The sequence below is a fragment of the Magnolia sinica genome, chromosome 1, assembly GCF_029962835.1.
Source record: "Magnolia sinica isolate HGM2019 chromosome 1, MsV1, whole genome shotgun sequence".
NCBI classification, from domain to species: domain Eukaryota; kingdom Viridiplantae; phylum Streptophyta; class Magnoliopsida; order Magnoliales; family Magnoliaceae; genus Magnolia; species Magnolia sinica.
In genome coordinates, this window is record NC_080573.1 from 63,915,155 (window position 1) to 63,987,243 (window position 72,089).

Sequence of the window (72,089 nt, forward strand, 5' to 3'; positions counted from 1 at the left end):
CTACTGATTTTGGGTCTTGCAGTTCGTATAGAAAGTGGTTCATGTCAAATTCATTGATTGTTTAGTTTAGTACTTAACTATGTGTCATCTAATTAGGACAGACTAGGTTGCTCTATCCAAATCACATATTTAATTTGTCAGATTCCATAAGACTAATGGCCCAAAACCTATTTTTATTTATATATTTACTATTAGAGTAAGTTTTAGTTTAAGTATTGTTCTCCATCATTTAAATGTTAGGATTAACGTCTAATATGAAAGTACTTAGAAAATTTTGAAGAATAAGGTGGTAAAAGGTGAGATTTGTAAAGGAAATGGGTTGAAAACGGATTTTAAACTTTGGGATTGAGTTCTGAGAAGCTAATAAGGTGTAATGATCGACCCATTGCCTAAGGACCTCTAACTCCAGGTTGGCAAAAATCTGAAATATTACAATCTACCCTCCTTAAAAATAATTTCGTCCCTAAAATTGGTTAAGGGTAATAAGTAAAGATTTTATTATTCCTTTCGCCTATGTTTTATTGATTCAAGTTTATATTCGTGGCAGGATGTATACTATCTATGCTAGTCTAGCTCACTTTATTCTACCCTCCTTAAAACTTTTTCCCCTTGAAATTGGCTAAGGCTCCTATTGGGTCCGTATTTAACGATCGCATTTGGGGATACAGTGACTGTGGCTATTTGTAATTTAGCTCATACCCATTGTCAGGCCTATTCTTTAATATGAATTGATTTAATACTCGAACCCTAATTGCTTTCCTTCAATGACTTCATTATTGACATTCTAAGGAAGATTCAGACCTTGTTTAGTGACCTAACCTTACGTGTAATCTGGATCAATTTCCTTCGATCCTGGGCCAGTGGGCTATTAGCCCACCAAGCTTCCGTTGCACCTATGAGTGGGTAGACAAGTATACCTACTTAACCTGACTGAGTTCATAACTTTTCTACCCCCCTTAAAAATTATTTTTTACTCTCAAGGCTCAAGAATCCATGTCTCGATCTATATGTCAGAACAAGGTGTAACTTAGGACCTATCCTTGACATGAAATGGGAAACAACCTCTCAATACATTGGTCTTGCTTCCATCGATGATGTGTACTATGGCATTGGTACCTATGGTCATAGAAAGGAGCTAAACATAATGGGTGTTGTGGTTGATTTTAGGGATAGGTGTGAGTGTGTGGGAAGATGCCTAATTCTACCAAAGATGGACTTTTGCGACGGTCTTGACTTACCTTCTTTAATTATGCCCAGTTTAATACTGTAAGATGATTTATACATTATTAGTACATAAGGAATTTGGGCAGAATAGGTTAATGGGCAGACTATCTTTCTATGTTCATCTGCACAATATATATGCTAGAATGGTCTGTGATTCGGGACCTAATTCCTAACTGTCTGTTGCTATAAAAAAATCTGCACAATATATTTGAGAAATTTCTTGGGCCTAAAAAAATCTCTATTGGCTATAAATTCTTAATACTTCTCAAAGACTAAGTAATAAACTTTTGGTTGTAAGTGGTCGGGCTATCACGGAAGGAAAGTTGTGTAGTAGGTCTGAGCTGGATACATAGACCTTTTGCCTAGTCTATGACAGAAAATTTATCATACCAGTTCTTAATCCTAGTTAATCCCGATCTTCTGCTTGATCAGAGCATTGAGTTCATTAGTAATTACCTGGATTTAGAATTCGATTCAAACCGCGAATACTTCTCTTATTTGTAGTTCCTCTACTCCGTGTTCCCGATCGTAATAAGTCCTTGGGAAGGGAATTCTAAGGAGTGTGTTGACTTGACTTAACATTCAATCTGAGGGATATATAAGTTTTCTCTAAGCGTGACTAGTTTCTAAGTCAAAATAACTTTCCTAAGAGTTATTAAAGAAGCCTATAAGTACCAAGGGGATCCAACGAAAGAATGAGGTCTCACTCTAACCTAATAAAGCTGACTAACTAAGTCTATCATTCAATTATCTTAGCATGATCAGTCTTTTACATTCCTTAGTATAACCAGTAGCCTAGTCTTAATTATAGAGTAGTGGTAACCCAATAGTTGTAACCCAAAGTCTACGCTCATACGCTAGATGATTTCATACCATTTCTAATACAGGAAATTGTTTTATCGCTTAGGGTCAAAAGTTGTCTGATTGGAATTGATTGCCTAAACTTGAATTTAACTATGCTTGAGCACTTCACATATGCCCATACCAGCTAGAGAGGTCATGGGTTCACGTTATTAATTTATTGGGTTTCCTATACTATCAGATTTTATATAATCCTCATTCCCAATGTCCTATGGTAGTTCTATACCCTTTTTCTAGCACTTTTAGTTAGTAAATTATTTTAATTATTTTTTTAATAGTTCTTCATCAAGTCTACTTCATCTCCATCAAATTTCATTAGATTTCGGGTAGTAGATAAATTCTAAAAATTATAGAAGTAGTAGCTATCCAAACTAATGATTTTCAAATAGTTATCACAATGACCTATATTTATCTATATTATAATTTTTATTATATTTTAAACTTATTTTTATATGAAACTAGACTTATTGAGCTTCAATATAGCTTTTGAATAACCTAAATCGGAGTAATAATGAGGGAGATATGACTTTTTGAAGTCGGATGAAAATAACAGAAAACGAGTCGCCCGGCCCACTGCAGCCCGCCCGGCCCGCTAGACCGCGAGGCCTCGTTGTTGGGGTGATGCCATCATGGTTCATTAGACCCTGGGGACATGGCTCATCCTGGGGGTGATGACATCCCCCCCCCTATAATGACCCTGAAAATTTTGTGCCAAGACCCGAGTACTACCTCTATTTTCGTTAGAAGCTTTTTGGGGTAATTAGCGCTGAACTTGATTGCTTGTGAAATTTGCATCAATCACTTAAAATTGGATCTGCATGACTCTAAATCTGTAGAATCATTAGCGCTAGGTTACTCTGAAATCTGGGATTCATCGCTAAATCCAGTTGCTCTTGGAAATTTTTGGAAGTTCTGAATCGGACCTGGACCACGCATCGAAAGTTCGGTAGCGATGATCTTAGGCTGTTGCGGTCACCATGTTGGGTTGACCATCACCCCAAACATCAAGTACATGTGATGTTCTGGGTCAATTTTTTTGAGTCTGGAGTGAAGAGTGTGAGAACGGTTGGAAATTTAATAAGATTTTATGAAATCTGAGTCGTGTCGCTTGCACGACGATTTTAAGCAATCTGACCGTTGGATTCTGACCCAATTTCACCCTTTGATCAGGAAAGGTGGTCCAGGCATGTCCTTGTGCTTGTGGACCTGATCGAGATTCGGTGACCGTTGAATTGAGTGTGGTCCGCCACGGCTGATCTGAAGATCCAGTCGGTACGAAAACTCAGCTTGACCTAGATCCATGGTCAGTGAGCTTAAGTCTGACCTTTCGTGGTAATAGGCCCACCGGAAGTGCTTCGTTGGATCGAGAGAGGCCTATTTTGGTTATACCCTAACTATACCTTGGCCCTGGGGTTATTTTCATCAATGTTAGGCCTATATATAGACCTTAAAACCCTAGCTCTCTTTTCCATACGAATTTCCTAACCCCAGCTAAGAAAGAGAGAGGAAAAGAGAGAGAAAGTGAGAGAGAAGTTGGTGAATCATCTTAGATTCTTTCCTATTCTTCTTCATCCTTGGGTAAGTTAACCTTCACTTTAGAATCGTTATTCCGGTGATTCTGAGTTCATCTTTGGGTAAGTTAACCAAACCCTAATCTGTGTTAGAGCTTAGAATAGTCTTTGTGTTGTTGTAGCTCATTTCTATTCTTGCTTTAGGTTATCTTGTCGCCGTTAACGAAGACATATCGTCTGAAATCAGTTCAGTGTTCTTTTCTGGTTTAAGGTGCGGACTTTAATCGTATAGGTTATGGTTTTCAAGGCTTTCAATGCCAGTGAATAGTTTATTCTTGCTATGGATGAGATTTCACATGCCAAATATTATGTTTATTTTGCATTCCTGATATGCTTGTGTTACATTGAGATTTGTGTATTCTATGTGTATGTATAATGTACCGTATGCATATAAAATATGAACATGTGGTTGCCATGATTATTTGTCGTATACTTATGCTAATTGTATGTAAGGCAACTCCTTGGTAAAAGGAATTGTCCAAATGTGTGTATTTCAACATACGTCATGTATGTTGAACCATGTATTCTAAGTGTTTGTAGAAATGTCTGAACGATCTAAAGTGTGATATATCAACCTAGTATGGGCGCTGAGAAGCGATTCTCAACTCTCCCACTAGTTTGTATGATTTCCTTCATGCAAGTTACATTCCTTGTTGTTTAATTTCAAGTCTTACTTATGCTTAAATCCATGTTAAGTTGATATTCTTCAAATGCTTGCATACCATATGATTTGAGTTGTTGTTCCATTACTATTCTAAATTGTAGATATGAATATCTATTGTAGTGGAATGTGTTTGGGACTATGAATAGTCCAGGAAATCGGTAATCGACCTTAAGTTCGTGGCTGAGGTTGCTTTCGCCATGTAGGACGCGATTAGACGAACCCGAGTCGTATTAGAGTTGTCGGTAGTGGTCTGGCCACACGGAGTGTTTGCGCACTCTATGTCATCCAACCCAACGTGCGCTTGTGCTAGTCGAGTTCGTCAAGTAACCCGATTGTCTGATGTATGTTCACCATGTATGGACGCTACTGTTTGAATCTAGGGTACCAAACTTACAGATGAAATCCTGTTAACCATGGTACCTTGATCCGCTAAGACTCATGAGCCGGACATGGTGGTATGGGACACCGTGGTCGAGCTGTCGGCCTACGTTGGGGTGATGAGCCTCCCGGCAGTGACCAGTGAGCAACCAAACTCGTGAGCCGATTATGGTGGTATGAGACACTAATTCGTGCTGTCGGCCTACATTGATTAGTGACGAGCCCTTTGTAGTGACCTCGAGCATGCCTAGATACCGCATTGAGGTGACGAGCCTTATTGTGGTAACGAAGGTATGATAGGTGTGCATTGATTGGTGACGAGCCCTTTACAACGACCTAAAACCATATGATCGTATGAGATGTCTAGGACTGACGACCCTATAATGCATCACTGTTTGGATGGTGATATGAGGAAAGTACCTTAGCTTCCCAATCCTGCTGTATGAAAAAGACTAATAACAACTTGGTAATCATGTTCATGCACCGCATTTGTATGTGCTTTGTAGACGTGGCGCACTTTGAGGCGATGTTATGCGTAACCTAAGATGAAGACGCTGAGGGTGTACGCGCGAGGGCATGCATCATTCTGCATACATCCTTGCATTAACAAGAGTACTTAGGATATGTTTGATTGTTCTGCTTTATCATTACTGCTTGATTGAACTGATAACATGTTAACCTTTGCTTTATTGTTCCACTGAGTTAATCACTCACTCCCACGTTCTGGGGCGGTGTTTAAACACCCACCAGACTCTGTCTTAGCTGCAGATGTTGATGACACTTCTAAGGCAGAGCGGGAGATCGAGGATGATGAGGCTGCTTTCTCTTTTATGCAGTTTTCAAACGGGTTCTAGTGAGCCTTGTTCTGATGCACGGGATTCTGGAATGTCTTTTGGGAATTAAATGATGTAATTTGATACTTGTAATTTTGATAGTAACACTTGTCAGTACAACCTGGTATGTATATCTATTTCAGGGATTTGCACATGTACACATATATTTCTTTAAGTCTTCCGCTTGCTTTCTTCACTTATCCCTGAATTATATTTGTTATTTGGCTTAATCTATTCTATGTTTTATGCACTATTACAGACAACATACATCCATCATTAAATATGTTGCATAAGTGATGTTTTGGAACTCGGGAGCTGAGTTATGCTCAACCCCCGAATTTCAGGGCGTTACACCCCCCCTCCGGGGGGTGCCGAAAATGTGCGAGACCCGCCTCGAGTTCTCCCTATTTGCGTCGTTTGGGCCCCCAAGTCCGTTTGATGTGGTTTCGGGTTTTATCTAGCGTATATTCGTGCTTTCCACGTCTTTTGAGTGTGGAATACACCAAATTATCATCTAAACTCAATGATTGATGGTCTAAAAAGGAATTGGGATCATTTCACATGATCACAGATGCATACGGGTCATACTTAAACTGTCAGTTTTACCCATCGGTGAAACTTGGGATTTTAATGTGGTTTCTAGATTTCATCGCCCCCTCCTAAGTTAGAGTGCATCAGAATGCGTTGTGTTACCATAACCCAGGTCTATTTTAATTCAAATCATGCTCTGATACCATCTTGTAACGCCCTGAAATTCGGGGGTCGAGCAAAGCTCTACTCCCGAGTTCCAACGCATCACTTATGTAACATGGATAATGATGTTTAGATATCATCTATTAGCAATGTAGTAAATATGAGTGGGATTATACTAAAATAGCATATGATACTCTAGAGTTAATGTAAATTTGCAAGCAGAAGAATGAAATATATGCATTTACTTATGAAAATGTTTCACAAATTTTAGAGTATGAATATGAAACCGGGGTAAATATATACATGTGTTGTTTCTAATCATATAAATATAGGAAGCAAATGTGTTCAACTAAACAAGTATCCCAGTAGTCCCTGCGCATTAGGATGAGATCTATATAGATCCACCTGATAGTTGTACGTAGGAGAACTCTTCCTCCTCGCTTATAAAGTCCAACTCTATTGTATAGACCTCACCATCACCAGCATCTAAACCAGAGTCGGGGTGGTGTTTAAAAAACCATCCCAGGTGGGAATGAGTAGCTAGTTCAGTGGAACTATAAAGTAAAGGTTAACATGTTATCAATTCAGTCAAGCAGTAATGACAAAGTAGTACACTAATCATGTCCCAAGTACTCTTGTTAATGCAGGGATGATATGCTATAATGATGCATGCCCTCGCATGCACTCCGTTAGTGACATCATCTCACGGTTGCGCTGCACCACTCTCGCTGTGCTCAACACAATCGCCAAAGGCACATGCAATGCAGTGCATGTTTGTGTTAAGCAAGTTCTTAATTAGACTTATTCATACAGCAGGTTTAGGAAGCTAAGGTAATTCCCTTTATATTATTTACCCAAACAATGATCCATCTAGGGTCATTAATCCTAGTTAATCACATACGATAGGCAAGTTCGAGAGTTTACACTCTAGGTGGCTACGAGTGGCTCGTCACCATCAGCGTAGTCCTATTCTGTACTCGAATTCACACCACCAACGCCCTACTAATAGGCAGTCTATTTTTGAAGGCTCATCACCAACCCAACTGGGGACCGCAGCCAGGTTATGCCAAGGTAGGCCGATAGCTCGAATATAGTATCCTATACCACCATATTCAGCTCACAATTTTGGGTTACTCATTGGTCACTATGGGGAGGCTCGTCACCCCAGCGTAAGTCGACAGCTCAACCACGGTGTCCCATACCACCATGCCTGGCTCATGAGTCCTATTGGATCGTGGTACCATGGTTGAAACAGGCTTTTACATTGGTAAGTGGTACCTTAGATTCAAGCAGTAGTGTTCATACATGGTAAACACACAGTAGGCCCATCGGTTTATTAGACAAGTTCGATTAATATGAGTGTACGGTGAATTAATCTATATGGTACCACTATCGACAACCATTGTACGACTTGGATTCATTAAACGTGTCTTGTGTGGTGAAACGACCTCGGCCATTAATTCGGAAATCGTTACCGATTGCCTGGACTATGCAGTAGTCCCAATCATATTCAAGCACAATCTGCATTCATATGTGATAGTCAGACAACATGTGACAACCAATTTTAATATAAATCTCATTTGAGCATTTTAATCAAACATATAGTACACATATTTTCATACATAGGCATTTCATCTATAAAGCACGTAGTGGTAAGATAGGTTATATGAAGGAAACACTAACTATAGATAAGGTAATTGAGAATCCTATCTCAACATCCTCATTAAATACATTTCAACAAACATTTTCTCGTTCAGGCATTTTATCAAACACTTAGACTACACATAATCAACATACATGAAATAAATTAGTTATAACATATATTATAGCAAATCCTTTCACAAAGGAGTTTCCACACATACAACAATCATGTATTCTCAATCAATAATCATGGCAAGCACAAATCATAATTCCATATTCATTCAGACATTTCAACAAACACATAGAATGCACTATATTCAACATAGTTCATATATATGTGTAATACACGAAAAACATCGCATCTAAACACATGTGACAGCAATCAAGTCAGTCATAAATCATTAACTGACATTGAAAGCCTTGAAAACCATAACCTAAACGTTTATAGTCTGCACCTTTAACTAGTACGCCAATTACAAACTCGATTCGAACCCTACGTCTTTGTCTATGGCACAACGACTACCTAAATCACAAAAGAGGTTAATTATTTCGCTGATTATTCTAATTGGATTTCTAAAATGAGATTAGGGTTAAGATTCCTTACTCAAATCGAAGTTGGAGACAATCGTGAAGCAATGTGAAAGGGTGAATCGAGGCCTGGAGTTGTGGGAGGGAATCCCAGCAACGATCTCCCACTCTTTCTCTTCTCTCCTCTCCTCACACTTTTCTCCTCTTTTCTCTCTTATCTCTCCTAGGGTTTGGAGAAAATTCGTATGTGAGAGTGAAGGGGTAGGTTAAGGGTCTTATATAGGCCCAGAACTAGTTCAAATGGCCTCAGGGCCATGGTATACTTAGGTTATAGCCAAAGGGAGTTTATTTCTGATAAACAGGGCCCATTTGGAGGTCCATTACTCACCTACAACGTAGGATAAGTTCCCTAGCAATGGATCTAGGTCAGGTTAAGATTTTCGTCCAATCAGATTTGTGGATCGACCATGGAGGACTAGTTTCAGTTCAACGGCTATCGTCGCTCGTTCATGGCCACAAGTACATTGACCTGTGTAGGAAAATTTCCTTGATCTAAGGGTGTAGTTGGGTCAGAATCTAATGGTCTGAAACCTTAAATTTGGCACGCAAGTGAACGACCTAAATCACTAAATCTGAGTTCAGTTTTTAAAGATATTCGCATTTCCCACACACTTCGCTCTAGGCTCAAGTTGTGCATTTCTAGATACTATTTGGAATCGATTCCCACGATGGTTGTCAAGCCCAGTAAGGTGGTCATAACCTTATAGTTTCACGGTCATTGAACTTTTGACATGCGGTCCAGGTCCAATACAGAGTTCCAATGTACTCCTGTGAGCAACTGGGTTTTGAGATGGATCCTAGGTTTTTAGGTAATGTAAAGTTAGCGATTCTACTGGTCTTGGGTCTTGTAGTTCGTATAGAAAGTAGTTCAAGCCAAATCCATCAATTATTTAGTTTAGTACTTAACTACGTGTCGCCCAATTACAACAGACTAGGTTGCTCTATCTAAATCACCTATTTATTTTGTCAGATTCCATAAGACTAATGGCCCAAAACCCATTTTTATTTATATATTTACTATTAGAGTAAATTTAAGTTTAAGTACTGTTCTCCATCATTTAAATGTTAGGATTAACGTCTAATATAAAAGTACTTAGAAAAAATTGAAGAATAAGGTGGTGAAAGGTGAGATTTGTGAAGGAAATGGGTTGAAAACGGATTTTAAATTTTGGGATTAAGTTCTGAGAAGTCAATAAGATGTTATGATCGACCCATTGCCTAAGGACGTCTAACTCTAGGTTGGCAAAAAATTGGGAGGTTATAGTCCCACCGTCCAAGCAATGGATGGTGTGGATGAGACCCTTACATCATGGTAGGGTCCACCGAACTTGGTGATGTCAAAACACTAGCTTTGTAGCTGGTGTGGTAGACCAGCCAATAGGCTTCTCCAGCAGTGGATTCCCATGTGGGGCCCACCATCTCACATATATATATAATATATCACATTTATTATTATATATTATAGTATTATAATTTATGTATTCTTTTTTTTAAGGGACTGTTGTGCTTTCTCTTTTCACAGTCCAGCACGTCCCATGTAAGGATGTAATACATTCATCAACGTGGGATCCATGTACACGTGGCCCACTAGCCACATACACCGAGGTGGCCCCATGTACACCTAGCCCACTGATGGACGGTGTGGATCTAATCCATTCATCACGGTGAGGTCCATACATCCTAAATTGGATGGTATGGATATAATACATACACCACAGGTGGGCCACTCACATCATCATCACCACCTAAAAGAAGAGAGAGAGAGTGAGGGAGGGAGAGAGAGACAGAGAGACGGTGTAGCGAAGGGACTCCGCAACTATGGTCCCCTCTTTGATCACACACATACATCAAAATGGGTCCCAACATAAGTGGGCCTTTAAATGAAAATCAACGATGGATCACACACCAATTGACCTTCTTCTTTAGCTCCTTGAACTCCTAGGCTCCTTAGCTTTGATCTTAATGGAGGATGATGAAGATTGGACGGCTAAGATGGGAGATTGGGGTAGGAAAGTGGGCCACACTTGAGTTGCTCTTGAAAGGCTTGAACGTTGCTCTCTTCCTTGGGAGTTGCTTGGAATGAGAGAGAAATGAGAGAGAGAGAGAGAGAGGAATGATGTAAGGAGAGATGGATGGGTGTGTAAGAAGAGGGATGAGCTTAGTTGAATTTTGGGTGAGAGAGGGATTGTCACGCCGCAAACTCGGAAACCGGGTTCACAAAATTCCTGATCATCTAATCTGGTGGTGACAGCCTTCGTAGTACCCCATTCTCGTCTTCCAGTGTCATACGCCAGATTCCGATCCTGAGATCCTACAAGGAGGATTTTTAACGTACATTTGTCTTATAAGAAACATAACCACAAGTATACCCAAATCACAAAGGCAACATCATCATCATATATCAACTAATATAAACATTTGAATATAATGCTGAAAGGGAAATACATATATATCAAAAATTAAAGCTCCAGAAGATGGCTGCACGCTCCATGCTCAACGCTGCTACAACCTAACCCCACCTGCATGCATTTATCGTGCATAAGCTTATAGAAAGCTTAGAGGGTGGTGTAAGTATGTGAGTAGTATATGCGTGCTCAGAATATAATATCAGATTAAACGAAAATACTGTTAAGTCCACGAACCATACAATATCAGAGTAGGCAGAAATACTGACAAGTCCATAAAAATATCATCAACATTGTCTAGGATATGCGATGAAAAGACATAGCAAGCCAATGTCATATACTGATAAGGTAATGTAAATCGGCTATGTAATGCGGAAACATAATGAACCAGATATCAAATTTCAAGGATACAATATAATATGCAATTCGGAAGAGCTACGAATACCACCAGCCTCATCTAGGTCATATAAATGCAGAAACATAGCAACCCAAAATGTCATATGCCGAGGATGTAATGTAATATGCAATATTTGGAGTGAATGAAATGATTAAGCTACAGTGTGAAGTCGGGATGATAATACGTGGTATCACAGGCTATGGTGTCTATCACAAAGTACTTCTATCCAAATCAGTATCATACCTAAATTTAGATAAATAAACTCAATGCGGTAAACTCTTGATATCAGGTTAATCGCACGCCTGAAAAGGCCAAGCTATATGTCCTAGAGGGGGGGTGAATAGGACAATGCCAAATAAAAACTTATAACAGCGGAATTAAATGAATATGATAGCCAAAGTAAATCACAATGAAGGAAAGAAAAATAACCTCAAAATTCAGATCTTGAGAGGTTGATACAAACGTTGTTCTAAGGACAACCTTACACCAAAAACTAGAGTTTATGGTAGGACAACCTTATTTCTAAAAAGATCTTTGTATCAAATCTCAAACCGAAGAGGAATACAAAAATAAATACAAACTGAATTGAAATAAATTATAATTAAAAATGTATTGTTCTAGGGACAGCCATACACCATAAAAATGGCAGGGCAACCTTGCTGGAACAACTTTCAAAGGAAATTGAAAATCAAGCTGATAAAGGAATAGCAGAAAATAAATTCTAAACTATTACAAAATTCTCACAAAGCTTGAATTAAATGATTACAACATTCACCACTATACATACATCCCACAAAAGAATAATTAAAGATTAGAAGTATAAATCATTCAACCACAACACAAGGGTTTATAGTGGTTCGCCTGTGTGTTCACCAACTGTTAAACAACAGCCACACAAAACGCTACTCCACTCCTAATATCCTCACACAGGGGATATTAGCGTTCACTAACAAATAGGTTTTCCCAGGTTCACCCAAAACCTTTACAATTGTGTCTTTGTCTGTGGGCTTACACAATTAAAAAAACCCCACTTCTGAGTTTTCCTGGCTCTCCTTAGAAAACCAATACAACAAGATTTTTCTGGCAAATCTTAAAAGAAACCAAAATAGAAAGGGATTTACAATTAAATGTAAAATACCTGATTATCTCCTTCGTTGTAGCAGCCCGGTAGAACCAAATCAAAGTAGATGATTGAATGTCCAAGTTCAATGTCCAGTACTCGATTACAATGGTTCTAATTCTAATAGATTTTAAATTAAACCAAATAGGGTTTGCCTTAATTGATTTTGATTCCAAAGAAAGGGAATAACAATTCCTCTTATCAAATCAGATTGGAATAGCTGAAACAAAATCAATTAAATAAAGCTAAGGAAAGAGAATATTAAATAAGCACACTTAGCATAGATGGAGCATAGAATAATCTCTCAGAAGTTCGACGAAGATTGGCTTGAATGGATTAATTAATTCGATGATTTCTTCTGAGATTCGTGCACTATTTATAAGTGAGAAGATCGGGTCTTCGACTGGTCTAGAGTGCTCTTCGATTAGTCGAAGCAATAACATATATTTGAAAAATCCGGTGGGATATGCTTTGACCGTTCTACGACTGGTCGTAGGTTTCTTTCGACTGGTCGAAGAAACTATAAACCATCGCTGGATTTCGAGTCGAAGATTTTCGACTGGTAGTAGATGCAGTCGACACTGTTCTTACGACTGGTCGAACAGATTCCTGGACTAGTCGAAGCCTAACAGATTTCATCCGGAACTTGTAACAAACTCACGACTGATCGAGGAATTTCTTAGACTGGTCGAAGCAACTCTAAGACTAGTCGAAGAAGGCCTAGGACTAGTCGAAGAACAAGCCAATCTCATGTAAAATAAACATTCGGTTTATGTATCCGAAATGACCTACTTCTAAGGTCACCCTATGGTCAGACAAACCTCAACCATGAAGTAAAGGACATTGAAACATTCGGAACTAGTGACCTTGAAGAATGAGCCTTGAAGTCTTGATGTAGATTAATCTTGAAATCTTAATGTAGCTCAATCTTGAAAGGGTCTTAAGTTCTTTACCAACTGCCTTGTACTCTTCAGCTTGAGTCTTGTCTTGTGAGCTTAGCTTGTTCATGAATGTTGATCCTTAAGAGAGCTTCACTTATGCAAGTTATATATAACATAATAGTGATTTTGGCACCACAAATTTGACAACAGACAGGGATATAAACTATAGCACTTACAACGCCCCAACTGAAATCCTAGCCATTGTAAAAGTACACGTAACAAATATTTGCGCACCACCACCCCAAGTGGATAGTGAGTGAATGAATGAATGAGTATGTAGTCCCACTCCATAAATCAGTACTTTACATCTGTGGGATCATCACCGGGGTCTAGTACACTCTACGCCACATACCGCCCCATAAAGTGCACAACTGGATAAGTGGAAGAGACCTCATTATCCGCCTACCAATATCGAGCTCGGCTTGTCGATAAAGGACCCATTCCTCAAGCTGGTCAGACTTAGCCTAACATTGCCTACTCCCTCAGGCGGGTAAGGCCACACCCCCTCTCAATTGACCACGATGCAGTGGGAGACGCGGCCTACTGGTATATGGCCCTCATGCACTCATATGTATCCACTATGTCTGGACGTGGGGGCATCCTCTAGTACCAAGAGGGTTTAGGAATTTTCACCCAGGGCCATCTATAACAGCCTGATGTTAATAGCATATTTTCGGTGTCCCATCTGGCCATCCACGATATACCTGTGGAGGTTACGGCCCTGATGTCGCTAGGGCGTATAGTAATCACAACACACAATGCAAGATGCATGAGTCATACAATCTAGTCATATATCAATCTTGTGCATACCGTGCACTCATGTGGGATGACTCCACCTATCAGGGATTCCCATAAATAACCTGTGTTATGTCATATGCAATGGTCAATCACATCTCATAACAAACATACAGATGATGCGTATGGGCATGTATCATGATGCTATGCTGTCAAATACTCATAATCGGTATCGATAATCAGCATCGATAATCAGCCTCGACAATTTGGACATTTAACCAACATTGCCCCAAGGAGTTGTCCACATAGAGCCTAACGTATAGTGGACCCATGGCCTCATAAAGGGCCTAATATAGAACACCATGGGCCCCACTCAAAGGCTTAATACACATCACGATGGGTCTCTCACATGGGCTTAATATAAATCACAATGGACTCTATCGCCTGGCCCTCAAATGCATCGCAATGGGCCTCATCACATAGGCCTATTATACATCACAATGGGCCTTCAACACGGGCTTGAATACACATCACAATGGGCCTCAAATACGGGCCGCATATACATCACATTGGGTCTTGTCAATCGGCTTCGACAATTAGAATCGATCTCGGTGGTTAGCCTCGACAGTCAGAATCGGCCTCAACAATCAGAATCGGCCTCAACCATTAGAATTGACCTCGATAATCAGACTCGGCCTTGGCAATCGGAATCGGCTTCGATAATCAGAATTGGCCTCGACAATCAGAATCGACCTCGATAATCAGAATCGACCTCGACAATCGAAATCAACCTCGATAATCAGAATCGGCCTTGATAATCATAATCGACTTTGACAATCAGAATCGGCCTCGATAATCATAATCGGCCTCGACAATCAAAATTGGCCTCGATAATTAGAATTGGCCTCGATAATCAAAATTAGCCTCGATAATCGAAATTGTCCTCGATAATCGGAATCGGCCTTGACAATCAGAATCGGCCTCAATGATAGGCCTCAACAATCAGAATCAGCCTTGACAGTCAGAATCGGCCTCGATAATCAAAATCAACCTTGATAATTAAAATCGGCCTCGATAATCATAATTGGCGTCGACAATCAGAATCGACCTCAATAATCGGAATCCGCCTCGACAATCAGAATCGGCTTCAACAATCAGAATCGGCCTCAACAATCGAAATAGGCCTTGACAATTGGAATCGGCCGAACAAGGCCTAAGGGAAGGTCACAATGTGGACAGTAAACCATCATTGCCCATCAATGTGGAACAAACATTGCTCCTAAGGAGTGGCCCACATAAGGCCGAACATATAGTGGGCTCATGACCTCACACAAGGGCCTAACACACATCATGATGGGTCACATCCATGAGCCTCTCATACATCAATTGGGCCGCATCATATGGGCCACAAACACATTACATCGAGCCTTGCTCATGGACCTTGAATACATCATTATGGGCCACAACCCAAGGGCTTCAAATACACAATAGGTGGGCCTTACACATGGGCCTATATACATCATAGGTGGGCCCTGCACATGGGCCTCAAATATACATCATGATGGGCCTCATGGATGGGCCGCACCAATGGGCCTCAAGTGGGCTTGGACCACACCAAAAATTATTTTAATAGTTGTAAGTGTATCTTGTGTATCACTTACACTATCATTCCATGGGGCACATGGCCCACTAATGATGATCAGCACTGTCCAAACATTATCCATGTAAATCAGCACCATCCAAACATTTCCCATGTAAATCAGCATCATCCAAACATTATCCATGTAAATCAGTACCGTTCAAACGTTGTCCAGCACGGTCCAAACATTGTGGACGGTGTGGATATGGAACATACATCGAGGTAGAGTCCACGACACCGTCCAAACATTGTCAGCATCGTCCAGACGGTCGAGATGGTGAGTGAAATGTGATCCATGTAAAACACACACCTTTGCTTCTTCTTGGACTTCTTCTTTCATCAACATATTCTAGAGCTTTAATGGATGAGATTCAATAGTCGAGATTAGTTTTGGAGGGTGGGGATGGGAGATAGGAAGTGAGCCACACAAAGCCCTCTCATGGAGCTTACTTGGATGTGGGTTACTTGGAGAATGAGAGAGAGAATGAGAGAGAGAGAGAGAGGAGATAGGAGAGAGGGATGGTGAGTGATGGATGTGTGTACTTGGTTGTAAGAGAGAGAGTTGACTTTGGGGAGGGTGGTTGTACTTGGGGATGGTTGTTGAACTTGACATTTGATTGATGGATTGATGTGATGTGTCATAGAGATTCCCTCAGTATTTGCAACGCACGACTTTTTCCTTGAACTGAACATGGGCCCACATCTCTAGGGCTGGGTATCACCTTGGCACGTAATACGCGGCGTTGGAACTGCGACGAAGGCACGGTCGTAAGGGTACAAGTTTCGAGTCGAGCAGACTTTGATATATAGGATATGACTCAGGATCACTTGTAAATGCCGATAACAGATCGCGGGTTGCCAAAATTCGATGGGGAGGACCGCGGAAGCATACAAAATGGTATGGGCTAAGATATAGGTTTCATAGGGATGGGCGGACAAAGAGAGAGTTGACTTTGGATAAGGTTGTTTAAAAGAGGGATGTGTTGAGTTGCTTGTACTTGATTGATTTGATAGGTGGTAGAGATTCTCTCAGAATTTACAGGTGCGTCATTTTTACTCGAAATAAACAGGGGCTCACATCTTCTGGCCAGGGTATTGCATCAGCGCACGAGATGCGATGTTGGAACCGCAATGACGGCGCAGTCGCTAGGATACAAGTTTCAAGTCAAGCAGATATAGATCTTTAAGATGTGACTTAGGGTCGTGCGCAAACATCGATTACAACTCATGGGTCACAAAATTTGACCGGGAGGACCGGGGAAGCCTACAGAACGGTACGGTTTAGGATACGGGTCTTACAACTATCCCCTCCTAATAAAAATTTCATCCTTAAAATTTACACAATCATCACAACTTGACATAACTCATAGAGAATAGGAAACATAACATCATCATATAAAATCAGAGACAACATACAAGATGCAATATATAATTCATCATCAAAGAGATGGGGATATCACTCTCAAATCTCATCCTCGCGCTCCCAAGATGCCTCATCAACAGAATGGTAACCCCACTACACCTTCACTAAGGGAATGACATTGGTCCGGAGGACCTGCTCATTCCGATCATGGATACGAACTGGCTATCAATGTAAGAAGGGTCTTCACAAACCTCCAGCTGCTACCAATCAATAATAGGAACAATGTCTGACCCACACATCCTTAGCGTATAGAGACATGAGAATATTGTGGATGCTAGAAAACTAAGATGGCAAGGCAAACCGATAGGCTACTGCGCCAATGCACCCAGTGATCTCGAAATGTCTTATGAATCTCGAGGCAAGCTTGCCCTTTGCTCCAAATCGAACCATGCCCTTCATAGGTAAGACCTTGAGATACACTTTGTCCCCAATAGCGAACCCCAAGGGACAATGTCGGTGATAAAAAAAACTCTTCTACCGACTCTGAGCTGTGCGCATCCTCTGTCTGATGATATCGATAGCCTCTGACGTCTGCTGCACAAGCTTGGGACTCAGGAGATGCCTCTCTCCAACCTCAGTCCAACAACTCAGAGATCTGGATGGTCTGTCATATAATGCCTTAAAAGGAGCCATGTCAATGGTCGCTTGATAGCAGTTATTGTATGTGAACTGAGCCAATCGCAGATGCTCACCCTAGCTACTCTGAAGTTAATCACACAGGCCCGAAGCATATCCTTAAGGATCTGGTTGATCCTCTCGGCCTGGCCATCGGTCTGCGGATGGTACGCAGTGCTGAGCTGTAAAATAGACCACATCGCTCTCTAAAAGCTCCCTCAAAATTGAGATTTGAACCTCGAGTCTCGGTCAGAAACAATGGAAACTGGAATGCTATACAGCCTCACAATCTCCTTGATGAATAACATCACAAGCCGGTCTAAAGACCAAATCACACGAAACGTAAGAAAATGTGCTGACTTCGTCAAACGATCCACGACAACCCAGACGGCGTCATGACCGTGCTGAGTCCTCGGCAAGCCCATAATGAAATCTATCGAAATGTGCTCCCACTTCCACGTCGAGATGCTCAATGACTGCAATGGACCAGGGAGTCTCTGATGATCGGCCTTGATACACTGGCATGTGTCACACTCGGCTATAAAATTGGCGATCTGGAGCTTCATCCATGCCCAAAAATACTGTCGCCTCATTTCATGGTACATCTTCGTCGAACCAGGGTGGATAGAAAATCGTGATCGATGTTCCTCCACCATAAGATCTCTACGCAACTCAGGAATATCCGGGACACATAATCGACCTCTGAAGCGAAGTCCACCATTAAAACTAATCTGCCAATCTGACTGACTCTCAGATGTCACCTCAGCCCTATAACTCTACAATGACTCATCAGCCTACTGAGCCTCGATCAACTTTGCGACAAGGGTTGAATCGACAGGCTCGATAACTGCATGATAGAAGACTACAGACCGAACTTAAAATCATATGCTGCCACATTCTCAAGCATCCTCCACTCTTGAATCATCATATACGCCATTAGGCCTCATGGCTGACGACTAAGGGCATCCGCCACCACGTTTGCCTTCCCTGGGTGAACCTTCAGGGGCTTCATCCAACTTCTCTGCCTCATGTTCAGCTCGGACTGAGAGAATAGGTACTTCAGGCCCTTGTGGTCAGAGAAGAGCTCGAACCTAACCCCATAGAGATAGTGTCTCCACACCTTCAGTGCGAAGACAACTGCAGCCAACTCCAAATCATGTGTGAGGTAGTTCAGCTCATAGACCTTGAGATGGCAAGACACATAAGCTGCTAGTCTCCTGTGCTACATCAAGACAGCACCTAAGCCAATATGCGAAGCATCGGTAAATACAATGAATCCATCACTCCTAGAGGGAAGAGTGAGGACAGAAGCAGACGTAAGGCAGTCCTTCAGCTCTATAAATGCTCGCTCATAGGCATCTCTTCAAATAAACTTTGCACCATTCTGAGTTAACCTAGTCAATGGGATTGCGATATAGTCAAATGCCGATAGTAGCCCGTCAAACAAAAAATACTCTCTCTAGCTTCGCATACAACTAGTGGGCTCGGAAGGTCTGCAATACAATCTCTAAATGTTGCACATGCTCCTCACGGGTCCTCGAATATATCAAAATGTTGTTGATGAATACCACAACAAACTGATCGAGATACGGACGGAAGACCTCGTTCATCAACTACATGAATACTGTAGGTGCATTGGTCAGTCTGAAGGACATGACCTGAAACTCAAAATGACCATAACGCGTCCTGAAAGCTCTCTTCGGTATGTCCTCCTCTCAGACCCGAATTTGATGATAACCGGAACGTAGGTCAATCTTCAAAAATAACTATGCACCCTGTAACTGGTCAAATAAGTCATCTATCCTCGGGACCAGGTACTTGTTCTTGATCGTGACTCGATTGAGCTCGCGGTAATCCATGTAGAGCCTCAACTAGCTATCCATCTTCCTGAAGAAGAGTATATCTCTGCAGCTCCCTTAACTCCATCAGTGCCATATGGTACGGGGTCTTTGAGATAGGCACGTTACCGGCTACAAGATTAATCTGGAACTTAATATGCTGGTGCAGCGGTAATCCCATAATCTCTTATAATATATCGAGAAAATCACGAACCATTGGCAACTGGTCGATACACAAGGCAACAAGCTTCTCAACTGCATATGACATCAGGCAAGACAACGGCTCTCCTCTAGGCTCGGCAATGAACTGGAACTGTAGCAAGCCTGGTATACAGAACATGACTATCATCGCAGAGTAGTCCAAGATGGCGTGGTACTCAGCAAGCCAATCCATGCCTAGGATAACATCGAAATCTGACATCGACAGCATAAACAAGTCGGTAGGTAAGAAAATCTCTCCCACCAACACGGGGTAAGATTAACAGTAACGGCCCAACACTATAGTCTTCTCCAAGGGTGTCGATATGGTTAATCCCTCACTAGAAGATTCTGTCAGCAATATAGTTGAATGAAAAAAATCCCCAGACATGAATGAATGTGATGCACCAGAATCAAATAATACTCGAGCATTGCATGCAGAGACTAGGAGTATACCCTCAATGACTCCTCCCAAGGACTGTGGGTCCTGCTGAGTTGCATAGAACCTAGCATGAGCTAGATGGGGAGGTGCATGTCCCCTCTGAGGTCCTTACTACTGCTTCTACCGCTGCGGTGGCCTATACTGTTATTTCGGTGGCTAAGGTGGCTGTGCTCGCTGTTGCTAGGGTCGTTACTACTGTGGTCGCTGCTGCGGTGGAGGTTGTTGTGGCCCTCTCGACTGCTGCTGCTGCTAAAGGTGAGGGTACTCATGTATGTAGTGTCCCGTCACACCACATCTAAAATAAGTCCCTATAAAAGGCCTCTGGGGTGGTGCTGGAGGCGCAACTGGTGCTGATGGTGCTGTGGTGAATGTGTTGCTCCTATGCCTCTATGGCCATCAATGCTATTGGGAAGTACTGAAGGGAGCCTGCCTCTTCCAGTCTCTCCTCTGATCTCAATCGCTTTGCGTGCCAGCCCACTCAGTCTCATAAATCTAAGCCCTTCGTATTATCACCTGAAAAGTTAGTAGCTCATGCCCAATAACATGGCCTCAAAGACCGTAACGCAAATCGTTCTCGAAACGGTGGGCCATCTGCCCCTCATTATCAACCAAATACAGCGCGAACCTCGATAGCGCACGAAATGAGCCACATACTGTGCCACAGACATGTCTCCCTGAACTAAAGTCTCGAACTCTAATGCTTGCTATTGACTAATGTGGTCAGAAAATTACTGCTAGTCGAATCAGTCTATGAAATCCTCCCATGTCCAGATGAAATCAGGCCCTACCACATGGGTAACGGAAGTTCACTAGTGCTCGACCTAACCCTGGAGGAGAAATACATCTAATTGGACCCGCTACTGGGTCGTACATGCCATAGTATAAAAAATCTTCTCCACATTGGAGCGCCTCCTCTCAGCTATTGTCGGATCTGGCTTACCCTGGAAATACAGGGGATCGAGCTGTTTGAACTCTCAAAGAAGGGTGCTTGCACGCTCCTACTCTGCCTGAGCTAGCGAAACAGCGGGGTGCCTACCCTGTCACTGAAGGACGGCCGTCACAACCTGCAACATCTGTTGTAACTTGGAAGCACTCACGGGTATAGTCGGATCCGCACCGTCTCCGGGGTGGAACGACATCCTCAGGCTAGGGAGCAGGGATCTTTAGTGGTGGAGTAGGAGTCGTAGGTGGTAGAACGGGAGCCTTAGGTGGTGGAGCAGTCGTTCAGGTTGCTCTCCTTGGCGGCATGTCCTATTGGAAAGAACAAGTGCGCCTATCAACCTTGAGAACTCTTGAAGGCACATACATTAAGAGTCAATAACAGAAAATCTCTAAGTTATTTGAACTCGGGACCTAATTGTTCTGAGCTCATAGTAAATATGTGATGTTGTTCTCAGTTATTCCCAAATTATGCTCTGATACCAACTTCTGTCATGTCCCAAACTTAGAAACTGGGCTCACAAAATTTTCGATCACCGAATCCGGCACCGACGGCTTCCATAGCACGCCATTCTTAGCTCCTGACAGCCATACATAAGGTTCCGATCCTGGGATCCTACAAGGAGGATTTTCAACATGAATTTGATTCGCAGTAAGCATAATATAAGCATAACCCACAAACAACAACTAACAATATCATCACAAATCCACTATGATAAAAAAACCTTTGAATACAATGCGTATAAAGGGAAATACAATAACAGAATTAGAAGCTCCAAAAGCTCGACTACACCCTCCTGCTATGACTAAGCTACAACTGTGTCCTGGCATCACCTGCACGCATCAATCGTGTATAAGCTTATAGAAAGCTTAGTGGGTGGTGAGAGTGTGTACACATAATAAAAATGTATGTTTACAATATCAGAGTAATGTGGAAATGCCAATAAGTCCATGAATGTCATCAGTCGTACCAAGGCTATGCGATGCAAGTGATGAATGTTATCGGCCATACCAAGGCCACATGATACAAAGCCTACATAGCCAACATCATGAATAAAATGTAGCTCAGGCATAACAATCTTCATCTGAATCCACTTATCAATGCACCTCATCACTAGAACATCAAATATTAGTACAACTCTTAGTCTAGATAATCATCAGGGTTTAGTACACTCCAAATGACACTGCCCCTTTCCCATGCACGTAGTCCAAGTGAGCATAAGAAACCTCACTATCTGCCTAACCAATAGTCTACTAATACCTATCTGGCACATCGATAGTGGATCCATTCACAAGCTGGTCATACTCAACCTAGCAATGCCCCTACCCTCGGGTGGGTAAGGCCACACCCCCTTCCAACTAACCATGACACAATGGGAGATATGGAATCTTGGTATTTAGCCTCATGCGCTCATGTATCCACTCGATCTCGATGTTAGAGTCATCCTCTGGTACCATTGGGTTTAGGGATTTTCATATAGGGACATCTACGGCGCCCGGATGCTAGTAATAGTATTTCCGGTGTTCGATCCTTTCATCCACGGTATGCCTATGGAGGCCACAACCCTGATGTCATTAGGACATATAGTAATCATGTCATACAAATGCGAGGTGTATGAATCACACTATTAGTCATGTAGCAATCCTGCGCATACTCCGCGCTCATGTGAGATAACTCCGCCTATCAGGGAGCTACATAAAGAATTTGCTAGAAGGCATATGCTATGATCAGTCACTCTTCATATAAAGCATACATATGATGCAAATGAACATGAATCATGGAGTTATACTAAGCATGTTATGTGGTAATGAACTCTACTCATAATGAAGATGGGCTTAGACGGCCTTCACACTACAAGTATAAACCTAACAATGGGCCCTAGGGAGAGTTACAATGCAAACATTTAACCATCATTGCTCTTACAATATGGATGTCAAACCATCATTGCTCCCAAGGCATGGCTGCCATAGACATCATTACATACATCATGGTGAAATCTCACATTGCAATGAGCCTCATATACAACACATTCGGCCCCACAGAATGGCCTCACATACGTCTCATTAGGCCTCACTCATACTCCTCATATACTTTACATTGGGCCTCAACCCATGGGCCTCAAATACATCACAATGGGCCTCATATACATCAATTGGGCCACATCACATGGGCCGTACCAATGGGCCTCAAATACACTAAGTGGGCCGCATCCATGGGCCGCGGCAATGGGCCAATATACATCAAGTGGGCAGCATTATATGGGCCGCACTAGTGGGCCAATATACATCAAGTGGGCTGCATCATATGGGCCGCACCAATGGGCCAATATACATCAAATGGGCCACATTATATGGGCTACACTAATGGGCCAATATACATCAAATGGGCCACATTACATGGGCGGCATCATCTACACCATTCTTCTATTTTAGTTTTTTATTTAGAGAGCATTTTGGTGCATTTACTGAAAATAAATGGATCACATCGGAGGATCATCTAGACCATACCACAAATAATAGTGGAGATAATGATTTCCACTCTTTAAACCTGACAGGGCCACCATAACATTGATTTTCCATCCAATCTATTCATAAGGTCACAGAGACCTGAATTAAGAGGAAAAGCAAATTTCATACTGATCCAAAACCTCTGTGCTCCCAAAAGGGTTTCAATGGTAGGCATTCACTCCTTTGCTGTTTTCTCCAGTGTGGTCCAACTGATAGATCTGTCTTGTTTTTAATCTTAAGCCTTAAGACGGGCTCACCAATTGGATGGACGGTTTGGATGTAACACATACAACAGTGGCCCACAGAAATGTTGATGTTTTCACATCAGCTATATTATTGGTGTGGGGTCCACATGTAGTTGGGCAGTGTGGATGAACAATTTGGATATAGCACATGTCACGGTGGGATCCACAGAACTTACTCTTCGCATTAGCTACCTGCTGGTGTGATGCACGTCAGCCAATCCACTTTCCCCACTGTCCATGTCAAGCCCCAACTCGGAAACCGAGCTCACAAAATCCCCGATCACCGAATTCAGTGCCGATAGCGTCCGTCGTACCCCATTCTCGGCTCCTAGTGCATATATGCCAGATCTCGATCCTAGGATCCTACAAGGAGGATTTTCAGTATGAATTTTTTATAATGGAGCATAACCACAGGTATAACCAAGTAACAAAACAACATCATCACCACATATCTACTAATATAATCATTCGAGTACAATGCTGAAATGGAAATACAATATGAAGATATCAAAGAAAACTCCAAAAGCTCCACCGCACGCTCCTACCTCAGATCGGTTACATCCTAACATCACCTGCACGCATCTATCGTGCATAAGCTTATAAAAAGCTTAGAGGATGGTGAAAGTGTGTGCACAAGATAAGTGTCAAGCACACAAATACAAAGCCATAAATCATACAATATCAGAATAAGCAGAAATATTGACAAGATCATGAATCGTACGATATCAGAGTAAGCAGAAATATACTAGTAAGTCCATGAGTCATACAATATCAGAATACGTAATGTAGATCGGCTATGCAAACGCGGAATCATAGAGAGTCAAATCTCATATTCTACTGATGCAATACAATATGCAGATTCTGCCAAGTTTGTCTAAGCCATATAAGTGCAGAAATGTAGCAATCCAAAATGCCATATGTCATGGATGAAATGCAATATGCGATGCGAATGAAATGACCAAGCTGGAGTGAAGTCGGGATGATAGTACATAATATCGCAGGCTATGGGGTCCATTACAAGGAAATTCTACCCAAAGCAGTCCCATACTTAAATTTAGATAGTCAAACACAATGTGCTAAACTCCTAATCTCAGGTTAGTCACGTGCCCCAACCGAAATCCTAGCCATTGCAAAGGTACACGAAATAAATAGTTATACACCACTAGCCCGAGTGGATAGTGGATGATTGAATGAATGAGTCAAGTGCTGAGTACACAACTCCTGCACAGTAGCCTGCCAACCACTTGTAGCTTGCCCAATGTCGGCCCACATCAGCGTCCGCCCACGTGTGCCCGCCCACATGTGCAATAATGATGGGGTGTCACAATATCATGTCAGTCCTCATATCAAGTCCACATATCAGTATAGTTCCTCTATAGGATCATCACCAGGGTCTAGTACACTCCACACTGACTGCCGCCTCCCTAGCCTCATAACCCAACAAGTGGAAGAGACGACACTATCCGCCTGACCAATAGTCTGCCAATACCTACCCAGCTCATCGATAGCGGACTCATTTGCAAGCTGGTCAATCTTAGCCTAGTTTACAGCTCCCTCACTTGGGTGGATAAGGTCACACCCCTCCCAACCGACCAGGACACAGTGGGAGACGCGGCCTACTGGTATCCGGCACTCGAGCGTTCATGTATCCACTCAGTCTAGACGTTGGGGCGTCTCCTGGCCTCGGAGGGTTAGGGACTTTTACCCACGGACATCCAAAGTACCCAGATGCTCGAACCAAATATTTCTGATGTCCCATCTGGCCATCCACGACATGCTTGTGGAGGTCACAACCCTGATGTCGCTAGGGCGCATAGTAATCACACTTACTTAGCAAGATGCATGAGTCATGTAGTCTAATCATGCATCAATCCTTTGCATACCGTGCGCTCATGTGGGATAACTCCACTTATCAGGGAGTCTCACAAACCATCTGTACTAAGGCATATGCAAGGGTCAATCACATCTCATAATAAACATACAGATGATGCGTATGGGCATGTATCATGATGTTATGTTGTCACATACTCATAATCGGTATCAATAACTAGCATCAACCATCGGCCTCGACAATTTAGACTTTTAACCAACATTGCCCCCAAGGAATGACCCACATAGAGCCAAACATATAATCGGCACACGGCCTCACACAAAGGCCTAATATACAGGGCCTTACTCAAGGGCCACATATACACAACAGGTGGGCCTTGTTTATGGGCCTAATACATATCACAATGGGCCTTGTCCATATGCCACGAATACGTCACAATGGGCCTTACCCATGGGCCTCAAATACATGACATATGGGCCCTACACATGGGTCTTGAATACATCAAATGAGCCATGCATCATGGGCCTAATACATATCACAATGGGCCTCAACTACGGGTCGCATGTACATCATATAGGTCTCGATAATCGGCCTTGGCAATCGAAAATGGCCTCGACAATCGAAGTTGGCCTTAACAATAGGAATCGACACTCGAAATTGGCCTTAATACTCATCCTCGACAATCGAAATTGGTCGATATAATCGGCCTCGACAATCGGAATCGGCCTATACAATTGGCCTCGTGAAATTAGAATTGGCCTTGTTATTCGGCCTCGACAATCGGAATTGGCCTATACAATCGGCCTCGACAAATCGGAATCAGCCTTGATACTCGACCTCGATAATTAAAATTGGCCTATACAATCGGCCTCGACAAAGCAGAATCGGCCTATAGAATCAGCCTCGACAAATCATAATCGGCTTATACAATTGGCATCGACAAATCGGAATCAGCCATGATACTCGGCCTCGACAATCGGAATTGGCTTATATAATTGACCCTGACAAATCAGGATCGGCCTATACAATTGGCCTCGATAAATTATAATTGGCCTATACAATCAGCCTCAACAAATCAGAATCGGCCTTGATACTTAGCCTCGATAATCAGAATCGGCCTATACAATTGGCCTTGACAAATCAGAATTGCCTTATACATTCGACCTCAACAAATCAGAATCAGACTTAATATTTAGCATCGACAAATCAGAATCAGCCTTGATACTCGGCCTATCAAAGGGCCCTAGGGAAAGTTACAATGTAGACATTTAAGCAACATTATTCTTACAATGTGGACGTCAAACCATCGTTGCTCCCAAGGCACAGCCTGCTATAAGCATCATAACACAAACCATGGTGGAATCACACATTATAATGGGCCTTATGTACATCCCATTGGGCCTCAACCCATGGGCTTAGATACATCAAATAGGCCGCATCACGTGGGCCTTATATATACCAAGGTGGGCCTCAACAACGAGCCTCATACATTAATATGGGTGTCATCACATGGGCCTTATATATATCAAGGTGAACCTCAACAACGGGCCTCATATATCACATCAAGGTGGGCCTCAACAACGGGCCTCATATATCACATCGAGCCTAATCAAATGGGCCGAATTAGGGGGCCGAATCAAATGGGCCAAGACGAATGGGCGGAGTTAAATAGGTCAAGACGAATGAGCCGAGTTGAATGGACCAAAACGAATGGGCCGAACCCAACTCATTTATTTTTAAAAATTAATATAGAGTATTATATAAAAAATGAACCATACCAAAAGATCAACTGGACCACACAATAACTAGTAGTGGTGATCATGATTTCCACGGTTAAATTCTAGTGGGCCCCATCATAAGGTTTATTTCCCATCCAGCCTATTCATAAGGTCACAAAGGCATGGATCTAGAGGAAAAACAAATGTCGTATTGGTCCAAACCTTGTAGCCTAAAGGTTTTAATGGTGGACATTCAAACCCACTATTTTCTATAATGTGGTCCACTTGATCCTAGATTTGCCTTATTTTTAGCCGTAAGCCTTAAGACAAGCTTGCCAAATGGTGGACGGTTTGGATGTAACACATGCATCATGGTGTGTCCCATAAGGATGGACAGCATAAATAAAGCACGTACCTCATGGTGGGGGTCCACACTATTGGAAGGAGTGAATACAATACATACATTAGTGGGTCCCATGTGCGGCCCACCATAACGTTTATTTTTCACCCAATCTGTTGAGAAGGTCACACAAACCTGTATGAAAAAAAACAAATTTCATAATGATCCAAAACTTCTGTCAACCCAAAAAGGGTTTCAATGCTAGACGTTCAATCACACTGTTCCCTGTGACGTGGACCACCTGAGTCCACATACGGTAGATTTTTTGGGTGGCCCACTGTCCCAAAGGGGGCCTACTAAATGCACGGTGTTAATGCACATCACACCACACATGGGGCCCACAGTTGGGACCACATCCTTGCCCTCCAACGCCAACGCAGTGTCCTGCTGCTACAACAGCAGCAACAGTAGTGTCAATGCTGCTGTATGTTTTTTCATATCAAAAAATAGTTTTCTCACAGTTTTTTGCAAGCGGGGCTCACATCCGAAGAATCTGACCCAGCCGTTGGATTATAGGGCCCAAGACCGACCAAATGAGCCCAATATGCTATATGTTTTGGTGAATAGAAAAATCAAGGTGGGTCTTAACTGATTTGAATGGTAAAAATCACAGTTTTGTATGGTATGGCCTGCTTGATTATCAGATTGTCTTCATTTTTCGGCTCAATGCCTAAAATGGGTTGGGAAAGATGATGGATGGCGTGTATCAAAGCCATACATCAAGGTGGGCCCTACATGAACAGCCCTCTCCAAAGCTTGTTGATTCAAGCTAACATATTTATTTTCAATTCACGTCCAGCATCCCTCAACGCTGGACGGTTTGGGGCACAACACATATATAAGGTGGGCCTTGCTTAGGTGGGCCACCAAATGCACGGATGATGTGGGTAAGACATACATCAAGTGGGGTACATCCGGGTGGGCCACACAACCACATCATCACATAAGAAAAAAGAAAAAGACAGGGAGAGAGAGAGAAAGAGGCACGCATGTGATGGAGGGACCCCGCCACTATGGGCCCTCCCTTCCATATATCACAACATAAATCAAGTGGGTACCATTACATGTAGGCCCACCGATCAAAAATCAATGGTGGAGATTGCCTCTCCACCAAAATGAAAGGTCTAGATGACCTCTTTAAATCTAGAAAGTAAACATCATGATGGGGTCCATGGAGATTGGCCTCATTATGGAACGATCATGAGAATCATAGTGGGCCATCGGCCACATCTAGGGTCCAAAGTGAGATCCATACCATCAATCAGTAGGCCCCACTTGGCCCATCATCAAAAGAATGAAATTTAAACCTATAGAAGCACCCACCTTTGATCTCTTCTTCCTTCTTCCACCAATGCATGCTAAAGCTCCATAGGGACAATTTTAATGGTTGAGATGAAACTTAGATGATGGAGATGGGAGATAGAAAGTGAGCCACATAAAGCTCTCCCATGGAGCTTGGACGTTGGATGCTCTCATGGGGTTTGCTCGAAAAATGAGGAAATGAGAGAGAGGGAGGATAGGATGTAAAAAAGAGAGAGGGATGGGTAAGTGAGTGATGAGTGATGGGTGAGTGATATGTACTTAACATGTAAGGGATGCGTAGCTTTAACTTTAGGGTTGCTTTTGGGGTTGGGACATGTACTTGACATGTGAGATGATTGATTGGATTGATTTGACATGTTGTAGAGATTCTCTTGAGATTGCAAGCGTACGATGTTTCCTCGAACTGAATGTGGGCCCACATCTCCTGACCTAGGTATCTCCTTGGTACATGAGACGCGGCATTGGAACCACGGTAACGGCATGGTGGTAGGGTACAAGTCTCAGGTCAAGCCGACTCTGGAATATGAGACACGACTGAGGGTTGCTCGCAAATGAAGTCTATGTATCGCGAGTTGCCGGAATTCGACTGGGACATGGGGACAATGCCCACGAATGGTACGAGCCATGATACAGGTCTCACAGCTCTCCCCTCCTAATAAAAATTTTGTCCTCAAAATTTAAACCAGAACATGACTAATATAGATCTCACTATGGGAGGGAAATCCTATCAGAAACAACATCCCAACATAATCAGACACCAAAGAGATGGGGACAACGCCCACGAATCTTAGCCTCTTGCTCCTAAGACACCTCATCAACACTATGATGACCTCACTGAACATCGGATCCTGGATCAAAAACGATCAAAACAAGGATACTCTGCAGCCTCACAATCTCAACGGTAGAGAGCTATATCAGAAAATCTCTATGTTATTTGAACTCGGGGACTAATCATTCCATGTTATCAACAATCATAGAGTGTAAGATAGGTATTAGAAGATATGTGATGTCATCTTCAGGTATTCTTAAGTTATGCTCTGATGCCAACTTCTGTCATGCCCCAAACTCAAAAATCGGGCTCACAAAATTTTTGATCGCTGAATTCGGTGCCGATAGCCTTCGTAGTACCCCATTCTCAGCTCCCAGCGTGCATGCATCAGATTCTGATCCTAAGATCCTACACAGAGGATTTTTGTATGAATTTTTTTATGGAGCATAACCACAAGCATAACCAAGTCATAAAACAACATCATCACCACATATCCAGTAATATAATTTTTTGAGTACAATGTTGAAATGGAAATATAATATAAAGATATTAAAGAAAACTTCAAAATCTCCATCGTATGCTCAAGCCTCAGATCGACTGCATCCTAACATCACCTGCACGCATCTATCGTGTATAAGCTTATAAAAAGCTTAGAGGGTGGTGAAAGTGTGTGCGTAAGATAAGTGTCAAGCACACAAATGCAACACTATAAATCATATAATATCGGAATAAGCAGAAATACTGACGAGATCATGAATCATATGATATTAGAGTAAGCGAAAATATACTGGTAAGTCCATGAGTCATACAATATCAGAATATGTAATGTGGATCGGCTATGCAAACATGGATTCATAGAGAGTCAAATATCATATACTGCGGATGCAATGCAATATGCAGATCCTGCCAAGTCCGTTTAAGCCATATAAGTACAGAAACGTAGCAATCCAAAATGACATATCTCATATATGAAATGAAATATGCGATGCGAATGAAATGACCAAGCTGGAGTGAAGTCGGGATGATAGTACGTAATATCGCAGGCTATGGGGTCCATCACAAGGAAATTTTATCCAAATCAGTCCCATACATAAATTTGGATAGTCAAACACAATGTGATAAACTCCTAATCTCAGGTTAGTCGCGCGCCCCAACCGAAATCCTGGCCATTGCTAAGTTACACGTAACAAATAGTTGCACACTCCCATCTCGAGTGGATAGTGAATGAATGAATGAATGAGTCAAGTGCTGAGTACATAACTCCTACATAGTAGCATGCCAGCACAGTAGCCTGCCAACCACTGCTAGCTCGCCCAGTGTGGTAGCTCGCCCAGGCCTCAACCTCGCCCATATCAACGTTTGCCCACGTGTGCCCGCCCACATGTGCAACAGTGATAGGGTGTGATAATATCATGCCGGTCCTCATATTAATTCTACATATCAGTACAGTTCCTCTCAGGGATCATCACCAGGGTCCAGTACACTTCACACTAACTGTCGCCTCCCTAGTCGCATAACCCAGCAAGTAGAAGAGACCACACTATCCGCCTAACCAGTAGTCTGTCAATACTTACCTGGCTCATCGATAGCGGACTCATTTGCGAGCTGGTCAAACTCAGCCTGCTTTACCGCCCCCTCACTCGGGTGGATAAGGCCACACCCCCTCCCAACCGACCACGACATAGTGGGAGATGCGGCCTACTGATATCCGGCACTTAGGCGCTCATGTTTCCACTCGGTCTAGACGTTGGGGCGTCTCCAGGCCTCAGAAGTTTAGGGGCTTTCACTCACGGACATCCAAAGTGCCTGGATGCTTGAACCAAACATTTTTAATGTCCCATTTGGCCATCCATGACATGCTTGTGGAGGTCACAACCCTGATGTCACTAGGGCATATAGTAAACACACTTACATAATGTAAGATGCATGAGTCATGTAGTCCAATCATGCATCAATCCTGCTCATACCGTGCGCTCATGTGGGATCACTACACCTATCAGGGAGTCTCATAAACCATCTGTACTAAGGCATATGCAAGGGTCAATCACATCTCACAATAAACATGCAGATGATGCGTATGGGCATGTATCATGATGATATGTTGTCACACACTCATAATCGATATCAATAATCGGCATCAACCATCGGCCTCGACAATGTGGACATTTAACCAACATTGCCCCTATGGAATGGCCCACATAGAGCCAAACAAATAATGGGCCCATGACCTCACACAAAGGCCTAATATATAACACAATGGGCCTTACTCAAGGGCCACATATACACAACAGGTGAGCCTTGTTCATCGGCCTAGTACATATCACAATGGGCCTTCCCCATGGACCTCAAATACATGACATATGGGCCTTACACATGGGTCTTGAATACATCAAGTGAGCCATGCATCATGGGCCTAATACATATCACAATGGGCCTCAACTACGGGTCGCATGTACATCATATAGGTCTCGACAATCAACCTTGGCAATTGAAATCGGCCTCGACAATCGAAGTCGGCCTCAACAATCAGAATCGACATTCAGAATCGGCCTTGATACTCAGCCTCGACAATCAAAATCGACCTATACAATCGGAATCGGCCTATACATTCGGCCTCGTCAAATCGGAATTAACCTTGATATTCAGCCTCGATAATCGGAATCGGCCTATACAATCGGCCTCGACAAATTAGAATTGGCTTATATAATCGGCCTTGATACTTAGCCTCGACAATCGGAATCGGCCTATACATTTGGCCTCGACAAATAAGAATCGGCCTATACAATCGGCCTTGACAAATCAGAATCGGCCTATACAATCAGGCTCGACAAATCAGAATCGGCCTTGATACTCGGCCTCGACAATCGGAATTAGCCTATGCAATCGACCTTGACAAATCGGGATTGCCCTATACAATCGGCCTCAACAAATCAAAATCAACCTATATAATCGGCCTCGACAAATTGGAATCGGCCTTGATACTCGGCCTCGACAATCGAAATCGGCCTATACAATCGAACTTGACAAATCATAATCGGCCTATACATTCGACCTCGAAAAATCAGAATCAGCGTTGATATTTGGCCTCGACAAATCGGAATCAGCCTTGATACTTGGCTTATCAAAGGGCCCTAGGGAAAGTTACAATGCGGCCATTTAACCGTCATTATTCTTATAATGTGGACGTGAAACCATCATTGCTCCCAAGGCACGGCCAACCATAAACATCATTACACAAACCATGGTGGAATCACACATTGCAATGGGCCTTATGTACATCCGATTGGGACTTAACCCATGGGCTTAGATACATCAAATAGGCCACATCAAGTGGGCCTCATATATACTAAGGTCGGCCTCAACAACAAGCCTCATACATCAATATGGGCCTCATCACATGGGCCTTTTATATATCAAGGTGGGCCTCAACAATGGGCCTCATACATCACATCAAGGTGGGCCTCAACAACGGGCCTCATATATCACATCGGGCCTAATCAAATGGGCCGAATCACGGGGCTGAATCAAATGGGCCAAGACGAATGGGCCGAGTTGAATGGGCCAAGACAAATGGGCCAAGTTGAATGGACCAAGACGAATGAGCCGAGTTGAATAGACCAATACGAATGGGCCGAACCCAACTCATTTACTTTTAGAAATTAATATAAAGTATTATATAAAAAAATGAACCATATCAAAAGATAAAATGGACCATATAACAACTAGAAGTGGTGATCATGATTTCCACGATTAAATTCTAGTGGGCTCCATCATAGGGTTTATTTCCCATCCAGCCTATTCATAAGGTCATAAAGGCTTAGATCTAGAGGAAAAACAAATGTCATATTGGTCCAAACCCTATAGCTCAAAGGTTTTAATGGTGGACATTCAAACCCACTATTTTCTATAATGTGGTCCACTTGATCCTAAATTTGCCTTATTTTTAGCCTCAAGCCTGAAGACAAGCTTGCCAAATGGTGGACGGTTTGGATGCAACACATGCATCATGGTGGGTCCCATAAGGATGGACAACATAAATAAAGCACGTACCTCATGGTGGGGGTCCACACTATTGGAAGGAGTGGATACAATACATACATCAGTGGGTCCCACATGGGGCCCACCATAACATTATTTTCCACCCAATCTGTTAACAAGGTCACACAAACCCGTATGAAAAAAAAAACAAATTTTGTAATGATCTAAAACTTTTATCAACCCAAAAAGGGTTTCAATGCCAGACGTTCAATCACACTGTTCCCTATGACGTGGGCCACCTGAGTCCACATATAGTTGATTTTTTGGGTGGCCCACTGCCCTAAAGGGGGCCTACTAAATGCACGGTGTTGATGTGCATCACACCTCACGTGAGGCCCACGGCTGGCACCATGTCTTGACCCTCCAGCGCCTACGGAGCGTCCCGCTCCTGCAGCAGCAGCGTCAACGCTGTTGTATGTTTTTTTTTAAAAAATAGTTTTCTCACGGTTTTTTGCAAGTGGGGCCTGCATCCAGAGAATCTGACCTAGCTGTAGATTCTATGGCTTAAGACCAACCAAATAAGCCCAATATGCCGTATGTTTTGGCGAATGGAAAAATCAAGGTGGGTCTTAATTGATTTGAATGGTAGAAATCACAGTTTTCTATGGTATGGCCCGCTTGATTATCGGATTGGCTTCATTTTTCGGCTCAACGCCTAAAATGAGTTGGGAAACATGATGGATGGCATGGATCTAAGTCATACATCAAGGTGGGGCCTACATGAACAGCCCTCTCCAAAGCTTGTTGAATCAAGCTAATATTTTTATTTTCAATTCACATCTAGCATCCCTGGACATTGGACGGTTTGGGGCACAACACATATATAAGGTGGGCCTTGCTCAGGTGGGCCACCAAATGCATGGATGGTGTGGGTAAGATATACATCGAGTGGGGTACATTCGGGTGGGCCACACGGCCACATCATCACATAAGAAAAATGAGAAAGAGAGGGAGAGAGAGAGGGAGAAAGAGGCACGCATGTGATGGAGGGACCCCACCACTATGAGCCCTCCCTTCCATACATCACAACATAAATCAAGTGGGTCCCATTACATGTGGCCCACCGATCAAAAATCAACTGTGGAGATTACCTCTCCACCAAAATGAAAGGTCTAGATGGCCTCTTTAAATCTAGAAAGTAAACATCATGATGGGGTCCATGAGAATGGCCCCATCATGGAATGTTCATGAGAATCATAGTGGGCCATCGGCCACATCTAGGGTCTAAAGTGAGATCCATACCATCAATCGGCAGGCCCCACTTGTACCATCATCAAAAGAATGAAATCTAAACCTATAAAAGCACCCACCTTTGATCTCTTCTTCCTTTTTCTGCTAATGCATGCTAGAGCTCCATAGGGACAATTTTAATGGTTGAGATGAAACTTGGATGATGGATATGGGAGATAGAAAGTGGGCCACACAAAGCTCTCCCATGGAGCTTGGATGTTGGATGCACTCAAGAGGTTTGCTTGAAAAATGAGGAAATGAGAGAGAGAGAGAGAGAGGATGGGATGTAAAGAGAGAGAGGGATGGGTGATGGGTGAGTGATGTGTACTTGACATGTAAGGGATGGGTAGCTTTGACTTTAGGGTTGCTTTTGGAGATGGGACATGTACTTGACATGTGAGGTGATTGATTGGATTAATTTGACATGTTGTAGAAATTCTATTATGATTGCAAACCGCGGCGTTTTCTCGAACTGAACGCGGGCCCAAATCTCCTAGCTTGGGTATCTCCTCGGCACACAAGACGCGGCATCAGAAGCGTGGCGGTGGCACGGTTGCTAGGGTATAAGTCTCGGGTCAAGCCGACTCTAGAATATGGGACATGACTCAGGGTTGTGCGCAAATGTAACGCCCTGAAATTCGGGGGTCAAGCATAACTCAGCTTCCGAGTTCCAAAACATCACTTATGTAACATATTTAATGATGGATGTATGTTGTCTGTATTAGTGCATAAAACATGGAATAGATTAAGCCAAAACACAGATATAATTCAGGGATAAGTGAATAAAGCAAGCGAAAGACTTATAGAAATATATGTGTATAAGTGTAAATCCCTAAAGTACATTCACCAACTAGGTCGTATTGAAAGTGTTACTTATCAAAATTACAAGTATCAAGTTACATCATTTAAATCCCAAAATTAATCCCAGAATCCCGCGCATCAGAACAAGCTCGCTAGAACCCATCTGAAAACTGCATATAAGAGAAAGCAGCCTCATCATTATCCATCTCCCGCTTTGCCTCAGAAGTCGCATCAACATCTGCAACATCAGAACCTAAGACAGAGTCTGGTGGGTGTTTAACACCGCCTCAGAATGTGGGAGTGAGTGATCAACTCAGTGGAACAATAAGGCACTGGTTAACATGTTATCAGTTCAATCAAGCAGTAATCATAAAGCAGAATAATTAAACAAGTCCTAAGTACTCTTGTTAATGTAAGGATGTATGCAAAATGATGCGTGCTCTCACGCGTACACCCTCAGCGTCTTCATCTTATGTTACGCATGACACCACCTCAAAGTGCGCCACATCTACAAAGCACATGCAAATGCGGTGCATGAATATGATTACCAAGTTGTTATTAGTCCTTTTCATACAGTAGGATTGGGAAGCTAAGATACCTTCCCCATATCATCATCTAAACAGTGATCCATTTTAGGGTCGTCAGTCCTAGACATCTCATATGATCATATGGTTTCAGGTCGTAGCAAAGGGCTCGTCACCAATCAATGCATGCCTTTCATACCTTTATTACCACAGTTCGGCTCGTCACCTCATTGCGGTATCTAGGTATGCTCGAGGTCACTACAAAGGGCTCGTCACCAATCAATGTAGGCCGACAGCACGAATATAGTGTCCCATACCACCATAATCGGCTCACGAGTTTAGTTGCTCACTGGTCATTACGGGGAGGCTCGTTACCCCAGCGTAGGCCGACAGCTCGACCACGGTGTCCCATACCACCATGTCCGGCTCATGAGTCTCAGCGGATCAAGGTACCATGGTTAATAGGATTTCACTGGTAAGTTCGGTACCCTAGATTCAAGCAGTAGCGTCCATACATGGTGAACATACATCAGACAATCGGGTTACTTGACGAACTCGACTAGCACGAGCGCACGTTGGGTTGAACGACATGGAGTGCGCAAACACTCCATGTGGCCAAACCACTGCCGACAACTTTAATATGGCTCGGATTCGTCTAATCACGTCCTTTGTGGCGAAAGCAATCTCAGCCACAACCTTAAGGCAGATTACCGATTTCCTGGACTATTCATAATCCCAAACACATTACCCTACAACAGATAATCATATTAAATGTAGAACAGTAATGGAACAACAACTCAAATCATGTGGCACTCAAGCATTTGAAGGATATCAACTTAACATAAATGTAAGCATAAGTAATTCTTGAACTTAAACAACAAGGAGTGTAACTTGCAAGAAGGAAATCATACTCACTAGTGGGAGAGTGGAGAATCACTTCTCAACGCCCATACTAGGTTGAAATATCACACTTTAAATCATTCAGACATTTCTACAAACACTTAGAATACATGATACAACACACATGACGTATGTTGAAATACATACATTTGGACAATTCCTTTTACCAAGGAGTTGTCATACATACATCTAGCATACATACATGACAAATAATCATGGCAAACACAAGTGCATATTTTATACGTATACGGTACTTTATACATACACAGAATACACAAATCTCAATATAACACATGCATATCAGGAACGCAACATAAACACAACATTTGGCATGTGAAATCTCATCCATAACAAGAATAAATCATTAACTAGCATTGAAAGCCTTGAAAACCATAACCTATACACTTAAAGTCTGCACCTTAAGCTAGAAAAGAAACACCGAACTGACTTAGACGAGTTGTCTTCGTCAACGGCGATAGAATACCCTAAAACAAGGATGGAAATGAGATACAACAACACCAAGACTAATCTAAGCTCTATCACAGATTAGGGTTAGGTTAACTTACTCCAAGATGAACTCAGAATCGTCAGAATAACGATTCAAAGTGAAGGTTCAAGGATGAAGAAGAACAGGAAAGAATCCAAGATGATTCACCAAACTTCTCTCTCACTTTCTCTCTCTTTTCCACTCCCTTTCTTAGGTAGGGTTAGAGAAAATTCGTATGGAAAAGAGAGCTAGGGTTTAAGGACTATAAATAGGCCTATTATTGACGAAAATAACCCCAGGGCCAGGGTATACTTAGGGTATAACCAAAACCAGACTCTCGCGATACAACAAAGCACTTCTGGTGGGCCTAAAACCACGAAAGGTCGGACTTAAGCTCTTTGACCATGGATCTAGGTCAAGCTGAGTTTTCGTACCGAACGGCTCTTCAGATCAGCCGTGGCGGACCACACTCAATTCAACGGTCACTAAATCTCGATTAGGTCCACAAGCACAAGGATATGCCTGGGCCACCTTCCCTGATCAGAGGGTGAAATTGGGTCAGAATCCAATGGTCAGATAGCTTGAAATCGTCGCGCAAGCGACACGACTCAGATTTCATAAAAGCTTAATAAATTTCTAACTGTTTCACACTCTTCACTCTGAACTCAATCAAATCGACCCAGAACATCACATGGACTTGATTTTCGAGGTGATGGTCAAGCCCAACATAGTGACCGCAACAGCCTAGGATCATCGCAATCAGATTTTCGACGCGCGGTCCAGGTCCGATCCAGAACTTCTAAAAATTCCCCAGAACAACTGGATTTAGCGATGGATCCCAGATTTCAGAGTAACATAGCGCTAACATATCTACAAGTTTTGAGCCATGCAGATACAATTTAAAGTGATTGATGCGAATTTCACAAGCAATCGAGTATAAAGCTAATTACCCTAAAAACAACTACTTAAGGAAAGATAAGCACAAAAATTTCCAAGGTCATTACAGCAAATGTAGTCTACGCGTCGTGGTTCACTAGAATTCGACTGCGAGGATCGCGAAAGCCTATGGAACAGTACAGGCCTGGATACAGGTCTCACAGTCCAGGGATTGGACGATGTGGATATACATATCATCAAGGTAGGCCCCATGTGTGGGGGTGGGTCCCACCGTCCAAGCAATGGACAGTGTGAATGAGACCCTTACATCATGATAGGGTCCACAGAACTTGGTGACGTCAAAACACTAGCTATATAGCTAGTGTGGTAGACCAGCCAATCGGCTTCTCCGGTGGTGGATTCCCACGTGGGGCCCACCATCTCACATATATAAATGATATATATATCACATATATTATTATATATATTATAGTATATATATGATATATGTATTCTTTTTTTTAAGACTGTTGTGCTTTCTCTTTACATAGTCCAACACGTCCCATGTATGGATGTAATACATTCATCAACCTGTGGTCCTCATAAATGTGGCCCACTAGTCACATACACTGAGGTGGCCACATGTACACATGGCCCGCTAATGGACCGTGTGGATCTAATCCATTCATCACGGTGGGGTCCATACATCCCAAAGTGGACAGTATGGATATAATACATACACCACAGGTGGGCCACTCACATCATCATCACCACCTAAAAGAAAAGAGAGAGAGCGTGTGAGATGGTGTAGCGGAGGTACCCCGCCACTATGGGCCCCTCTTTGATCACACACATACATCAAAATGGGTCCCAAAATAAGTGGCCCTTAAATTGAAATCAACGGTGGATCACACACCTATTGACCTTCTTCTTTAGCTCCTTGGACTCTTAGGCTCCTTAGCTTTGATCTTGATGAAGGATGATGAAAATTGGATGGCTAAGATGTGAGATTGGGTTAGGAAAGTGGGCCACACTTGAGTTGCTCTTGGAAGGCTTGGACGTTGCTCTCTCTCTTGGGAGTTGCTTGGAATGAGAGAGAAATGAGAGACAGAGGAGTGATATAAGAAGAGAGGGATGGGTATGTAAGAAGAGGGATGGGCTTGGTTGAATTTTGGGTGAGTGAGGTATGGGTAGAGAGAGAGAGAGAGAGTTGACATTCGGTAAGGTTGTGTAAGAGAGGAATGGGTTGGGTTGCTTGTACTTAATTAATTGATTTGATGGGTGGTAGAGATTCTCTCAAAATTTGCACGCGTGGCATTTTTTCTTGAAATAAACAGGGTCCCACATCTTCTGGCTAGGGTATTGCATTAGCGCACGAGACACGGCATTGGAACTGCAACGATGGCACGGTCACTAGGATACAAGTTTTGAGTTGAGCAGATATAGATCTTTGAGATGTGACTCAGGGTCGCGTTCAAACACCAATTACAAGTCGCAAGTCACCAGAATTCGACCGGGAGGACCACGGAAGACTACGGAATGGTACAGACTAGGATACAGGTCTTACAATAACTGGTACTATGTTTTGAATAGCAGGTATCCCATCCTTATACAATATCAATGCCATTTCTCTTGAATAATGTGGTTGTCTACTTCACACCCAACGGATTCGCAGTGGATTACATCAACAATATGTGATCACCACTACAGAAAGAATCAGAGAAAGTAAAACCAGCTACGATTAGGAATAGGCGATATGTTGTGATGTCCAGAATGATCTCTGTATCACCAACATTGCAGCAAGATGATGAAGGATTGGTGATAGTAACATCCAAAAGACAAAGGGTTCAATCTACTTTCACAAGAAGCATCATCCCACCAAGTACAATTAAAGGGTTGATTATGCCAAGTGTCATGAGATGCAGTCCCACCTCAGTCACGTAATCATTTCATTTGAGAGAAATTGAAAAGTCCGTCACTCCAAATGGTCTAACAGTACCGCCAACTACGATCGTAAAGACATCTTCAGCAAAATCATTACGAATTCAAAAGAATAAAGGGCAAGTCAGGGCAACAAGAGAATTTTCTCTTATAGCACCCCCTATAAAAGATTTGAAGTGAACTCATGCACTAAGGATTTTAGGATTTGAGTCACTTGGTCCTTCAAAGTGGCAGTACGCTAGTTTTGAATCAAACAACAGTTCATCTTCCTTAACAGCATCAGCAATGCAGCGCTTGCTTCCTCCTTCAATGTCAAGACAATTGAAGTATATAGAAACAGAAAACTTATCAGAAAATATTAATTAGCCTAATTGGCTTTTACTAGATGAGCACGTGGCTGAAGATGTCCGTAATCTTCCGATAACAACTTCCATGAACAACATTAAACCACAAGCAGAAAAGCCACAACCACAAGCGGTTAGATTTCAGGGGTCTGCGCCTAATATTGCTCAAATCATAACGTAGGAAGAAATCTGACAAATAGTCATTGAAACCATTCATCTAGATAAGGAACAAGATCAAAATAAAAGGTCTCGATATCAGACACCATATCCTCCTGGAATAGAAGAAATGTCATTTCTCACTTATTTCAAACATCCAAACTTTCATAACTTTAATAGGGACAGGTCATCAGAAGAACATATGATGCACTCTATAACAATGATGGGAAATTTTCCTAGAGTTCCTCAATATTGTTTGCAATTATTCGGGTCATCCCTGACAGGAAAAGCCTTTGGATGGTATTTATCTTTAGGTCCATGGTCTATTCATACTTGGGAATAGATGCAAGATGCTTTTATGTCAAACTTTTCTCTTCCGATGGAGAAGTCAGTTTGACTAAATTAGCCTCTATTCGCTAAGGGGAAGATGAACCAGTTGAAGAATTCATCAGTTGATGGAAAGACTTTGGGGCATCATGCCGATATCTTCCAAGAGAATTAAATAAGGTTAAATTATGTTTGGAATGTATAAGACCATAAATGGCATACAACCTGATTAGTGTAGTATACAAACCTTTTTTGATCTTGCTACAAATGCTCATACTCTTGAAAAGATGGTTGAAAAAGTGTTTACTTTTTACATAAAGCCACTATGCCAGAGTTTTCATGAAACATCCGCCAATGCCACTAGCGAAGAAGAAAAGAAAGAAGATTATCATATGACAAAAAAAATAGTGATAAAAAAAAAAAGAAACGGTCGTGCGGTTACAATAACATATAAAATGTCTAGACAATATAAAGACCATATGAAGTATGCATTGGCTAGAAAAGACATACTTTCTATAATGAATCAATTGTTAGTTATAAAGAGTATTGAATTACATTGGCTAAAACACCTCGGAGAAATTGAAAAGACAACAAGAAAGGATTATTGTCATTATCACCATACATTTGGACATCACATAGAAAGTTGTAATGCCTTCAGGAAAAAGCCACAAAAGATGGTCGATAAGGGAGAAATCGTGATGGAAGAACATGACAAAAAGAGAAGAATAGTAAGTCTAAAACATTGATAATCTTTTAAGAAAGGGAGCAAGATTCTAGTGTTGTTATGGTTCATGATGCTTATACGCAAGAAAAAAATAAGAAGAACCATGTAACAACATAATAAGATAAATAATATTGATAAAGAGTAATCTTCAATCATATATCTTCATGGTTTTCATCCCTTAGTGAAGCGAAGATAAAGAATGATTAACAAATGAAAGAGTCAAAGAAAGACAATTTCTAAAAATCTGTTCATATACTTTTTAAGTAGCGAGATGAAATTCTTAATCTATATAATTCCAAAGAAGGTAATTGTTGATTTCCTGAGATGATAATTGTCGATATCAATTTTTACAGGCCAACATTGGGGCAAGAATTATTATCACGATTGAATTATTAGATATTAATGCTCAAGCCCGTGATTATTATTGTTATTGGATTATTGCTACAGGCGACAAAAGTGGCTCTAAAATTATATATATTTTACAAAGGGGGAGCTATTACAAAACTATTTCTGAGCCCTAAGAGGTTATCTACAAGATTTATTAAGCAATAATTATATTTAAATTATTGGCAATTATCAAGCTTATAATGCTAATTAAGACATGAAGAGATTCAACATATATTCTTTAAGAAAGATGATATACTACGATTTATTGAAGGTTAATTACAAGACCAGGGCCAAGTCGAAATCCTAAACGAGATAATCAATATATTATCACTGAAGATTATATCAACAGGACTTATCGAGCTGGGGATTAGAATGAATAAGGCATCGAAATGCCTGTGAATATTCATCCTATCAAAATTATTATTCTCAAAAGGTAAAGAAGTTTTGATTATAAAGATTCTCATAGAAAATCACATCCAATCAAAATGTGGCAGATCATGCAACAATTATATAATAGCTGCAATAAGCATGTTATTGCCTAAAGATTTATCAAAGACGCACCCATATTATATCTTCAACAAGCGACGATCATTGACAACAAGACGATAGCCACCTTATATCATTCTTTATGACAGAATATTATATCGGTCAATCAATAGACTCATTCTTACAAACTATTAAAGAATTATCGCCTTATATACATTAGAAAGCATTTTTTATTATCAAAATATTGTTAGTCAATGAGCAATGTCAGATGTCTATGGCGGAATATTATTATAGATCATCATTGATATTGCCACTGTTGCTGCCAAGCTGATATTATCACCTTGACAAAATGATGTTATCATTTATCAATGAACTATTATTATCATCGAGCAATGTCAGATGTCATCACTTGTTATCAACATAATGAAAATTGCAGTCGCTGATTATTTTACTAATTCATTTATATACAACAGTGGTGAACGCCCAAGAAGGCCAATTACCCATAAGCCCTATATTATCAGTGATGGTGATTCATTTATATACAGCAGAAGTGAGTGCCCAAGAAGGCTAATTACACATAAGCCCTATATTATCAGCAATGGGTAATCATTTATATAGGGTAGCAGTGAGCGCCCGAGCAAGCCAACCATGCATGAGACCTATATATAATGCTCCAACAACTTAAGAGCTTAAACTGTGAATGCTCCAATAACTTAAAGCCTAAAACTGTGAATGCTCCTTGAGGCCAACCCGAAATTGGTGGTAAACTATAATTGCTCTTTGAGCCCATTCAAAGTCAAGTCTAGTAACGGTCAAGTCCAGTTAAAGTTAGGTCCAATCAAAGTATGTCTAGTGAAAGTTACATTCGCTCCAACACCTTAAGAGCTTAAACTATGGACCAAAGTTAACATATTAATCATATTAATGTGACTAATCTCACGGACTAAATTCTAAAAGGAATGCAACAAATGCAATGCAAAGTATGCTGACAGGCACAGAAATTGAAATGACTAAATCATTGTCATATTATATATCGCAAATAAAGGGAATATGCAGTTCAAATCATTATACATTCTAATTATTTCAAAGTCGTCAATACATTATGATTATTTCAAAATTGTCAATAATTATTTTTGGGAAAAAATACGACAAGTCCGGAGACTCGGTTATGGAATGGACCAACTCTACTGACACTGCCCGGGGGTCCGGGGCAACAGGTCGGATCGAGACAAGACGAAGCCTAAAGGAGAGACTTAGCTTGGATTATAGGAGATGAATCCTGACCGAGATTTAAAGAGTCAAGAGCCATAGGCAAAATATATAAGATGCATAAAGTTGACTCGGATTAGGAGCCAGCCATGTCTTAAGGGGACCAATTAAAGTTCGAAGGCTAGAAGTCACCTAACTGACCATAAAACTAACTCGTATTAGATCAATTATAGTATCAGTTATCAAAGTAAGAAGGGGAATCAGTAACAGACTGACTCTGTTTCATCAGACGGAAGGCGAAAAGCCCTATCTTTGCAGTCAGCCGAGACTCATCTTTTACTAGAGTCAGTTAAGGCCGAGCCAAGCGATAGAAAGACGGTGTAAATATAAATACCATCCTAGAAATCTTGTAAAAGGATTCCCGATCCCGAAAACCTCAGGATCGGGAAGTGTTCGTAAAATATATTGCAATCAAATCAGATCTCCGAGATTATCGGCAGAGAATCCCGCACGACGGGACCTCACATCCCAATAAAAGAAGGACATCTCCAAGATAAAAGGTACGTAAAAACTCTCCCAGAACCCCTCAATACTATAAGACCTAGATTCCTAGCCTGACTTTGGCATCGGAGGGTCCCCTGCTCTAGCCAGGTTCTCCTTTGTCTTCTTCTTGTGTTAGTACTCGAAGGTCTAAAGAGGGTGGACTAGATTTTTGCATCAACAGTTTGGCGCTGTCTGTGGGAAGCGGTATAAAAAGTTATTTTTCACACTTTATCCAGAAGCTGTAAATGCCTCTAATGGTAAGAAGTAGAAGAATGGTCTAAGAAGATCCAAATGAGGTCGTTGTCACTGGAACACCAGGCGCGAGCGAAGCCCAAGGAGCCCAGAATAAACCTGACAACCCCCATGATTCCTCTGCTCATCCAACTGCTCTACTGCGACAAGAAATACCCAGTGGAACCGAGGCAATGGCCGATTGGATAAAGAGGTCCAAGAACTCTGATCTGACATAAATGCCATGAAACAAATGTTGGAGCAGATACATCGGCAGTAAATTCAGCCCTATTACCAGGCGACGAACGTCCCACGACAAGTCACGGACCTTGAGCCTATCACTCCACGATCTATCCATTAGCGAAGTCAGCCCCAAGGTCCGTCCGAACGAGTGCCCGATCATTTAGCGACTGCCATGTTGCCCCCATTGATCTCCAACACGAGATAGATCTATGGAGGCGTGGCTGGCCTTCGGTTGAAGGAATGGTAAAAAGCGACGAGCACTGGAAAGCCAACCTCTAGGACTTCGGGAAAGAAGTACGGGAAGATATTGCGGACATGAAGCAGAGTCGGGATGTACATCAAAACAGGCTTGAAACAAAGGCATCCCCATTTGTAGAGGAAGTAATGCGGGCTTGGCTATCGAAATGGTTTCACCTTCCATAGATTACACCTTTCACCAGTAAAACCGACCCAACTGAACACATCAAATGCTTTCGAACATACATGTAATTACACAACGCCTTAGATGCCGTGATGTGCCTAGCTTTCTCCCTCACCTTAGTCGATGTAGCTCGAATCTGGCTCAAGCAGCTAAAATAAAAGTCCATTAGTTCGTTTGCGAAGCTCAGTAATGTATTCCTCACCAACTTCATTAGTGGGAAGAAGAAGTTGAAGCCCCCTGCGTATCTGAATAACATAGTTCAGAAAGAGGGAGAGCTATTGAAAGACTACATTAAACGCTTCAATTTTGAGTCGCTCTAAGTTCGGAAACATTTAGAGGAGACAACACTCAATTCAATCATGCAAGGAGTTAGGGATAAGCCGTTTCTAACATCCCTGGACAAGAATCTGCCTATGACTCTGGCCGAGTTTATGACTCTATTGGACAAGTACGTGGATGTCGAGGAAATGTGAATTATGCGTAAGGCCACCCAGAACATAAAAGCCCCAATCGAGGAGTCTGTTAAAAAGGAAGTTGACTCGGTTGGAGGGAAGAAGCGCAAGGACGACCTAATGCGTGATGAGCGCAAGTCGGGTAAGTAACTCGACCAAAAGTTTTCTATATACGCCCCACTTAATAAACCCCAATAGCAGGTGCTGATGGAGATTAAGGGTGAAGGATTCATTAATTGGCCAGATAAACTCTAGGGCAATCCCAACCAATGAAGTAAGAACAAGTATTGCCACTATAATCACGATCATGGACACAATACGACTGATTGCTATCACTTAAAGGAAGAGATCGAAAGGCTCATCCGACAAGGCCAACTAGAGAACACATCAAAAGAACCAGGACAACGGAAGAATGCCTAGTTGATAACCGACCCATGGAAGAGATCCGAACAATTGTCGGTGGTCCCCGAGGCAAAGGCGACTCAAACAATGCTCGAAAAAATCACGCCAGGAGCATCAGTCGACCCGAATCCGAGATCCTGATCATAGCTCTGCCCTCAAAAGAAAAGAAGAGAGAAAGATACTACATCTTGTTCACTAATGAAGACGCTCGAGGCATTTTTCACCCCCATGATGATGCATTGGTCATCACTCACACCATCACAACCTGTAGGGTGTTCCGCATACTCGTCGACACAGGATCATCCGCAGACGTGCTATTTACTCAAGCATTCGACAAAATGGGAGTTGAATGATCAGCATTACGTCCAATTCGTATCCCATTGATCGTGTTCTCAGGTGGACAGACGCTCCCCGAAAGAATCATCTTGTTGCCTCTTATTGCCGGCAACCCTCCGCATTAGATGACAGTAATGGTCAACTTTCGATAGTTGATCAGTCATTAGTTTACAATGCTATACTTGGCCAACCCTCTCTAAATCTCCTCCAAGCTGTTGTATCTACTTACCACCTCTCCATGAAATTCCTAACTGAGTCGGGAGTAGGAGTCGTCAAAGGACATCAGTAAGATGCAAGACGTTGCTACGCGATAGCCTTAAAAGCTCCAGTCGAGGTATCCATGATCGAGTCACTAGATCCTCGGGTCGAAACTCACGAATGAGGACAACTAGTGGAAAACCTTATCTTAGTACCTTTAGTCGAGACAAATGAATCCAAAACAGTGTAAATTGGCTCGTCTCTACAATATCCTTGAAAGACAATCTGGTAGCCCTGCTCTAACAATACGTTGATATATTTGTGTGGAGTCATGAGGCTATGCCAGGGATCGATCCTTCAGTGATAAATCATTGACTCAATATCGATCCGACCTACCGACCGATCCGACAGAAGCGACACCTGCTCGACCCTAAAAGGTATGGTACCATTGAAGAAGAGGTCAGCAAGTTCCTCAAGGCCAAATTCATATAAGAGATATACTACCCAGAATGGGTAGCTAATGTCATACTTATGAAGAAAGCCAATGGGAAGTGGCGAGTTTGTAGTGATTATACCGACCTAAACAAAGCCTGCCTGAAAGATAGTTTCCCTCTTCCGAGGATTAATCAGCTGGTGGATAGCATGGCAGGGCATGAACTCCTTAGCTTCATGAACGCTTATTCAGGATACAATCAAATTGTAATGCATCAATCTAATAAATCTAAGACCACCTTTATCACTGACAAAGGTCTTTATTATTATCGTGTGATGCCATTTGGTTTGAAAAACGCTTGGACAATTTATCAAAGATTAGTGAACAAAATATTTGCTCGACAAATTGGCCGAACCATGGAAGTATATAATGACAACATGCTTGTCAAAAGCATACATGCGACCGACCATATAGCCGACCTAGAAGAAATGTTCTTGATCTTACAGAAGTTTCAAATGAAGTTGAATCCGAGAAAGTATGCCTTTGGCGTGAGCTCAGGAAAGTTCCTCGGATTCCTGGTTAGCCAACAAGGGATCGAGTTAAATCCTGAGAAGATCAAGGCATTACTCGACATGGAGTCTATGAAAATAATCAAAGACATACAAAGGCTGACTAAACAAGTAGCTGCACTCAACCGTTTCCTCTCCCGAGCTACCGACAAATGTCTCCCATTCTTTAAACAATTGAAGGGATGGCAAACGGTGGATTGGACGGAAGAATGCGAAACAATGTTCCAGCAATTGAAGTCTTATCTCGGATCTCCACCTCTCTTATCAAAACTCGAGTTAGGAGAAGCTCTGCTATTATATCTCGCTATGTCCGACGCAGCGGTTAGCTTGGCTCTGATACGAGAGCATGAAAGAAAGCAATTGCCAGTCTATTATGTTAGCAAAGCACTGTTATCGGTAGAGACAAGGTACCCACTCCTGGAAAAAGTGGCCTTAGTCCTGGTAGTCTCCTCGCGACGACTTCGGCCATAATTTTAGGCTCATACCATTGTCGTGATGACCGACCTCCCATTGCACTAGATCCTTCAGAAACCAGAGGCATCTGGCAGGCTTACAAAATGGGTAATTGAACTCAGCGAATTCGACATTCAATATAAGGCAAGAGTAACAATCAAAGGGTAAGCCGTGGCCAACTTCATTGTTAAAGTGACACCACAAGCTGATCGAATGACTGAGCATGCTACCGAGCTTATCGAAGAATCGACGAGCGCTTCTCATGCGTTAGCACTCGACTTAATCCCTTAGAAGCTCTATGTCGACGGCTCCTCCAACTCTAAAGTAAGCAAGGCAGGAGTTGTCCTGGAAACTCCTGATCAAACCTACATGTGGTATGCCTTAAGACTTGAATTTTAAGCCTTGAACAATACACCGAAATATGAAGCTTTATTGCTCGGCCTTCGACTCGCAGCCAGTTTGGGTGTTACTCATCTCAACGTCTTTAGCTATTCACAATTGGTCGTCAATCAAGTCACCAGTGTGTATCAGACACGTAAAGAGTAATTGAAAGCATACATGGAGAAAGCCAAAGAGTTAATCGATGGATTTCAACAGTGTGTGGTCACTCAGATCCCTCGGACAGAAAATGCCAAAGCCGATCTACTAGCAAAACTTGCCACTGTCGACAAAGACGACATACCCAGGTCCGTTCCAATCGAGTAAGTAGCTAAGCCAAGTATCACTGTCTTGGTTAGCTCAACCATACACACAATTGATTCAGAACCTACTTGGCTTGATCCGATCATCCGATATCTCGACAATGGAGAGTTGCCCGAAGATCGTGTAGAGGCTCGACGATTGAAGATCCAAGCTTCCCGCTACACCATTCTTAATGGGATGCTATATAAAAAAGGTTTTTATGCTCCATTATGACGATTCTAAATCCCGATGAAGTCAACTACGTATTACGAGAGATCCATGAAGGGATCTGTAGAAACCACTTAGGAGGGCGATCACTTGCGCACAAGGTCTTACATCAAGGATACTACTGGCCGACCATTCAACACGACACTCGTAAACTTGTCCAAAGATGCGACAAATGTCAACGGTTCGCGACCATTTCGAGGTAACCCCCGGAGGATCTGACTCCTATGACCGGTCCTTAGCCCTTTGCTCAATGGGGAATTGACATCATTGGACCACTCCCTGTGGGAAAAGGCTAGACCAAGTTTGCTATCATAGCAGTAGACTACTTCACAAAGTGGGCCGAGGTAGAGCCATTAGCAAGGATAACTGAACAGAAAATCATGGACTTTGTGTAAAAAAATATTGTCTGTCGGTTTGGGATACCCTGGACTATTATCACTAACAATAGGAAGCAGTTTAACAATAGGAGCTATCGAGAGATGTGCGATAATCTCAAGATTAAAAATGTGTACTCATCGCCCCACCAACCTCAAACGAACGGACAGGTTGAGGCAGTCAATAAGGTTAACAAACAACATCTTCAAACCAAGCTCGACCGAGCCAAAGGAGCATGGGCTGAAGAACTTCGGAAGAACTATGGGCATACCGAACCATGTTTCGAACCGTTATGGGGGAAACCCCTTTCTCCCTTGCTTATGGCTCGGAAGCCATCACCCCAGTCGAGATCTGGTTGCCTTCAGCCCGAGTCAGTTCATTTAATGAAGAAGATAATGAAGAACTCATAGCCCTCAGACTCGATCTTGTAGATGAACAAAAGGAAAGAGGTCGGTTGCGAAAGGTGGCTCGGCGCAACAAGTAGCCCGGTTTTACAATGCCCGAGTCAATGTCAAGCGTTTTCAAGTCAGAGACATGGTCCTCCAAAAATGTTCCTCAATACCAAGGAAGTTGGCACAGGCACACTGGGACCCAATTGGGAAGGACCCTATGTCGTCTCATGCACCATCTAACCTGGAACGTATCGTTTGGAAGGCCTAACTGGGTGATTACTACCTCACTCTTGGAATGTCAAGCATCTAAAGATATACTACCCTTAGGTCAATCAATTTAATACGTAAGAAGACTCAAAGATGACAAGCATGTAAACTGAGTCAAAATGACTAAAGGAAACCAAAGTATATTCATTCATCAGTACGTTTGTTACTTCGAGTTACATCTTGCTTCAACGCTGCATTGATAGAGTAAAAGGGTTAAAAGAAAAAGAATGACTAGCCGAGACATGCGAGCCTCTTCCTCGGCTATAGATACTCTCGAGCATGCCCTAAAGCTTAGTCTGCATAAAGTGCTAGTGTGAGTGCAAAAAATCAAGCTCCAAGGTTCATCAGGAGCTAACTCAGGAGGTGGGTCAGATTCAGCTACTACCACCACTTGGAGTAACCTCTGGAGCTGCCTCAGACTCGACCTCGATACTAACCACAGCACCAGCAGACTCGGCAGCTTCGACCTCTTGGCCCTCAGAACCAGCGTCCTGAGAGATCAAGGTCGGAAAAAGATTGCTTCATCAACTAGATACAATCCATGTACCCACACTAATACAAGTGATCCCTCTCATCCAAAAACTCTTGGGACTCAAGAAAGGCCTTTATGGCCTGGTCCTTGGCCTTATTTTTGGCTTGCTCAATGGCTGCCCCGGCCTCAACCTTAACCTGGGCTAGCTTATCCCCGCAAGAGGTATGAGCTTGAAGGGCTCGCCGACTCTCCTCTTGAGCCTCTTTCAGTAGCAAGGCCACGAGGGCATACTCGACTTTGGCGTCCTCGGCAGCCTTTTTGGTGAGACCTAAATTGCTTGACAAGAAGCGAACCCAAGTCATAACGCCTTCAAGCTGTGCCTCCAGCTCAGTGACTTGCTTCTTATCATCAGCAAGATCCGAGCTACTCCTAAGCACGCAAGGGGAAAACTGTAAAAAGAAAACTTGAGGTCAGAACTAAGTCGTTGAGACGAGTGTGAAGCTACTTAAGACGGTAAAAATCAAAGACATTACCATAAGCAGCACCTTCACCGCGTGAGCAAGAACCCACCTCGATGAGGAGTTACGGAGGCCAGCATAATCCTTCTCTCCCCCATGAGAGATGGCCCAAGGAACCATGGCTGACATATTACGATGAAGGGGCGAAGGCTCCTGTTGAGTCGTCTCCCCCCTGAGGTCACCCCTCTCTGCTCCTCTCTCAGTTCCGAGACCCGTTCTCCAACGGGTCAGAGAGTACAACCACGGTCGAGATGACCGATGCAGGGGCGAATGGGGCAGATGGCCCCTTAGCCTTTGGAGTCGTCTCCTACTTCTTTGAAGGTCGTGTCTCCGACAGAAGCGCCGACCTCGGGGGAGCCTTCATCTTGGAAGCTGGTTTCAGAAAGGGCCGAGCTTCAGCCATCTCTATACCAGACAAAGCACAGAGTTAAATAAAATCCAAGAATATTGCGTCAGAACAATCAGTGGATACCTATCACGGTCGAGTCTAAGATTGAGAGAAGAAGACGTTCTGGCTGCACAAGTGTCTTCCAAGATCGATCCTCCAAACTTAGCACCTTCAGATCCTTGATTCGAGCTAGAGCACCGGCTTCTAACTTTGACCTTTTCTTGGGAGTATCTGTAGAACACATTCAGTCAGACTCAAAAATTTCATAGCAAGAAAATACAGAGAAAGGACACGCCAAGTCACCTGCTTCAGAGAACGCCTGAGGAACAAGAGGTTCAAAGAGTCCAGACTCGGTAGTCTCCTAGCGACCGCAAGCCCTGAACCATCTCTCTCTTCAGTGTTTGTTGGAGGTAGGGGGTTGGTTATCAAAGAACCACCCTTGTTCCGCCAAGCACACAAGAAGTACCAGCCAGGCTGTTGAGGGTTTGGCCCTACTTAGTACATATAGAGGAACTTATCGATAGTCAGTAGGGGCTACTCTGTCTCAGCCCACAACACTGAACACCCAAACAAATTCCTCCACCCGTTCAAAACTATCTGCCCGGAAGCGATTTAGAATCAGGAAAGAAAATCTCGAGCAACGGGTTAAAGGGGCAGACGCAAGCCACATTGCATAACGACTTGAAAAATCCTAACCATCCTAGCAGGAGGATGGTCGAGTAACTCACTCGGGAGGGGAAGACGAAGAATAACTGAGTCGGGGACATGGTACCTGACTCGAATTCTGTCCCAAGTCCACCTCAATTAAGACCGAAGGGACCAGACCCCTCTACTCGTCTCCAATCTCCCCTCCCTCGGCAGTCTCCCCTTCCTCGTCGTCGATTTAACGGCCTGTGCCGATCCTCTAAGAGGAACCGACTCAATGGTTTCCTTAAACTCCTCATCCTCTTCCTCTAAGTCTTCCCCAAGAGGATTAGGTCTCTTAGGGGTAGTCGTCAGTGGCACTCCACCGCCAGAAGGACCTGCCGAAGCAGGATGCCCGCTGAAGTCCCAGACACTCTTTCAGAGAACTGGAAAGTCTCATTGGCGCCAATCACCATCTTCGTCAGCAATTAGGACGATTCCGAGACATTCCAAATATGTCTCGTTTCATCCTCATCACTGGAAATCCCCTCCCGGGGACTTGAAGAATGCATTGCCATTAAGATTGAAAAGGAAAGGGAGGGAGAGAAAACTCACCAAAGAGGCGAAAAACACACAGACGGGGAAGTAAAAAAGAAAAGGAAGATGAAAACAGTGGAGAAAATGGCAACAACAAAGAAGAGAAATCGGGAGGAAAAGGAGCTAATATGAGAAAATGGGGAAGAGGCGTCCCGCTTCTCCTTTTATAGCCCCGCCACGTGGCAAAGGCATTTAAGGAGGAGTCAAATCGACGCCTGTTTTGACTCCCCCCCCAATGACATGTGTCGCACACCGACTGACGCCATCACCATCCTTGCTATGCCTCCAGCGCTGATAAGCGAAAAAAATGCTTTGATGGCTGTTCACTCGTGCGTCGTCGAGTAACGAACCGACGCGCATTAAGGATGACCTAAAGAGTATTAAATGCTCCATCATAACCCCTGTCTCCAATGCAAACCGACTTAGAGACTTGTTACTCCTCAGCACCAACACGGTTGATACAAGGAGTAAGGGGGCTTACTATTGGGGAAAAATACGATAAGTCCGGAGACCCGGTTATTATGGACCAACTCTACTAACACTGCCCAGGGGTCTGGGGCAACAGGTAGGACCGAGACAAGACGAAGCCAAAAGGAGAGACTTAGCTCGGATTGTAGGAGATGAATCCTTACCAAGACTTAAAGAGTCAAGAGCCACAGGCAACATATATAAGACACATAAAGTTGACTCTGATTACGAGCCAGCCATGTCTTAAGGGGACCAATTAATGTTCGAAGGCTAGAAGTCACCTAACTGACCATAAAACTGACTCGTATTAGGTCGATTATAGTATCAGTTATCAGAGTAGGAAGGGGAATCAGTTACAGACCGACTTTGTTTCATCCGACTGAAGGCCAAAAGCCCTATCTTTGCTGTCAGCCGAGACTCATCTTTTACTAGAGTCGATTAAGGCCGAGCCAAGCTATAGAAAGATGGTGTAAATATAAATACCATCCTAGAAATCTTGTAAAAGGATCCCCAATCCCGAAAACCTCAGAATCGGGAAGTATTCGTAAAACGGATTGCAATCAAATCAAATCTCTGAGATTATCGGCAGAGAATCCCTGCACGACGGGACCTCCCATCACTATAAAAGAAGGAAATATCCAAGATAAAAGGTACGTAAAAACTCTCTCCCAGAACCCCTCAATACTATAAGACCTAGATTCCTAGCTTGACTTTGGCATCGGAGGGTCCCCTACTCTAGCCAGGGTCTCCTTTATCTTCTTCCTGTGCAAGTACTCGAAGGACTAAAGAGGGTGGACCAAATTTTTGCATCAACAATTATTCTGAATCTATTTTTGAAATTATCAATACTTCATATCAATACTACATGAGACTGAACCAGAAAGTTGTGATATCTTGATATACTAATTTCGATTAATTTGGTAGGAAAGATTATCACCCAAAATCCTGGATTATGCAGGCCATGAATAAAGGAGACATTCCGAAAGATTGTTATAGCAGGAACAACATTAAAGAACAATTCCTGGTCACGGAGTTCAAAGAAAGAGTTGTTAGAGCTGATCGAAGAGATTGTTGCAGTAGGAGCAGCATTGAAGGATAATTCTCTAATTAAGTTACTCAAAGATGAAGTCGCCATAGCTGTTACAGTGGCAACTTTTGATGAAAAGAGAATTACATGAATAAGGGAGTTAAAGCTATGAAAGATGCAATTGTGACCCTATTCATAGAAAGGCGTTCTATCTAATTGACTAGTATAAAGACATTGTTCATTACCACCATCTTCTTCCCTATTGAAGCATCCACTCAGTACTTTTGACTGGGGGCATTCAGGATTTCATCAAGCGCGATTATTAAGTCTCCCCTTAAGTGCGATCGTCCAGTCATCCTTCAACCGTAATTCATTTGAGCTCGATTCCTATGACCGAGATTCATTTGACAACAATCCATTCAAACACGATTCCTCCGAGCTTGATTCTTTTGAGCTCAACTCTTCAGTTCTTGTTCAAGCGATCATTCTCTGTTATACGACCAACTTTGTTTTCATGAAGAATCCTTCTCCAACATAATAGGATTTTTGTGTAGAAGAAGATCGATCCTCCATTTGAATTAGTAAATCAATCAAATAAGGATCGAGGGGGCATTTGTTGGGGCACAAAAAATGCATAAGTCAATAGGAGTTTGATTTGTTGTGCATCAACGTTCCAAGATAGGCAGGCCTGCCCATCCCACGACCCTCTATCTCCCTTGATCTCTCATTTGTGCAGTACTCTCCCATTGAGTGGCCCTTTCTCTATCATCCCTCTCTTCGAGAATAGTGTTGTGTGATGAATAGTGTTGTGTGGTGAATAGTGTTACACGGGAATAGTGTTATTGCGTGGGTTTGTTGGGTTTGTTGCACGGAATGTGACCCGTGGCACATAAATTGAGGTCTCAAATGTGAGAACGCCTATAAATAACCTTTCCCCTCCTCATTTGGATCATTAGAAATTTTAGAGAGGTGACAGAAGCAAGAAGAGAGAGAGGAGTAGGTATTGGGAAAATGTGTTGTGCAGTGAATAATGTTGCGTAGTGAATAGTGTTGCATGACAAATAGTAATGTTCAGTGAATAGCGTTGCTCGTGAATAGTGTTACACGGACCCGCACAACAGAGATGTGTTGTGCACACTCGCACAATAGGGTACACTGCATATGGGTGTAACAAGTGTTCCCACAGATCTATTCTTTGCAGTTTTCTGGATTCTTTTACCGTCCGACCTCCAATATATATGTATTCAGCGAATGTCGACTTGAAGTAAGGATCTTGGACTCGTACAACCCTTCTTTCACCTCGATAGATGCAAGACATGCCGAAATGCTGTCGAAATTTTCCATTGGATTACTTCTTTTTCATGTTATTATGCTGATTCATTATACTTTATTTCTAAAAAGGTGAGCTTAACAAGTCCCAGTAGGGTGTGAATATGACTATGTCAAATAATCGAATAAAGTGCTGACTAATAAATAAATCAGAGATCCCAATCTCACTAGTATTGAAACATTGATTCAAACTGATTCGTAGGACAACCTTCACTTAAACAAGTTTTGGCTGGACAACCTTATTTCAAAAATGTGATAAGAATCAAAATTCCAAACCAAGCAAGAGCAAATAAAACTATCTATTACAAACATTCGCCACTTTTGCATAAACGAAATTATAATCATTCACCACAATAGTAATAAGAGCATTCACCACAACACCAAGAATTATAGTGGTTCGGTGTGTCAACAACTGCTCTCAAACAACCATACCTACTCCACTCCCAAGATTACTAACCACGTAATCTCGACTTTCACTATGAATAAGGTTTTCACAGGGTCACCTTAAAACCTAATACAGTTGTGATTTTATCGGGCTATCACAAACAAAGAAACTCCTCACTGATATTTTCTTGATATCTAAGAAAAACCAACATTGAGATTTTCTAGCTATCTCAACAAAAACCAAATACAAAAGATAGATGAATACTTATCTTCACTATAGAGGAAGTTGTAGCCGTAGAAACACTTTTCTTAAATGACGAATGTTCAATGTTCAGTCCGATAGAAAAGGTCCAAGGTTATATTGATTTTAATTAGATTTAAACCAAAGGCTACTTGTATTAATTCCTTTAAATCTCAATAAGAAGAGTAATCACACTTTTTAGAATTAGAATGACAGAGTTTTGAGATTAAGTAATTAAATGAAAAGATATAATATAAAATAAATTATAAATATCGCTTGATAGCTTGACAATAAATGAGGCTTCTTTAACTCTTGTATAAGGACTTTGATAGGCTTCAATTATATTTTCAAATTGAGAAAGAACTTCAATTTATAGGCAAAAAGTTTATTCTTTCGACTGGCCTAAGCATTGGATTCAGTTTCAACAAATTTTCAAATTCGAGTAGGATAAGATCTAGCAGATCTTCGCCTGGTCGAAGGTGGTCTTTGACTAGTCGAACAAGCTCTTCAACTGGTCGAGGAAGCTAAATCCGAACAGATTTTTTGTTGATGGACTTTGAGTCGAGGAACCTTCGACTGGTAGAAGGAGGTCCTTTAACTGGTCGAAGGTGCAACAAAATTTCTATTACACTTTGGTTGGTGCTTGGACTAGTTGAGAAATTCTTAGACTAGTCGAGGCAAAACTCAAGCTAGTCGAAACTCAACCAATAATAAGTATAAAAACCTAATTTTAAATATGTTTTGAATGCACTTAAACCTAAGGTCTTTTTACGGTTTATAATACCCGTATGGATTGAATTTCATAGGATTAGAAACTTGAACTTCTCAAAGGAGCTTGATCTTCTACTAGAACTTTTAGTAGATCGAGCTTGGTCTTCAACTCAAGCTTAAGCTTGATCTTGAGCTTGAACATGAGCTTGAACGTAAGCTTGTCTTGAACTTTAACATGAGCTTGACTTGAAAATCACTTGATAAGTTGTTTTGACAAGATGAAATTTGACAAACCAGGTGTAAAATGTGCTTGAAATATAATAGCACGTACAATCTCCTCCTTTGTCAATTTCATGATAAAACACTTATTGTTACAAGAATCTGAATGAAGCCCTATATTCTTACACTCATGATGTAGAATATATGTTGAAAATTGCAAAAAATTAGTACTCCCCCTTAAGTTGTACTTACCTTATATATTATGACATACAACATTCCATAATATTCCATTCCAAGCATTCTTCAAGTAATATATGCAAAATATTCCAATCATTCACACATGTATCATATATTCATGCCATTTGTTTCAACTCTCTCCCCCTTTTTGTCACAAGTTGACAAAGGAAGAAGGATGTTAACCAGCAAGTAAAACATATGAATAATCATAGAAACATGTAGAAGAAAGAAAACATATGAATAAGTTAAGAAGTGTAACATATAAAATAATCATCCAAGCAGAGTTTAAAGTAGTCATCAATCAAACCAAGTAAAATTAAAGTTATATAGACCCATAGAAATAGAAGTAAAATTAAATGAACTCAGTTAGATCCATACAAAGAAGGAGCATAGATGGAGGCATCAAGTTGGTGGAAATTCGTGGTGATACGGTGGAAGTACTTTTTCATGTACCTCATACATTATTTTTGAGTTAGAACCACACTGTCCTGTGAGACTCGTAAAGCTTAAACCTTCTCCTCTAATGATTTAAGTTGATCATCAATTGGAGAAGGTTGATAGTTTGGATCTTCTGGATTATCTAACTCATTGAGCTCAGCAAATATGTCGTACATCGACATGTCTTTTGGTGTGGGTGCTTCCTCTTCTTCTTCATCACGTTGACCAGGAAGAACTTTTAGATTCATAATGAGATAACATATAAGAGAAGGAAGATAGACTTGTATATTAGATGTAACTAAATGGAGGACATGAGTCATGAAGGGAGTAAGTTCCGACTTATTCCCAAACCTTAGATAAACATTTGATGTAGAGATTCGATGCAGGACTCGATATTTGGGGAGCATCTGGTTGGCATGTAGCGCATTACCGGATTGCCAATTGGCATTAAAATGACACAACTTATAAGTAATCATTTGTCGTTCAGTATGCGTCATTTTGTCAGTTAGATTATCAATTGGAATCACATCATCTACAACGGCATTCTCAGTCAATGCTGAGATAGTATAACGATTAACAAAGAATGTGTCTTCTACAAATTTATTCTATAACGGCATTCTCAGCCATCCAGCAGTCGTGGGACCCACCATAATGTATGTCATCTATGTTGACTAACCATTTTAGACAGGCTTGAACAAAAGGAAAACCCAAATATCAGTTTGGTCTAGCTAGTGGGCCACTTACATGGGTCCCACATTGATGTATATGTTATACATACTCACCGTCCAGTGTAGGGACGGTGGGGCCCTGATGCACACATGTGGCATCCAACACATGGACGGTGGGACCCAACTGTGATGGACTGTCACACCCCAAACCCAGAAAATTGGCTCACAAAATTCCCAATTGCCAAATCTGTTGCCGACAGCCTCCGTAGTACCCCATTCTCGTCTTCCAGCACCTATACGCCAGATTTCGATCCTGGGATCCTACAAGGAGGATTTTTTCAATTTACATTTGTCTCATAACAAGCATAACCACAAGTTTACCCAAATCACAAAGGCAACATCATCATCACATATCCACTAATATAAACATTTGAATACAATGCTAGAAGGGAAATACATATATAGAAAAATCAAAGCTCCAGAAGATGGCTGCACGCTCCAAGCTCAACGCTGCTGCGACCTAACACTACCTGCACGCATCTATTGTGCATAAGCTTATAGAAAGCTGAGAGGGTGGTGAAAGTGTGTGTAAGGTAAGTGCCAAGAATGCAATATAATGCCATAAATCATACAACATCGGTAATACTGGCAAGATCATGAATCATATGATATCAGAGTAATCAGAGTAAGTGGAAATACCGAGAAGCCCATAAATACCATCAGCCTTATCCAGGCTATGCGGTGCAAAAATATAATAAACCAATATCATATACTGAGGAAGCAATGCAATATGCGATGCGAATGAAATGACCAAGCTGGAGTGTGAAGTCGGGATGATAGTACGTAGTATCATAGGCTATGGGGTCCATCACAAGAGGCTTTTATCTAAACCAGTCCCATACCTAAATTTAGATAGCCAGACTCAATGTGGTAGACTCCTGATCTCAGGTTAGTTGCACGCCCCAACCAAAATCCTAGCCATTGTGAAGGTACACGTAACAAATAGTTGCGCACCACCAGCCTGATTGGATAATGAATAAATAAATGAATGAGTATGCAACTCCTGCTCAATAAGTCTACATATTAGCATGGTTCCTCTCTGGGAAATCACCAGGATCTATTACACTCCAAACTAGATTGCCACCCCATTTCGTGCAACAAGGTGAGTGGAAGAGACCTCACTATCCGCCTACCAATATCCGGCCTGACTTGTCGATAGTGAACCCATTCCTCGAGCTAGTCAAACTTAACCTAGCTTTGTCCCCTCCTCTCGGGCAGGTAAGGCTGCACCCCCTCCAATCGACCACGACACAATGAGAGACTCAGCCTAATGGTATACGGCCCTTATGCACTCATGCATCCACTTGGTATAGATGTTGGAGCAACCTTTGGAACCAAGAGTGTTTAGGGAATTTCACCCAAGGATATCTATAATAACACCCCACATAGAATAGATTTTTGGTGTCCCATCTGGCCATCCATGTTATGCTTGTAGAGGCTACGACCTTGATATTGCTAGGGCATATGGTGGTCATGATCACACAATACGAGATGAATAAGTCACACAATCCAATCATGCATCAATCCTCCTCATATCATGCGTTCATGTAGGGTAACTCTGCCTATCAGGGAGTCCCATGAACAACCTGCCCAATGACATATGCAATGGTCAACCACATCTTATAACAAACATGCAGATGATGCGTATGAGCATGTATCATGATGTTATATTGTCACATACTCATAATTGGTATCGACAACTGACACCGATAATCGGCATCGATAATCGGCCTATATAATCGACCTCGACAATCAGTCTTAGCAATCAGAATCGGCCTCGGCAATCAGAAATGGCCTCGATTATTAAAATTGGCCTCGATAATCAGAATCAGCCTCGACAATTGGAATTGGCCTCGACAATCAGAATTAGTCTCTATAATCGAAACTAGCGTCGATAATCAGAATCAGCCTTGATAATCAGAATCGGCCTCGACAATTGGAATCGGTCTCAATAATCGGCCACGACAATTGGAATCGACCTCGACAAAGGGCCTAAGGGAAGGTCACAATGTGGGCATTTAACCATCATCACCCATCAATGTGGACATTTAACCATCATTGCTCCTAATTGGTGGCCACATAGAGCCAAACGTATAATGGGCTCATGGCCTCACGTAAGGGCCATATACACATCAAGTGGGCCACATCGCATGGGCCTCTCACACATCACATAGAGCCTCGCCATCTGGGCCTCACATAAATCACATTGGGCCTCACTCCAGAGCCACATGTACATCACAATGGACCTTGGCACATGAGCCATAAATACATCACATCAGGCCTTACCCATGCGCCTCGAACACATCACATTGGGCCTCGAATACATTATATTAGGCCACACCCATGGGCCTCGAATACCTCACATTAAGCCTCTCCCATGGGCCTTGAATACATCACATTGGGCCTCACCCATAGGCCTCATATATATTAAGTGGGCCAAATGGGGAACCCATAGTTTAGCAAAATAAATGGACAACGTGGTTGAAACATATTCATCATGGTGCGCTCCACATGCCATGGGTGGTGTGGTGAATACATACATCACAGCGGGTTCCCTCACCACCCTGGATAAATGGACGGCTGGAGAACCACATACATTTAAGTGGGGTCTACATCTTCAAGTGAACAGACGATTGGATATAATAGTACATCATGGTGGCCTCACACCACTCGTCCAGATGGACGGGTGGATATAGAACCTATACATCAAGGTGGGTCACACGTCCTTATTGGACGTCGTAGGTATACCACATGCATAAAGGTGGATCCCACCATCCCAGATGGACAGTGCGAATGCAATACATACATCAAAGTGATCCACTCTCCAACACATCTGGATGGTGCAGATTAGAATACATATATCAAGGTGGTCCACCGTCCAGATGCTGGATGCGTGGACAAAGCACATGTATCATATTAGTAGGGCCCCACCGTCCCTTGTTAGATGGTGATGGATACAGCAGGTGTGCAATACTCCAGCCTATCAGCTTCACACAGCAGGTGGGTTCCCATGTGGGGCCCACCATAATATATATACATGTATATATATCATACTATATTATATATATATATATATATTAATACAATCCATCGTCTAGGCCCTAGACGGTCTGGATGCAAATACATACATTGAGGTGGTGTCCCACCGTCCCAGGGCTGGACGGCTGGGATAAAACACTGACATCATAGTGGGACCCACAATCAGATGGACGGTGCAGATTAGGTGGGTCCAGACATGGGATGGACGGTGTAGATACAACACATACATCATGAGGGGTCCAGGAGTGTGGCCTACCAGAGATTTGAATCTACCACATTAAATGGTGTAGATGCACCACACGTGCACAAGGAGTGGGGCCCATGACCTGGACGGTCTGACATAGCACAAACATCACTGTGCAACCCACCGTCCAACAGTCTGGATGATGGAGGTACAACACATATATAATGGTGTGGCCCATGGCTTAGATGGACGGACAACGTGGATGCAATCCACACATCAGGTGGGTCCACACGTGTGACCCACCTTAGCTCAAAGATGGGGCTAATATTTGCATTTTCTCTTCATCTGAGACTTTCCAGAGGGACGGGCAGCAGGCCTGTCTGCTGGACAGGCAGCGAGATGGGTTCCACCACCAGCAGATGGCGTGGATCATGCATCAAGGTAGGTCATAATCCATCACACAAAGAGAGAGAGAGAGAGAGAGAGAAAGGAAGATTGGATGGTGATGGAGGGACCCCGCCACTATGGGCCCTCCATGATTACAATACATACATAAAAAATGGGTCCCATCATAAGTGGGCCTTCTAATAGAAAATCAACGGTGGATCACCCACCTATTGGCCTCCTTTTTAGTCCGATGGGACGCCGTACTCCTTGGCTTCAATCTTGATGGAAGATGATGAAAAATGGAGGGTTGAGATGGGAGATGAGAGGGTAGGAAGTGGGCCACACTAAAGCTCCTCTCATGGAGCTCTCTTGCTTGGATGTTATGTTGCTTGGGGTTTACTTGAAAATTGGAGAAAATGAGAGAGAGAGAGGATGGGATGTAAAGAGAGAGAGAGAGAGAGAGAGAGAGGGATGGGTGAGTGAGTGATGGGTGATGTGTACTTGACATGTAAGGGATAGGTTGCTTTGACTTTAGGGTTGCTTTGGTAAGGGAGTGATGGGATATGTATTTGACATTTGATGTGTACTTGATTGATGTGATTGATTGATTGATTTGACATGTTCTCTTGCATTTTGCAAAGCGTGGCGTTTTCCTCGAACTGAACGCAGGCGCACATCTCCTGGCCCGGGTATCACCTCGGCGCGTGAGACGCGGCATCAAAACCGCAGCAACGGCGCGGCTGCAAAGGTGCAAGTCTCGGGTCGAGCCGACTCAGATCGACAGGATGCAACTCAGGGTCATGCGCAAACGCCGGCTACAGAACGCTGGTCACTGGAATTTGACCAGGAGGACCACAGAAGCTTATGGAACAGTACAGGATAAGATATGGGTCTTACATGGACCCCACCTGACATATCTATTTACTCCACACCATCCAACATCTGGATGGTGGGCTCCCACCTGATGCACATGTTGCATCTACACCGTCTAACGAGGGATGGTGGGATCCACCGTGATGTATATGTGATGTCCACACCATCCAGCTGGGACAGTGGGATCCACTAGACATGTGTTTCATTCACTCTATCCAGCCCATCAGGGGAAGTGGCCCAGCAGGCCCACCCACTGTGCACATGTGGCCCACCTACTGACTATGCAGGGCCCACCGGTTGTATGTGCACGGCCTACCTGCTATAATGAGGTGCACTTGTTTATGCATGAGGCCCATTGTGATGTATATGAGGCTCGTGTGTGAGGCCCATTGTGATGTATATGGGGCCCGTGTGTGAGGCCCATTGTGATGTATATGGGGCCCGTGTGTGAGGCCCATTGTGATGTATATGAGGCCCGTGTGTGAGGCCCATTGTGATGTATATGAGGCCCATGTGATGAGGCCCATTGTGATGTATGTGAGGCCCTTGTGTGAGGCTCATAGTGATGTGTTAAGCCATTGTAATGTGGGAGCCCAATTATGATGTGTGAGGGCCACCATGCATGAGTAATGTGCACACTCTGTCCATCTATTTTGTAAATATTTAGAGGGCCGAGGGCTTCGCTGTGATTCCGATTTCCATCCCAAATGGACCACACCATTGGGAATAATGGTGGTTAAATGTCCACCGTTGGGAACCATCCTAGCGCCAACCATAAAGCCTATCTCCCCATTTTCTCTTTTACCCTAGCCTTGGAGTAGAGTCTCATCATATGTATGTGTTATATGTACACTGTCCATCCATTTTCTAGACCATGGGCTACCTTATGAGGCCCACCATATTGTATGTGTCATTTATAGGCTGAGAGTTAGATCCAAATCCCAAGTGGACCGCACCATAGGAATAGTGGTGGCTAAACGTCCACCATTGAAAGCCATACCTTGTAGGGCCTATTGTTATACCCATTTTTCAACCCATCTTCCCTTATTGGGATATCCCAAATCATTGGACCCCATTGATGTAGAGGTAACCACCTTCCCTTATTAGGCTATCCCAAATCATTGAGCCCCCATTGATGTAGAGGTAACCACCTTCTCTTATTAGACTAACCCAAACCGTTGGGCCCCATTGATGCTATTAGGTTCCCACCATGCCATGTAGAATTAACTTTTCTTGAATGACAAATGTTCAATGTTCAGTTCGATAGAAAAGGTCTAGGGTTCTATTGATTTTAATTAGATTTAAACCAAATGATACGTGTATTAATTCCTTTAAATCTAAATAATAAGAGTAATCACTCTTTTTAGAATCAGAATGACAGAGTTTTGAGATTAAGGAATTAAACAAAAAGCTATAAAATAAATTATAAATACCGTTTGATAGGTTGACAATAAATGAGACTTCTTTCTCTCTTGTATAAGACTTTCATAGGTAAAAAGTTTTTTCTTTCGAATGCCCTAAGGTAGTCTTCAACTGGCCTAAGCACCAGAGTCAATTCTAACAAATTTTCAAATTCAAGCAGGATAGGACCTAATAGATCTTCGACCGGTCGAAGGTCCTATTCGACTGGTCGAGGAAGCTAAATCCGAACTGATTTTTTGTTGTTGGACTTCGAGTCGAGGAACCTTCGACTAGTCAAAGGGGGTTCTTCGACTGGTCGAAGAGACCCTTTGATTGGTCGAAGGTGCAACAGAATTTCTGTTGCACTTCGGCTGGTGCTTGGACTAGTCGAGAAATTCTTAGACTGGGTGAGGCAAAACTCAGGCTAGTCAAAAATCAACCAATAATAAGTATAAACACCCAATTTTAAATATGTTTTGAAAGAACCTAAACTTAAAGTCTTTCTAGAGTTTATAATACCTATATAAACTGAATTTCATAGGATTAGGAACTTGAACTTCTCAAAGGAGCATGATCTTCTACTAGAACTTTTAGTAGATCGAGCTGTCTTCAACTTAAGCTTGAGCTTGAACATGAGCTTGAACGTGAGCCTATACATGAGCTTGAACATGAGCTTGTACATGAGTTTGTCTTAAACTTCAACATGAGCTTGACTTGAAGATCACTTGCTAAGTTGTTTTTACAAGATAAAATTTGACAAACTAAGTATAAAATGTGCTTTAAACATAATAGCACTTACAATTTCAGAATCAAGGGAAGTAGGAGGATGTAAACGAACTGAAAATCAATAAAATCTATGATAACGAATATTCTTTTATCTTCTCATTATTGTTGAATGATAATTCCCCTATCAAAACACATTCATTTCTTATCGAAACAGTCTCCATCTAGTAGCACTACCTCATGTTTAAATCCCTTTCGGTGAAGATGATTTTAAGGCTCTTGTGGCCGTATAAAAGTTCAAATTCCTCGCCATAGAGGTAGTGCCTCCATGGAAAAAATAATTGCTTCTAGCTCTAGGTCATGAGTAGGGTAATTTTCTTCATGTTTCCTTAGCTTCCAGGTGGCAGAGGCGATCATTCTGTCCTTCTCCATGTGTACGCAACCCAAACCAACCCGGGAAGCATCAGTGTAGATGGTGTACTTAACCCCTTGCTCGAATAACATGAGTACTGATGCAGATGTCAAGTTATCCTTTAACTATTGGAAAGCTGCCCCCATGTGGGATCCCAGTCTTTTTTAACATCACTCATGTGCACACATGTTCCAACTCGCACCGTTGACAGAACATTCTTTGAACCCTAGTACACCTAGAAACCTCACCGAAGTGATTAATTTTAGATGATCTTAAGACCTCTATCATGTCAACTGCATCGTCGTTGTGATCGCAATGGTGAAAATCAATCCGATGCTCCGTTAGTGAGATATGACCCATCGAATGTAAGGCCCAAATTATGTATCTAGTAACATGGGCAACCTTTATTATGCTAGGCCCATTGGACTTGAGCCCGTGTGGACCTAAAGACCACTTTTAGAACATGAAAATTACCAACAAATAGGATAATTGCTACATGACAAAATAAGAAGCTAGCACATATAAGACAAGGACTATAAGACAAAATTGGATTCTATCCCAAAACTCATCATTAGCTCTCTCCCCATGCCTTAGAAATTAATCATGGCTCATGTCCATCTCATCCTATACATGCATCCAATGCTTGTCTTAATTTGTGCCACATCACTTCAAACAACAAATTACAACACTCTACTTCATCATCCACCATGCATCACCTACAACCCATAACCCTTATCCTTCCATTAGCCAATGCGTGTCTAGATTTCTTCCACCTTGGCCAATGTATGCTTAGCACCATCCACCTCATCCATCCACTACCCATACCATACATCACCTTCCACCTCACTTTTAACACCAATAAGATCCCATAAACTTGTCACATCATTTACCACTTCAACCCCCAATTCCCTATATAAGAGTAGAAGCTCTCTTGCACTTATTCTTTTCTTATACTTAGAAAAATTCTGAGATTTTTAGAGAGAGTGAGAGAGAGTGGGGCCAAGGTGTGGCCCATCATCTAACCTAGAGGGAGTGGACCACGCATCATCATCATCCAACCATCCATCCATTGAGGTGAGTCTACACCCCTTCACCCATCCTCCTTATCCTCCTCTTTCTTCCTCTTTTTATTTTCTTGATATGTATGGGCCTCACTAGTGTGGAGTTCTTATGTGCATGTATTTATGGCTATGGTGGTCAGCAAAGTGGCCCATATTAGTATGGTCCACCATGATGAACATTATATCCATACCCTTTCACATGTAATCCCGTTTTTGTATCTAGACAGAAACTTGTGAAATTTGTATAAAATCAAGTATGCTAAGATCGGAGTTGAAACTTGGAAATAATATTAGACAAAATATGAACTAACTTTGGACCAAATTTCATAGCCATCTAACGGTCCAATCATCGTAACATCAAGTTTATTGACTGCAGTCCAGCAACACATGCAGGATTCTGATGTGCCTAAAATGGACCCATTTTTAATTCCTTTAATGAATGTATTAAAAATATATGTTCCATTAGATTCGTAGAAAATTGAACCCTTTTTCTAATGGTATATAATAAGCCTCAATCGGAGTTCGGACGGCTAAGATCATGGTCTTATACGAAAGCTGTATTTGGGGGCTTGTATTCTTGTGTGGTCGATATTCGTGATTCCAATGGTCAGATGCATTTGATATTTGTTCTTGACTTACCTAAGATAGTAAATAATCATGTGTGCGGTCCCTATGATCAGATTCTTTCATGATAAAATTTAAAAAATTCTTAACCGAAAGATACTTCGGTAAGGATAAATCTTAAATTGTTTTGTATGGTGCAAATGGATCCAAGGCTCGGTATGATTGGAAACCTATATATAGCCTAAATGATGTCTTACTAAACAATCCATTGGATCAGATTTTCCAAAAGAGAAACTGATCATAGAGATTTGATTAATATATTTCATGTGCTACTAGATGTGTATGTTGGATATATGTTGTACATAACATTCATGCTCTTATTGACCCACTTGGGTGTCGGATCACTTGTGATTTATGCATTCTATTAGTTCATCCAATCTGAAAATCCATGTATATTTTTGTGTCTTTTATCTATGGTTTTGTAATGACCCGGAAAATTTCGTGCTAAGACCCGAGTATTACCTCAAATTCTTTAGAAGTTAATGTGGGTTAACTAGCACTAATCTCGATTGCTTGTGAAATTAGCACCAATCACTTTAAATTTGATCTGTAAGACTTAAAACCTATAGAATCGTTAGCGCTATGTTACCCTGAAATCTGGGATTCAACGCTAAATCCAGTTGCTCTCGGGAGTACTTGGAAACTTTGTATCAAACCTGGACTGTGCGTCGGAAGTCCGATAGCGATGATCTTAAACAATTATGATCACCTTGTTGGGCTTGACCATCACCTCAAAAATCAAGTCCAGATGATGTCCTGAGTCGATTTGCTTGAGTCTAGAGTAAAGAGTGTGAGAAAGGTGAGAAATTAAATATGAATTTATGAAATCTGAGTCGTGTCACTTGCGCGATGATTTTAAGCAATCTGACCGTTGGATTCTGACCCAAATTTACCCTCGGATCAGAGAAGATGGCCCAGGCATGTCGTAGTGTCGGTGGACCTGATCGAGTTTTGGTGACCGTTGAATTGAGATTGGTCCGCCATGAGCGATCTGTAAATTCAATCGGTACAAAAACTCAGTCTGACCTAGATCCATGGTCAGTGATCTTAAGTCTGACCGCATGTGAAAAAGGGACCACCAGAAGTGCTCCGTTGGACCGAAATAGACCCGATTTGGTTATAACCTAAGTATACCTTGGCCTTGGGGCTATTTTCATCAATTTTAGGCCTATATAAAGACCTTAAACCCTCACTCTCAAATTCCATACGAATTTCCTAAACCCTAGCAAGAGAGAGAGAAGAAAAGAGAGAGAAAGTGAGAGAAAGTTGGTGAATCATCTTGAGATTCTTCCCTGTTATTCTGCGTACCTAAACCATCACTTCTGAATCGTTATTCCGGTGATTCTAAGTTCATTCTTGGGTAAGTCAATCAAACCCTAACCTGTTTTGGAGCTTAGAATAGTCTAAGTGTTGATGTAGCTCTTTTATTCATGCCTTAGGTTATCTAGTCGCCATTGACGAAGACTTATCATCTGAAGCAGATCTGTTACGCACTTTCTGGTCTAAGGTGAGGACTATATTCATATAGGTTATGGTTTTCAAGGCTTTCAATGCCGGTTAATGGTTTATTCTTGTTGTGGGTGCAATTTCGCATGCCAAATGCGATGTTTATATTGTGTTCCTAATATATATGAGCTATGTTGAGATTTGTGTATTCCTTGTATATGTAGAAAGTATCGTATATGTATGAAATACAAACATGTGTTTGCCATGATTAATTGTCATGTATTTGTGCTAGTTGTATGTGTATCAACTCCTTGGCAAAAGGAATTGTCTAAATGTGTGTTATCACCAACATACATCATGTATGTTGGAATATGTACTCAAAGTGTTTGTAGAAATGTCTGAATGATCTAGTGTGTAATATATTATCCTATTTACAGGCATTGAGAAGAGATTCTCAACTATCTTATCGATGTGTATGATTTCCTACATGCAATTTACATTCTTTGTTGTCTAACTTCAGACACTACTTATGTGTAAATCTATGTTAAGTTGATATTCATCAAATGCTCATATACTGTATGATTAAAATTGTTGATCCATTACTGTTTGAATTGCTAGTATGAATATCTGTTATACTTGAATATGTTTGGGACTATGAAATAGTCCAGGAAATCGGTAACAAACCTTGAGTTCGTGGCCGAGGTTATTTTCGCCACGTAGGATGTGTTTGACGAACCCGATTCGTATTAAGGTTGACGGCAGTAGTTTGGCCACATGGAGTGTTTGTGCACTCTATGTCGTTCGACTCAACATGCGCTCATGCTAATCGAGCTCGTCAAGTAACCCGATTGTCCTGGTGGATGTGTACCATGTATGGACGCTATTGTTTGAATCTAGGGTACCAAACTTACCAATGCAATCCCGTTAACCATTGTACCTTAATCCACTAGGACTCATGAGTCGGGCATGGTGGTATGGGACACCATGGTCGAGCTGTCGGCCTACGCTGGGGTGACGAGCCTCCCCATAGTGACCAGTGAGCACACCAGACTTGTGAGCTGATTATGGTGGTATGTGACAGTATATTCATGTTGTCGGCCTACATTGGTTTTATAGTGACCTCGAGCATACCTTGATACTACATTGAGGCGATGAGCCTTGGGGTAGTAACTAAGGTATGATAGGCATGCATTGATTGGTGACGAGCCCTTTGCAGCGACCTAGAACCATATGATCATATGAGATTGTCTAGGACTGACGACCCTAGAATGGATCACCGTTTGGAAATTAATATGAGGAAGGTACCTTAGCTTCCCAATCCTACTGTATGAAAAGGACTAATAACAACTTGGTAATCATGTTCATGCATCGCATTGCATGTGCTTTGGCGTCGTGGGCACTGCGGGAGGTTGTCATGCGTACTGTAAAATGAAGACGCTAGGGATTGCAGGCGAGAGCATGCATTATTTCTACATACATCCTTGCATTAACAAGAGTAATTAGGACATGTTTGATTGTATTGCCTTATCATTACTGCTTAATTGATTTGATAACATGTTAACTTTTACTGTATAGTTCCACTGAGTTGATCACTCACTCCCACATTCTGGGACGGTATTTCAACACCAACCAGACTCTGTCTTAGATGCAGATGATGATGCGACCCCTGAGGCAGAGCAGGAGTATGAGGATGATGAGGACGCATTTTCTTTCATGCAGTTCTCAGGCGAGTTCATTTGAGTCGTGTCCTGATCTACGGGGATTCTAGATTTTCTTTTGTAATAGATGATTTCATTTTGATACTTGTATTTTGAAAACAAACACTTGTAATTATGACCTGACAGAGCATACATATCTCAGGGACTTACATAGATATATATTTCTTTAAGTCTTCCGCTTGCAGATTTCACTTATCCCTGGATTATGTTTGCAGTTTGGCTTAATCTACTCCATGTTTTATGCACTCATACAGACAACATACATCCATCATTACATATGTTGCATAAGTGATGTTTTGAAACTTGGGAGCTGAGTTATGCTCGACCCCCGAATTTCAGGGTGTTACAGGTTTGCTAGCATGTGGGCCCCACTTGCCATTGAATCTGTTTCATTTCCTTTGTACTTTCTGTTTGTTGAAATTTTCTAAGTACTTGACTGTATTGCATATAGGCCTCTTTGACGTCTTGTAGTGGGCCCCACACTCTGTAGTTAAGGGTCTCACTTTGGGGGATGGTTAATGCTTATATAAGTGAGCTGGGATGTCCCACCTTTTTGTCAAGAATGATCCTTAAGTGTTTGGAAATTGGGCCCTAAGTTGTGATAGACCCCATTTCTGAAAATTGTCTGATTATTTGTGTTTTGTAACAACTTTGGGCCTCTGTAGTGGACCACATGTTGGATATAAGAGTAGGCCACCACTTGGAAACTTTAACCTATACCAATGAATAGATAAATAATATCTTAATCAGGCTAAATCAGACCCCACATGACCAGGGAGTGGATCCCAAAATGTGGTCAAGCATAGTTGTGCAGAAAATTTTGTGCATAAAATTAAAATACCTATTTTTGGCCCTATACCAAATATTATGTGTGCACAACTACTTGGTCCCATATTATAATTTTTGAAGTACATATATAGCACAACCAAGGGCACCTGATGGGACACTGAAAGGTGGTCCCTTGTGATCATGGGACATACTCAAGATCAGGCCAAAACTAATTCTACACTATATTCCTGCACAGTTTCTCCAAGTACCCATGTTTAGGCCATCACTGTAAATTGTACTCACCCAACGAATGATGTCTGCCTTATCATTTGTAAATCTCATACATAGAACTACCATGTGGTTATTTTCTTTCACCATATGTAGGCCCCACTTGATCATGAATCTAACTCTAAAATGACCTAGAACCAACCCTGCACCAAAAGTTTATTTTACATAGAATTTCTGTGAGGCCACGTCGG